The 72,089-nt window shown below is 45.1% G+C and overlaps 3 protein-coding genes across 3 annotated transcripts; 2 read left to right on the top strand and 1 right to left on the bottom strand.

The window, feature by feature from the left end:
* Positions 1-23,986: 23,986 nt before the first annotated feature.
* On the bottom strand, positions 23,987-25,645 carry LOC308171017 (E3 ubiquitin-protein ligase TRIM39-like; the record flags this gene model as incomplete). Its single annotated transcript, XM_080545883.1, has 1 exon — positions 23,987-25,645. The coding sequence occupies one exon, from the start codon at positions 25,643-25,645 to the stop codon at positions 23,987-23,989; it is 1,659 nt and encodes a 552-aa protein (XP_080402009.1).
* A 12,881-nt stretch (positions 25,646-38,526) lies between these two features.
* Positions 38,527-53,226, top strand: tmf1 (TATA element modulatory factor 1; the record flags this gene model as incomplete). Its single annotated transcript, XM_080545488.1, has 17 exons — positions 38,527-38,665; positions 39,625-41,078; positions 41,209-41,312; positions 42,125-42,251; positions 43,207-43,312; positions 43,987-44,129; positions 45,330-45,496; positions 45,971-46,127; positions 46,909-47,001; positions 47,876-48,032; positions 48,490-48,682; positions 49,392-49,461; positions 49,555-49,647; positions 50,169-50,291; positions 50,898-51,056; positions 51,258-51,383; positions 51,914-53,226. The coding sequence occupies 17 exons, from the start codon at positions 38,527-38,529 to the stop codon at positions 52,052-52,054; spliced, it is 3,552 nt and encodes a 1,183-aa protein (XP_080401614.1). The 3' UTR covers positions 52,055-53,226.
* Positions 53,227-55,300: 2,074 nt separating this feature from the next.
* eogt (EGF domain-specific O-linked N-acetylglucosamine (GlcNAc) transferase) lies at positions 55,301-65,387 on the top strand (the record flags this gene model as incomplete). The annotated part of the gene is made up of 15 exons (XM_080545477.1): positions 55,301-55,501; positions 56,295-56,395; positions 57,254-57,362; positions 57,728-57,822; positions 58,228-58,332; positions 58,475-58,581; positions 59,080-59,183; positions 59,991-60,083; positions 60,223-60,294; positions 60,986-61,072; positions 62,373-62,441; positions 62,758-62,819; positions 63,201-63,320; positions 64,123-64,225; positions 65,085-65,387. 15 exons carry the CDS (start codon positions 55,301-55,303, stop codon positions 65,229-65,231), a joined length of 1,575 nt encoding a protein of 524 aa, XP_080401603.1. The 3' UTR covers positions 65,232-65,387.
* Between the last annotated feature and the right edge of the window lie 6,702 nt (positions 65,388-72,089).

Below are 72,089 nucleotides of genomic sequence, written 5' to 3'. Positions count from 1 at the left end.
GGAAGCAGTCTAGCTCTAGGTAGTGTTGAACCCAGGTGCATCTGGACTCTGGAGATCGCTCCCGAATTAGTCCGAAGTCCCCTGGAAGTTGAGCAGGCTCACATGGGAGCCCCGGAGCTCCAGATAATTGTGTTTAATCACTTCCGGCCAGCACAGAGGAGAGCAATTATCTCAATCAGACTATTCAATTCATATAGCATCACACAGAAGGTCCTATACAGTAAGAAGGTCTAATCAACAAAGAGGAGGGAATCTGTGGAGCCACCAGGCTGGCGACAGTAACACTTCCTTACTCCTTAGTCTGCTGACTTGTGCTGAGGGCTGTCACTGAATTTTGTCTGAGAATCTTAAACAAGAGACATTGAAACATGGTCTGATTGTCATATTGTCAGGGATGACCCTCTAACCCTCAACCAGGTCTCGGGGTGGTAGAAGGGTAGCCCCCTCGGCCCCGAGCCTGGTGGAGTGGAGAGGAAAACAACAACCCATACGACGAAGAAGGGATGGGAAATTGTGAACATACGGGACAGAGAGAGAGAAAGTTTGCATTGCTGGGGGTTGTGGTAATTAATCATGAAGGAAGAACTGGGGTCAGCATGAAGGAGCTGGCTGATTCTCATCTGTTTCTTTTTGGTGGCATGGCACTAATGTGTGCTTTAATGTGTATCTTTTTCAAATGTATGTCCATAGATCTACTAACTACAGCATCTTTTTATAGAGCCATTTACTTGATTAAACTGGTGTTGAGTATCGGTAAGCCCTTTTAGCGTCTCTATATGAGTCCACAATGAACATAAGCACACTCACCTTATCCTGACATACATTTGTTTAATAATCATTGAATTTTCAGCATAATAGAGTGTCTCCTAAGCACACTTGATAGTGTGGCATTACAAGCATTGACAACAACAAATGTGCTGTGTAAGCAAGCTGCGTGTCCGACTCTGGTGGGGCCTTTAGTGGACTAGAGAGAGGGCTAGACCCAGCGCCATAAAGACGGACATGGAAGGATATATATGGGTATGCAGGAAGATGGAAGGTAGGATACTCAGAGGGGATTCTACACGGAAAGCAGACATGTTCCCTTCAGTTCTCCCTGATATTTAGTTGTATTTAGTTATTTTTAACGCAAAGATCTTAAAATTCATCAGGGGTTTAGGTAGGCTAAGATCTTTTCTATCATTAGACACAGCAGCTACATCGTATTCAAAACGTAGGCCATTTTTACATTTACTGTTCAAAAGCGCTGGAGGTGAAAGATGATTGGCAGTGGAACAGAATTATCGTATTCCTTTGAGAGAGCCTGATGTAACAGGCTGTCAAGATGAAAAATGGTTGCGAGGACGACAGTAGAGGCGGGAGGAATACCGAGGGAGCGCCGTGTGACGTTAGTCGTACTGTGCACTTGCACTGTTGTATTGTACTCTATCTTAATCATCTTTCACTGTGTGGCGTTCAACAATAGTTTTACAGTGGTGTATTATACTGTAGTACATTTACATTTTTACATTTTTGGCATTTAGCAGACGCCTTATTCCAAAGCGACTTACAATCAATACATTTGAATACTAAGCAAGTGAATCATCAATCCACCAGTCGTAGCAGGAAGAGTAATCCAGCTCGAGCCCGGGGCCGTTGATAGAAGGAAAAACCTTCTTCTATCACCTTCTTCTAAACCTAGTTTTATTTTTTATTTTTTAATAATTAGACACTGGAGAAACAGAGAAACAGTACAAGGGGGGCAATAGAAGTTTTTAGGGGACACAGTAGAGGGGAAAAGCGGGTGTCTTCAGGAGACGCAGTGCTGGGGGGCAGTAGATGTCTCAGTACTGCAAACTCTATCATACTGAGAGATACAGTGGATAGAGGGCAACATTTCTTTTTTAACAACCTATGGACCTCCTCCAACATCCCTAGAATTGTCACTAGTCACTTTCCCCAATCACAGCAACCCATCACAATACCACAGCAAAACACACTGCAGCCCCGGGCCTACAGACGATATTATTCATGACAGCAAAACCCCGAACACAGAGTAGCATTTACAATCAACCCCAATGACAGCTTTGGAAACTGAACGAACAAGACACGAACACATGGTGAATGACAACCAACACACCAAAATTGTGTATAACGGCACGACTGTTTGACTCTCAAAAGGACGCTGGCACATCGTGAGCTTAGAATGAGGTTGAAGGTTCTATCTCCGTTTAGGGCAGTTCAGAGATATTGAGCGTCAACGTTTTTACATTCCATTATGTTTTGTGAGATGGAACCTTTGTATTTTATGAATTACTAACTAAAAAATGTCAACATTTAAAAAATAACACCACACAGGCATTAATAAACACCTAATGGATCAGATTATGTAAAAAAACTAAATTTTGACCAAAAATGGAGATAGAACCTTATCATTCTAACCTCACGACATGGAAACAACACAGAACAGTGTGTTCCCACAGGATAAGCACAGACCGGTAGGTGTGTCTGGCTTAACCCTCCATCTGAGTGAGCGCCCCAGTGAGACAGCACACCCCAGCAACCCCCATGTTCACAACCAAGCCTCATATGCACCAAAGCAAAACACAGGCCCCCAGGCTGACCAGCCTCCATCACAGTTCCTTGAGAAAGCAACACAAACAACGCATTGCTACTAAACACATTATACACACGGGCGGTGAACACATGTATAAAGAGAGAGACACACACACTCACTGGGAAAGGGACTTAACCCCCCCCCCCCCCCACACACACACATATTAATACATGGACAGTCAATGTAAACTATGAGTTTTATATACAGTGAGTTACACTCATTTATCCTGTTTTTGGCATACATTACCACCAAAGATCCCATATGATATGATACTCACTGCATCCTAATATACTGTCACAAGTGTCAATGTACTGCGAGCTACAGAGGCTGTCCTGATATTATCCGTCACGTTACATTAGACTAGATTAAATTTATTTGTCATTGACAGAGTATGTGTACAAAGACAACGAAACGCAGTTTGGCATCTATCCAAAGTGCAATAGAGCCTAGTGCTCCATTTATGTCAATGGGGGGGTGTTTGCAGCATCTGGTTTCCCTGTAATCCACAATGACTTCCTTGGTCTTCTTGGTGTTGAAGGCTAGATTGTTGACACATGACACAGCAACCCTAACGCCACAGAACTACACGGTGAGAGCCTCTAAAATAGAGACAGAGCACCCGTTAACACCCGACAGAGAGCAGTGCAAGGGTCTCATCTAGGTCTACTTCTTCTCTCTACTAGTCACTGCACACACAGTGTGTGTGTGTGTGTGTGTGTGTGTGTGTGTGTGTGTGTGTGTGTGTGTGTGCAAAACGTGGCTACTTTGAAGAATCTAAAATATAAAACATATTCTGGTTTGTTTAACACTTCTTTTTTGTTTACTACATAATTCCATATGTGTTCTTTCATAGTTTTTATGTTTTCAGTAGTAATCTACAATGTAGAAAATAAGATATAAATAAAGAAAAACCATTGAATGAGAAGGTGTGTCCAAATGTTTGATACTGTACACACACACACACACACACACACAAACTCTAACGCCACAGCTTAAACTCATTAACTCCACGGCATAACATTTGAGTCATTTAGCCCGTGCCCGTGGTCCAGTGCTCTGACCTTCACCAGGGCAAACCAGGGGGCCATGGGCCTGCTCTACCGTGATTGGCTAATTTGCCATCTGTCTGGGATTTTTTACAGCCACTCATTCTGTGTGCTACAGCCCTTTCCATTCTTTTTATGCTCTAATCTAATTATCATTTGTTTCCAGGTCATAAATATCTTTGCTCATTTGGTAATGGTGCTAAGCAGCCGTTAGAGACGCAGCGCTAACCTGGAGAGCCTGGCTGCAGGAAGCACAGTACCAGTCAAACGTTTGGACACACCTTCTCATTCAATGGTTTGTCTTTATTTATCTATTCTTTTCTACATTGTAGATTACTACTGAAAACATCATGAAGACCTATGAAAGAACACATATGGAATTATGTAGTAAACCAAAAGTGTTAAACAAACCAGAATAGGTTTTATATTTTAGATTCTTCAAAGTAGCCACCCTTTGCTTTTTTAGTAGTTTAGTAGATACCATAGTTATTTTTATTTTTCAGGGGAACTGTCCAACCGTCACAATCGTCAGATGTTCTGTTCGAAATTCTGAAATAAACCCATCCACAGCGGGCCTTTGTGTTGTCCTGATAAGTGAATTATTTATAGCAGAGCTTTTACAGAAATATGGAACCAAAATAGCCATTTAAACTTGAGCTAAGTGGAGAGAGACAGACAGAAAAAAAGAGGAGAGGTGGTGAGTGTGTGTGTGTGTGTGTGTGTGTGTGTGTGTGTGTGTGTGTGTGTTTGTATGTCCTGAGACAGAAACAGCAGTTGTTGCACGGGTGTTGTAAAGTTGTAAACTCGACTCTCTCAGGAGGGTTGCAAAAGGAGGATTCACCTTCTTCTTCTTCTGGAAGAGGAACATGAACATGAACTGCTGGACAGATCTTAGACTAGTCTTTTCCATGACAAAAACATAAAAAAAAATAAAAAAAAGCAGTTGCAAAGAATTCCCGACAGCTACACATCATCCTTGAACAAGTCGTGACGTTAGAATTATAAGGTTCTATCTCCATTTTTGTCAAAATTGAGTTTTTTTACATAATCTGATCCATTAGGTGTTTATTAATGCCTGTGTGGTGTTATTTTTTAAAATGTTGACATTTTTGAGTTAGTAATTCATAAAATACAAAGGTTCCAACTCACAAAACATAATGGAATGTAAAAACTTTGACGCTCAATATCTCTGAACTGCCCTAAACGGAGATAGAACCTTATCATTCTAAGCTCACGAAGTGCCTATCCCAGATGCCGACCCTTCCCTTCCGTCCATAAGCACTGGGAGGATTGTAAGGCTGTTGTCACCAACGCTGCTGCACACACACAATCGTCTTGTGAAGCAAAATAAATGAGAATTGGTTTGACGCCAATGATGCTGAGATCCAAAAGCTTCTTGGACCAGAAGCGTGTAGCCTGACAGTGCCATGCATCTGCTGCCTACCAGCATTTGAAAGTGGTGGTCCAGCTTAGAATGGGCCGGCTGTGGCGCAGGAGGTAGAGCCGCCGTCTAATGATCCCAAGGTTGGCAGATCGGCGACCGGCTGGCCACATGTCAAAGTGTCCTTGATGCTGAAATCCAAAGCTTCTTGGAAGCCTGACAGTGCCATGTGCCATGTGACAGTGCCATGCTCAAATGCTGGGCAAGACACTGAACCCCAAATTGCTCCCAGTGAGCGGGGCCGGCCGGCACCTTGCATGGTAGCTTGCCGCCATTGGTGTGTGAATGTGTGTGTGAATGTGTGAATGAGAGGCCGTTGTAAAGCGCTTTGGATAAAGTGCAGAAGTGTTCCATTCATTCCGTTATAAACAGCTTGTGGACAGAAAAGGCAAACATGATCAGGCCAACACCCCCCCCCCCCCACACCAGCACTAGTGTGCACTTAGCCCTAAGTTACACCAGGGAGAATCTCTGTCCCTGTAATCTCTATTTGTAAATCGCTTTGGATAAAAGCATCTGCTAAATAGTTAAAACGTAAATGTAAAATGTAACCCTCCAACGCGCCCTGCCGAGCTCTACAACATGTCCCAACTGTGGCATGTCCCCAACTTGTGCATCCAGGATTGGGCTCCTCGGTCGCCTACGTACACACAAAGTCTGATTGATGTCCTCAAATATGAGGGACTACAAAGGAAGTATGTGTGTATGGTGTGTGTGTGTGTGTGTGTGTGTGTGTGTGTGTGTGTGTGTGTGTGTGTGTGTGTGTGTGTGTGTGTGTGTATGGCAAGGGAGAAGATGAGGGATGCTGGACAGAGAGCCGCTTGGCTAAAATGATGAGGTGACTTACGTATCTAGAGAAGGAGGCAATTAGAAGACCAATTGGCCTCCTGGCTACAAGGAGACAGAGAGAAGAGAGGAGAGGAGAGAGAAGAGAGAAGAGAGAAGAGAGAAGAGAGTGACGCCTCTCTGCCGACAACACTCCTGCCATAATGAATGTGTCTCTCTCTGCCTGTCGAGACGTCACCCTCCATCCACAACCAAAGCACTCCAGTAGAGAATACATGCACAAATCATATGAAAGAGGGGCAGAGTTCCAACACAAATCAAAGTCACACCCTTCTCTCATTACCTTGTTCTTTCTGCCTCCCATCTCTCTGTCTCTCCGTCTCTCTCATGCACTCTACAAGGCATCCAGTTTATCTTCTCTCTCTCTCTCATCTCTTGCCCTCTCCTCTCTCTCCCTTCTTCATTTCTCCCTCCTCATTTTGGCTTTCATCTGCCCGCTGTCTGTCTGCTATTTGTATCCATTTCCCCTTCTCTCTTTTAAGCATTTCAAACTCTCCTTGTTTCCTATTTGTTTCCGCACCATCTGCCTCTCTCACTTGTGCACTTGATAGGCCTTTCTGAGTTAGTTCTTATGTAAGTGTGGCAAGCCTTGCAAAATTAATATTAAACATTTATTTTGGGCTGGATGGTAAAATATTAAAATAAGAGAAAAACAACCTATAATAAAATTATAGCCTAACACATGCACATTGCAAATCCATTAATAATGACTGGTGAAGAAGCTAAAAGAGTTTAATGGGGACAAAATGAACGACACCTTTATTCACAATGGAAACATTATATCACAACTCACTAAGAAACATTCACACAGCAAGTTGATGTAGTCAAATAAAATCGCACATAAGGTCAGCTACTGTAAACTAATCATGACAGGTGTGATTAGTAGAATGATGATAAAGATGTACAGACGTGTATGTCATATGGTACTGAATCTGGCTACACACACACACACACACACACACATACTCACTCTCTCTCTCTCTCTCTCTCTCTCTCTCTCACACACACACACTCTCACACACACACACACCCACTCACACTCACACTCACACACACTCACACTCACACACACACACACCCCCACTCACACTCACACTCACACTCACACACTCACACACACACACCCCCACTCACACCCCCACTCACACACACACACACACACACACACACACACACACACACACACACACACAGCTCATTAAATGCATAGAGATATTTTCCTTGTCAGACCTCTGAGGACTGCAGTGGTGGGGTTCCCACAGGAGCGTGGGAGAGAAACACAGCCTCAAAGCCTGTAACTATGTCAAGCATCTCCTCCCACAATAACGCCTGAGGCTTTCAATACAGCCTGTTCTCGTGCTGTAAATCAATACCATACTCTTACATATTTACCCACCAAAACACAAAATCAAGCAGAACACACTTTTCCATTGTATTTGTATCGATCACGTTTCCATTTAGTGTTATTTTACCACCTGTCGTTTACAAAACCAAAAATCACTATTGGAGAAATTGCACTTGACTTGCACTAACTAACTCTTCTTAAATTAGACTACAAACCGTATACTTGTACAAAGCAAAGATGCAACCTAATAAATGTGCAACTATCAATCCCCTACACGCCTACCTACAGCCTTCTGTGCTGATCCATTGTGATGGACTTGTAAGGTGGTGGTCTGTCCAAATACCTGTTTGACCCTTTAGTGCAACAGTCTGTACACAGTACACAGTCACAGTCACAGTCACACACACACACACACACACACACACACACACGCACGCGCAGACGCAGACGCAGACGCAGACGCAGACGCACACGCACACGCAGACACAGACACAGACACAGACACAGACACAGACACAGACACAGACACAGACACAGACACAGACACAGACACAGACACAGACACAGACACACTCACACTCACACTCACACTCACACTCACACTCACACACACACACACACACACACACAGACACACAGACACACACACACACACACACACACACACACACACACACACACACACACACACACACACACACACAATCAGACAAGGTGAGAATACTGCGCAAAGTGCATGCTCTGCGAGGTGGTGTACTCTCCTAATCTAGACAACTAGTTAATCATGTACTGTGTACTACTAGTGTGCCCTTGGGTAAGGCACTTAGCCCTCAGTTACTCCAGGGGGAATGTCCCTGTAATTCGTAATTGTAAGTCGCTTTGGATAAAAGCGTCAGCTAAATGGCAAAATTATTTATTTTATTATTACTGTATACACGCAATATATACGCAATGTGTTCTCATTCTGATGTCACATTTCCTCAGGTGAAATGTGGAGGATTTACCTGCTCTTGCTCCAGTGCCGGTCCACCGGAGATCCCGCTACATTTTTATTTCACAGGTGACAATCCGTTTTGGTCGCTTGTCCATGCATGCAGTTACAAATTAGGTTGTCCAATAGACAATATTCTATTCTATCACATATTCTTAGACTAAAATAATAAAACAATAACATTTAGGCTATAAACATCGCAATCGGTTGTTTAAAAATGCACGCTGGCTTTCAACTGACGCGCAAGTCCTAAGACGTGGTGGTCTACCCGCCCGTGTTTTACCTTGAACGCGCTCCACGCATCTCGCACACGCTCACCGTGTTGCGCTGCCAGGTCACTGTGGAGAGGGGCGGGGGGGGGGGGGGGGGGTCACTGTGGAGAGGGGCGGGGGGTCCTTTCTCGACCCCACATGTTCGTTGAGCATAGGGTTATTAAAGCACAAAAGAGCGCACAAGATACATCTGTGCAAGAAACATCCACTCTGACTCTCCAGGCTTGCATGTTTCGATTCAGCAGTAACAAATACATCTGGATCTGTGGAACAAGACTGCTTTGGGAGACCTATAATGACAAGGAGTGATGTAAGCAACTGTACATGATTTTGATTTGGGTAGACTAGACACAATTGGTATATACAACAGCATAGGCCTACTACAGTCCAAGGCAGGATGTGTATCTAATGGATGGACCCATGAATTTCCAAGGTCATAAAACCACAGAGGCAATTCTGATTCTGATTCAGATTCAGATTCCGAAATCAAATATCTCTGCATGAAACACCCAGCGAGGAAGTCTCTAACATTCTGCAGATGAGCCGATAAAAAAACGATCCATGTGAACACGACTGCATTGTTTGACTTCTATGCAGTGCACTTGAATGTTTCCGTTAACCAGTAATGCATTTGAGACATGTCAGCTGGATAGAATGGGGCAGAGACGGTCTATCCACCACATTACGGACCGCAGTCCTCTCGCTTCTTAGAGCACTACAAACAAACTGCCTCGTGTCTCATTGGGGAAATCACTCAAGTGAAGTGACCACTTACAGACTTATTGTGCGCTTGTCTGTGTGGCTTCATCATTGGTGGGCTAAATGGGGAAAATAAATATATATATATATATATTTTTTTTAAAGGGAATGCCAGTGTACAGTCAGGTAGGTTGAAGAGTAAGAGAAGTTTCTAGTTGGTGGATAAAACGAAAGAATCTCTGAAGTTGAATCTGATGTCCCATCACCGTACTAAACCACCAGCTTGCCACTCCTTGGCAACACACACACACACACACACACACACACACCTTTCATATCAAGATGCTGTTATTCTAATGAATGAATATTAAAAAGAAGGTCCTTACAATTGCAGTAGCTAATCATGAAACGAGACCAGAGGTAATCCTGTGATCAGACACTGAAGTGGGTTGGTATGTGTGTGGTTATACGGTACCTCTGCCTTACCACATGGAAAACACTAATGGAATCAGTATTTGTCCAAATTTAGACAAAATACAACATGATTTGTACTGGGGACGGAAAAACCTGGATCCATACCAGTTCGCCTACAGAGCCCACAGGTCCACAGAGGACGCCATAGCGACGACTCTCCACGCCACTCTATCCCACCTGGAGAGGGGAAACAGCTACGCGAGACTGCTCTTCGTGGACTTCAGCTCCGCCTTCAACACCATCCTTCCAGACAGGCTAGTGACCAAACTACTAGACCTGGGTCTATCACACTCTATATGTGCGTGGATCAAGGACTTCCTGACCGACCGCCCCCAGAGGGTGCGGGTGGGCCCCCACACCTCCACAGCCCTCAGCCTCAGCACTGGGTCACCCCAGGGCTGCGTGCTAAGCCCCATCCTCTACAACCTCTACACCCACGACTTCACCCCCATCCACCCCAGCAACTACATCGTAAAGTTTGCAGACGACACCACCGTGGTGGGATGTATCTCGGGGGGGGACGAGGCGGCGTACAGGGATGAGGTAGAGCAACTGAGCAAGCTGTGCAAGGTTAACAACCTGCTGCTAAACAAGTCAAAGACCCAGGAATTCATCGTAGACTTCAGGAGGAAAAAGTCAGAGATCCAGCCCCTGCTCATCGACGGAGAGAGCGTGGAGAGAGTCTCAACCCTCCGATTCCTGGGACACAACATGCGGGATGACCTGGCCTGGAAGGACAACACTAAAGGCACCATCAAGAGGGCACAACAGCGGCTATACACCCTGAGATGCCTCAGGAAACAACACAACAAGCAGGAGATACTGGTGGCCTTCTACCACGGCGCAGTGGAGAGCATCCTCACCTTCGGCATCTCCAACTGGTTCCACAGCTGCACAACAGCGGAGAGAAACGAGCTACAGAGAGTCTACAGAGAGTCGTGAGAACAGCACAGAAGATCACCGGCGCCCCCCTCCCCTCTCTGGAGGAGCTGTACAAAACACGCTGTCTCAGGAGGGCCTCCAAGATCTCCAAGGACCCGACCCACCCTGGGCACGTACACTTTGTCAAGCTGCCCTCGAACAGGAGGTACAGGACCCCGGCCGCTAAGACAAACAGACTGAAGGACTGCTTCTACCACAGGGCCGTCAAGGCCCTGAACACAGAAAAGGCCTAAGTTCTGGGCCCAGGACAGTCCGGACGGATTGTATGGCAGCTAGTGCTGAGGCACAAACATGTACATTTTCAAGCCTGCAAACTGTGACACTTTAAAATAATGTGAAAAAATACTTTTTGTGCAATATGACAACCCTAGTTGACTATCTGTGCAGTATAGTACAGTGGATTGTGTACATAGCCTCTAAGACTGTTAACTGCATGGTTTTATAGGTAATTGCTAATCCTATAGAGCTGATCCCCTTTGCAGTGTAATTGTGAAGTAATTACCACAGAGTCACATTTGCCCTCTTTGCCATTATAAAACAACCACTCAGCCCAGTCGCCGGCATCTCATAAAAACGCTGTTACAATAGAACCCACATTTGCAACTAAAATATGGCCTAGTGTCTAGACAGAGACACAGAGTCTACAGGGATACAGAGTGCTTTTAACATAATGCTTACTAAGCTAAGGGGAACAGGGTCCCTCATTTATGTAGGGCCCTCTCCCTCATTGTACAAACCTCTGAGTTAAATGATAGTATACTGCCCTCCACTGGTGTCCAAGAGTATGGCTGTGTTCGAAATGGCATACTAGCATACTGCATACTACATACTCACGTCAGAACATAATAGCTAAACAAGTTGTAAAATGATTTGGAGGCCAATATCTTTAGCTAGCTAAAGTAACTAGCTTTTATTGTTGTCTTAGCAGTTGGTAAAAGAACAGGATTCAAATAAATATATATGAGCAATAACATGTAGTGCGGCTTGCTACAGCAAGCACAATAAAAACCAACTTGTTCCTTCTGAAGCTACAATATTGGGACCATTCGTGAACGTGTGTGTGTGTGTGTGTGTGTGTGTGTGTGTGTGTGTGTGTGTGTGTGTAAGACACTGGATTTTATGCATTTCAAGTGGCATCTTTGTAATCATGACAACGTAGTCATGTCTAAGAATCAGTGGTGTGCCGTCAGGGCCAGCAAGGCCTTCTCTGCTGGCCTAAACATCATCAGAATATACATTTTATTTTAATATATTTTTTCCACAAATATGTATTAATGATTCCCCATAGTCTATTCTCTTCATTTCATAGCTTTCCTCTTGGTTGCGCTGCTTCCAGTCTCCGATTGAGATTTGGAGGGCTGGCCTTTATGTTAGAGCTTTTATCCAATCAAAATGTGTTGCTAGGGGGCTCCAAAATCTGCCCGCCTGCACATTAAACGGTGCCGCGAATTCGACCTGTAACTTAACGTTGGAACGAGAAAACCTGTGGCGTACCTAGTAAACCTACGTAGATGCGAGCAAAAGCAACAACCGCGCCTGCTGTAAGGCTCAATGATGTCAGCACCCAGCACGTCTTTTGATTGGATACGCACTATTGATACGCACTATTGATACGCACTATTGATATTCACTATTGAGATGGGTAACTATGCCGGTAGATGTGAAACTTTTGAAAGTGCGCAGGGAAACGGAGCGCCACAACGAAAGCTTTCGTTGACTGATCGATAATACTGATCGATTGTGTCCTGTTTTTGGGTAAACAATAACTACGGAAACTACGTTGAGCTTCTTTCTTTTCTGGCTGAAAACAACCCAGATTTACATTACCACCTGTCCACAAACAAAGTGTTTACTGGGACGTCAGGCAAAATACAAAACGACCTGATTTTTGCTATTGCTGAAGTGATATGGGAGAAGAGATCAAAATGGAGATTAAAAAGGCACCCTTTGTCGCTATTATGGTGGACGAGACGACAGACGTGGGTAATGTAGCGATCTTAAAGATGTTAGTTTAACACTCTTCATTGTAAATGCGGATTTATTGATTAAAAATGCTTCGGAAATATTAATATAACTCTGTTGTACTTGTCTGACTATGTTAAGGTGATGCAACGCCCGGTTATACTGTGTTTCTGTCTAGTTTCTAGAGCCATGGCGTCATAACGATGGTATTAAGAGGTAGAATAATTCAGGTAGGAATGTGTCGGACATCACTGAAGGCCTAGGTGTGAAATGCACCGCCCGCCACTGCTAAGAATGCATTTCACCATGTAAATTCCCCAAATAGTGAAAATACCACTGCTCATCCGTGATCAGACTTAGCTGGGGTGCTGCAGCTGAAGAGTATCAAATAGAGTGCAAAAAAGCAGCATCTGCACACTCAAATATGTGCAAAAAACTATGTTTATTGCGAGCTTTCAGTCTCCAGGCTCTCGGATCATGTAAACAACAGCTGTATAACAAGTTTGTAATTGTATGACGCAGTTTGACAAGACTGAAGAGACGCACAATGCATTTTGGGGATTGAGTAGTGGAATAGTGTGGTCTCATCGCATACTCAGAGATTGGGAATAATCTAGTATTCATACTGGATTTCTCGCATACTAAAAATGTCACATACTATACAGTGTGAACGCACTGCATACTCAAAATCTACGTCCTACCTACTATCAGTAGTATGCTAGTATGCCATTTCGAACACAACCTATGAGTGGTATTCTAGTATGACATTTCGAACACAGCCATAATGAATAGTATTCTAGTATGTCATTTCGAACACAGCCATAATGAATAGTGTTCTAGTATGCCATTTCGAACACAGCCTATGAATAGTATTCTAGAATGCCATTTCGAACACACCCTATGAATAGTATTCTAGAGTGTCATTTCGAACACACCCTATGAATAGTATTCTAGTATGCCATTTCGAACACACCCTATGAATAGTATTCTAGAATGTCATTTCGAACACACCCTATGAATTGTATTCTAGTATGTCATTTCGAACACACCCTATGAATAGTATTCTAGTATGTCATTTCGAACACAGCCATAATGAATAGTGTTCTAGTATGTCATTTCGAACACAGCCATAATGAATAGTATTGTAGTATGCCATTTCGAACACAGCCTATGAATAGTATTCTAGAATGCCATTTCGAACACACCGTATGAATAGTATTCTAGAGTGTCATTTCGAACACACCCTATGAATAGTATTCTAGTATGTCATTTCGAACACAGCCTATGATTAGTATTCTAGAATGTAATTTCGAACACACCCTATGAATAGTATTCTAGTATGTCATTTCGAACACAGCCTATGAATAGTATTCTAGAATGCCATTTCGAACACAGCCTATGAATAGTATTCTAGTATGTCATTTCGAACACAGCCATAATGAATAGTATGCTAGTATGTCATTTCGAACACAGCCATAATGAATAGTATGATAGTATGTCATTTCGAACACACCCTATGAATAGTATTCTAGAATGCCATTCCGAACACACCCTACGTCCCCCACTGACCGGTATTCCTGATTGGTCCATTTCTGTTTCTTCGCAATGCATGTTGGGTAGGTTACCATGGTCACAAAAACATGGCGGATTCGGACGAGTCGTAAGTAGTTAGTAGGAGAAGGAAGCAAGAAAACAGTCGTTAACTGTCCGAAAGATGCTTCCAATCTCACTAACGGATGAAAGCAAAGCATTGAAGAACCTTATTTTATTCTCTCTTTTAGGGTGAAGAAAAGAAGGAGAGTAGTGGAGCTGACTGAGAAGTTAAGTAAGGGGAGTGGCTTACGTCAAAGTGGGAGGGGCTTAGACAGTTAGGGGGAGTGGCTTATGTCAATGTGGGAGGGTCTTAGACACTTATGGGGAGGGGCTTATGTCAATGTGGGAGGGGCTTAGACAGTTAGGGGGAGTGGCCTGTATCAAAGTGGGTGTGGCTTAGACAGTTAGGAAGTCCTGAATACTTCGACAGCTGAACCAAAGCCTACAGAAGCATAACATCTTATTTTCAATAGTTTAATATTGTCCATACAAATGGCCTTTAACTACCTTGAAACCATTCAACCACATCACTGTAGGCTGGTTAGCTAGATAGATAGCGAGCTGTCACTCACCCACTGACACATTCCAATAGTTTGAAACACAATTCTAGTCGTGACGTTAGAATTATAAGTTTCTAGGATCTCAATTTTTTGTCAAAATTGAGTTTTGTACAGAATCTGATCCATTGGGTGTTTATTAATGCCTGTGTGGTGTTTGTAACCAGGGAGTAGCTGAAAAGGACTGTATACTTTTAGGAAAGGGCTGGTTATCTAACTAAGGGAGCTAAATAGGCAGTATAAGAGGATACAGGCAGGGGGCGACAGCAAACCGTTAGACTAGCAGTTAAGGTCGTTAGCATTAGCAAGGGAACTAGCATTAGCATTAGCCTTCAAACAACTAGCATTAGCATTAGCGCTACAAACAACTAGCATTAGCATTAGCGCTACAAACAACTAGCATTAGCATTGAAGCTACAAACAACTAACACACGGTATTACAGATGAACAACACATTTATTACACGACGGTTGTATACATCCCCATATATACATTCCCACCCGGCCGGCCACACACACTCTCAATCACTCACTGACAGTCTCTGGCCTGAACAGGCATTATAGTCCAGTGGCGTGGTGCGCGTTGAGGCCTGGTTGACTGGCATGTGCGTCGACGAAGTGGTCCGCGTTGAAGCTCCGCTGGAGTCTGTGTTTGCTCGTGGAGACGACGATTAATGTCCAGCTGGCGTCCCGCTTGGTCCCACGGTGAACAGCCGGCTGCTGGCAAGACGGTCCAACGGGAACACAACTAACAGGCTACAGTGGCTCACTCAAGAATCGCTTTTCCTGGCGTCTTCAGTTGCTGCACGGTGTGCTCGCTGCTGAATCCGCCATCTTAGATCGGCTTCGTTGCTTCTCTCGTTCTACTTCTCACTCGTTCGGCTTCTCTACACACACTGACTGACTCCGCCCTTCCGTCTCTTATATACCACCACCGAACGTAGCATCCGGGTCACAGACACACCCCGGATACTACGTCATCAAACATATGCATAAAACATTACAAGAATAATACATATACTTCACGAAACGTATATAATTGTATAGAAAATAACAAAGGAAATACTAGGGGCAAAAATAGGGCTGGTTTGGGGAAACTAAAACTGGCACTAAACTGTGGGCCTTCACAACAGCCGCCCCATGAAACCCTCGGTTTCAGTCAACTAAGAAGGCACACTGGCTAGGCCGCTCCAGCAGCGTGAAGTAGGAGGTGAGAGTGTCGACCACTCTGCCTGTCCGCCAGGCGGCGCGCGGAAGGGACTGGTCCATCCCCAGTACCACGGCACCTTCGGACATCTTGTCTCTCTCCCTCAGCAGAATCTTCTGCTTCTCCTCCTTCTCCAGGGCGCGGATGTGCTCCTCGAAGCAGATCAGAGCGTCTTCCTTGTCCATGTTCTCCAGCGCCTCGTACTCAACGAAGGTGGGGTTGTCCAGCAGGTACTGCTGGGCCTCGGACCAGGTGGTGCAGTGGGTGACGTTGGCCATGTTGTCCAGAATGCTCGTCAGCGCCTCACAGTTCCTCTTCCTGAGCTGCTTGGCTTGTTCCTTTTCCTTCTTAGCCTGGTAGGCCTTAAACGCTTGCTTCTTCTCACTCAGCTTGGGCAGGGCGCTGTAGCGTGGGTCGTTGCTGATCATTCTCATGGTTTGCTCCCATGACGCGTCGGATGAACCACCATCCTCCTCCAGAAGCTCTTTGAAGGCCTGCTTGGCCTCCTCTTCTGGGTTCCACTTTACTCTCTTCTTCGCCAACTTCGGCATTTCCTCCTTGGAGGCGTCTACAATACTGGCTGAGACTTTCATGGCTGACGTGTACTTGACGGAGTTGACGGGTGCGTCAATGCTGACCTCGGCCACGTGAGGGTGCATGGCCACCTGCAGGTGTTCCTCGGCAACAGCCGTTGCCGCCATGGCACGGTAGCGCCACCACCGGGACTCCTTAGTCTGGGAGTTGTAGTAGTAGGTCTTCCCATCCAGAGACTTATGCTCTGTCCACAGAGACTTCTTCCTCGGTTGGTCATCCTGTGGTGAACCATTTGTGGTACTAACTGTTCCAGGTGCACTGGCAGCAATAGATTCCACTCCAGGCGGTCCGGTTGGTTGGTTTGCTTCTTCGGTTCGGACATGGAGGGATGACGTAGCTCTCCCGTCCCTCTCTCTCCACTCGGTAGCGCCTTGGAGGGCCCACCCAAGCGCAGTCTTAACAGCCATCGGGCAGCCTCGTGGTCCTCTCAGCGGAGGACGGAGCGACACGATCAGTTCAGCGTTGTCCGAGCCGATGAGAAGGGTTGGCTCCGCTCCTTCTATCGGATGTAGGTCTACTCCCCGTAGGTGGGGATATCTTGCGCGTAACCTCTCCAGGGGGTAGTCGTAGCGGGAGAGCGCTAGCTGGTCGGCGGTGAAGACATTCTGAAGCCGATGTCTATCCGACGGCCGCCCCGCCGGGGAGATAGAGAAGTTGATTCTCGCCCCGGTGACCTCTTTAAGGTCGCGACGTATCGTGCGCAGAGTCAGCTTCTCCGCAGTCCCTTGGAGCCCCAACTGGCGCACTGCCCCCTGGAGAAGGATGGTCCGTTCCGACCCGTCGTCTAGAACGGCGTACGTGTCGTACACAGCGTTGTTGTGGTGAAGTCGGACCTTCACCACCTTCAGTAGAACCTTGGAGCCGCTGCTCTGTGGCGAGTCTAGGTAGTAGACAGGGGTTTCCTCTTCCGGTGCGCGACCGGACCTAGGGCTTCTGTTGCCCTCCGTGGACCTGGCGAGGGAGACCTCGTGTAGGATGTGGAGGTGGACCTCCTCACAGCGGTTGCACTTCCTCCTCAAGGTGCAGTTCTTCGCCAGATGGTCGCGCCCACAGTTCCAGCACCTCTGGTTCTTCTCGAGCCACCTCTGCTTGGCCTCGGTACTCAGGTTGTTGAAGTCACTGCACTCATTGAGCCAGTGCTCGCTGGTGCAGTACGGACATGGCGGTGGACCTCTCCGTCCCTTTGGAGGGGGTTGAGAGGAATCCTTTCCCTCAGGTCGGGTGGTCCTCTCTCTCCGAGGCTCCTCCTCCGTGTGCAGCACTCCTACTGGGCGTCCTCTGTTTGAGCTCGGCCCGTCCCAGCGGTCTCCCTTCTCCCTCTCCTTCTTCGGCTCAGCGTAACCCATGGCGTCTACGTTGGTGTCATGCACTTCCTCCAGTAGGAACTCCGCGAAGGCAGCCATGCTCAGACCCAACTTCTCGGGGTTACGAACGCGCTGCTGTCGCCGGAACCTCTCCTGCCGGAAGCGTGGGATCTTGCGAAGCAGCCGCTCTACGTTGGAGGTGCTGTTGATCTCGCTGGCGCCAGCTGGGCCCTGCGTCTTCAGCATCCCAACCAAGGTGTGCACGCGGAGCGCGAAGTCATCCAGCGCCCGGTCATCCTTGATGGGGGCCTGCTGTTCGAGGGCTTGCAGTTCAGCAAGGGCGTGGTTCCAGGGACGACCGTAGCGGGCATCCAAGTCAGCGAGCGCTCTGGTGTAAGGTGTCGGTGCGGAGGCATGGGCCAGTACCATGTTGTGGGCTCTGGGGTTCCTCACATGCTGAAGGAGAATCGCGTATTTGTAGGACTCGGAGCAGGAGTTGTCCAAGAGCGTGTCTAGGCAGATGCGTAGCTCCACATACTGGCTCCTGTCCTCGTCCTTGAAGAAGGGGAACTTGGGTCCCTCCACCTGGGGGAACATCCTGTAGTGGATCATCGGTGCTGGAGTGACGGTCTGGGTGTCCGGCCTGCATGCATTTTGGTGCACTGGAGGACCTAGGGGTGTGCTACGCTCTTGGGGGATGACTCCCCCCCCGGGCAGCGACGCTGGCTCCCTCTGGGCCGCGTAGCGGTCGGGTCCCTGGTCCTCTTCCTTCCAGGTGGTCAGCTGGGCCTGTAGTTGGACAGTCCTGGCGGGGGTCATGGAGCCATCGGCGGGGGGTTCAGGAGATGGCACTCGAGAGGGCCGTGCGGATGATACTCTGGAGCTACAGGCCGACGGAGTTCTGCTGATGCACACGTCGCGCATGGTCTGCATCATTTCCTCCATCTTCTCTGCGTGCAGTTGCTCTCTCGCCATCTGCCTCTCCGCCGCGCGTTCCGCCCCCTCCATCTGGAGGCGCTCGCGCTCGTACTGGATGCGTTCCCTCTCTAACGCCTCCTGGCGCTGTCTCTCCGCCGCACGTTCCGCTCCGTTCATCTGCCTCTCCGTCTGGAGGCGGTCGCGCTCCATCTGGAAGCGTTCCCGTTCTAGCGCCTCCTGGCGCTGGAGGCATTCACGTTCTAGCGCCTCCTGGCGCTGTCTCTCCGTCTGGAGGCGGTCGCGCTCCATCTGGAAGCGTTCACGTTCTAGCGCCTCCTGGCGCTGTCTCTCCGCCGCGCGTTCACGTTCTAGCGCCTCCTGGCGCTGTCTCTCCGCCGCGCGTTCACGTTCTAGCGCCTCCTGGCGCTGTCTCTCCGCCGCGCGTTCCGCTCCGTCCATCTGGAGGCGTTCGCGTTCTAGCGCCTCCTGGCGCTGGAGGCGTTCACGCTCGAACTGGAGTCGTTCCCGCTCTAACGCCGTCTCGGCCTGTTGGCGCTCCCGCTCTAACGCCATCTCGGCCTGTTGGCGCATATATTCGGACAGCGCGGCACCACTCCCTCTGGAGTGCAGGCTATCCGCCCCAGAGGCAGAACTGCCCACGGAAGCCCTGGACCGGTAGGAAGCCACTGAGCGGCAGGAGCTAGGTCTCGAGCGCGCCGTACTGGGAGGCAGATCGTTAAGGCTGAGGCCCTCCCTCTTCCGCCCGCAGGCGCTGTCGGACCGGGCCTCTCCTTCCTGTTCTTCCGTTTCCACGGCAAAACCCTGCGGTTCTGCCATCTCATCCTCAGGCTGGTGCTCTTTGAGGGCTGTCTCAGTGCTAGCCACCTGCTCGCCGGCGGACACCTCGGCCTCTCCGACCACTGTATCCCGTGGAGTGCGCTCCTCGCTACCACTCAGTGAGCTTTCAAGCTCAAGCTCATACTCCTGTAACCTCGGAGGCAACCGCGGGACTCTCTGTGGTCGTGGCTCTGGCTCAGGGGGCGGAGAAGGGGGGGTAACTGTCTGGTCTGGTTGGCTGCGCTCAGCCATGCTATCACTACACTACCGATCCGGCTCGAAGGACCAATTGTAACCAGGGAGTAGCTGAAAAGGACTGTATACTTTTAGGAAAGGGCTGGTTATCTAACTAAGGGAGCTAAATAGGCAGTATAAGAGGATACAGGCAGGGGGCGACAGCAAACCGTTAGACTAGCAGTTAAGGTCGTTAGCATTAGCAAGGGAACTAGCATTAGCATTAGCCTTCAAACAACTAGCATTAGCATTAGCGCTACAAACAACTAGCATTAGCATTAGCGCTACAAACAACTAGCATTAGCATTGAAGCTACAAACAACTAACACACGGTATTACAGATGAACAACACATTTATTACACGACGGTTGTATACATCCCCATATATACATTCCCACCCGGCCGGCCACACACACTCTCAATCACTCACTGACAGTCTCTGGCCTGAACAGGCATTATAGTCCAGTGGCGTGGTGCGCGTTGAGGCCTGGTTGACTGGCATGTGCGTCGACGAAGTGGTCCGCGTTGAAGCTCCGCTGGAGTCTGTGTTTGCTCGTGGAGACGACGATTAATGTCCAGCTGGCGTCCCGCTTGGTCCCACGGTGAACAGCCGGCTGCTGGCAAGACGGTCCAACGGGAACACAACTAACAGGCTACAGTGGCTCACTCAAGAATCGCTTTTCCTGGCGTCTTCAGTTGCTGCACGGTGTGCTCGCTGCTGAATCCGCCATCTTAGATCGGCTTCGTTGCTTCTCTCGTTCTACTTCTCACTCGTTCGGCTTCTCTACACACACTGACTGACTCCGCCCTTCCGTCTCTTATATACCACCACCGAACGTAGCATCCGGGTCACAGACACACCCCGGATACTACGTCATCAAACATATGCATAAAACATTACAAGAATAATACATATACTTCACGAAACGTATATAATTGTATAGAAAATAACAAAGGAAATACTAGGGGCAAAAATAGGGCTGGTTTGGGGAAACTAAAACTGGCACTAAACTGTGGGCCTTCACAACAGTGTTATTTTTTTTAATGTTGACATTTCTGAGTTAGTAATTCATAAAATACAAAGGTTCCATCTCATAAAACATAATGGAATGTCAAAACTTTGACGCTCAATATCTCTGAACTACCCTAAACGGAGATAGAACCTTATCATTCTAAGCTCACGACATTCCAATAGTTTGAAACACTTGTGTGCTGTCTCCACCATCCTTCATGACACAACAACATTCACATAAGAGTTCTAGTTAGCTAACTCATTTTGTTTTGTGTCTTATCTTTTCTCTCTCTTTTTTTTGCATGATTTATTGTGGAATTCACACAGCTGAAATATTATGAATACCAGATGGGATATCATCTTGAGAAGTTTGTCATAGGGATGTGTATATAAAAATAGAGCCTATGACTTGGATAATGGCCATATATATTGAGTAGAATATCGCTATTTCTATAAGCAAAATAGAAGCTTAATAGCACTAGCAGTAACTCAGATACTTAATAGTCTCCTAATAGTCTGTCTCCTCCTGAGACATCCACTACCCCCCAGCACTGCGTCTCCTGAGACACCCGCTTTCCCCTTTACTGTGTCCCCTACTGTGTTCGCCAATGTCTATATATGAAAATAAAAATAAACTTTTCCTTCTATCACTGAGTCTGCCAATGGCCCCGGGCCTGAGCTGGATTACTCTTCCTGATATGACGGGTGGATTGATGATTCACTTGCTTAGTCAAATGTACAGTATATCTCAAAAGTGAGTACACCCTTTAGATTTTTGCAAATATTCTGTCATATCCTTTCAGGGGATAACACTATCTTAATGAAACGTTGATATAACTTAAAGTAGTCAGTGTGCTGCTTGAATAACAGTATAGATTTATTGTCCTTTGAAAATTACTCAGTACACAGCTGTTAATGTCTAAACAGCTGGCAACAAAAGTGAGTACACCCCATAGTGAACATGTCTAAATTGTGCCCAAAGTGTCAATATTTTGTCTGACCACCATTGTTATCTAGCACTGCTTTAACCCTCCTGGGCATGGAATTCACCAGAGCTGCACAGGTTGCTTCTGGAATCTTCTTCCACTCCTCCATGACGACATCACGGAGCCCACGGATGTTGGACACCTTGCACTCCTCCACCTTCCTCTTGAGGATGCCCCACATGTGCTCAATTGGGTTTAGGTCTGGAGACATACTTGGCCAGTCCATCACCTTAACCTTCAGCTTCTTCAGCAAGGCCGTTGTCATCTTGGAGGTGTGTTTAGGGTCATTATCATGTTGCAAAACTGCCCTACGGCCCAGTTTCCGAAGAGAGGGGATCATGCTCTGTTGCAGGATGTCACAGTATATATTGGAATTCATGTGTCCCTCAATGAAATGCGACCAGTCGATGCAAGAAGGGAGAAGAGTCAGATGAGGGTATGAAGCCGATACGTTTGTGGATAGACTAAACTAATAGATACAAGTCAACTTTACACTCACCACAAAGAGTGCCAAGCGTTTTATGTGGTATCTACCTAGCAACAACACTTTGATTGGCTACAGGGTTAGGGTTAGGTATTGTTGAACACAGGCCTGAGGACGGAATGAAGACTAGAGTGTCCAGTGTTTTATGTGGTATCTACCTAGCAACAACACTTTGATTGGCTACAAAATGAAGCGTCATAATTGATGCATTTTTTGTGAATAAAGTCTCCCTTGGCAGTCTAGAATGTTGACAATGTGGGCGACTTTATTCACCTTAATAAATTAATCACTCATTCAGGTGACAGGTAACAGGGACTTTATTCATCAGGTGTTGATGTTTGATATGCAGTGATGATAAAACCACCACAGCAACAGACCATTAGACAAACTTATAATATCACATAGAGAAGATCTATCTCTCTCATATTACCATCACAGTCACCCTTATTAAACAGGTTTTAAGCATATTCGATTCCCTTTGCAAGCCATTAAATCAATAACATTATTATCAAACGTACATTCTGTTAAATGTAATTACGTCACACACATGCAGAGACTGAAGGACAACTTATGTTTTTGTTTTAATAAGACAGACAGCCAGTCTGCTACCTCACCATCACCGTTCTAAAGCTCTGGGACCTGGACTAGACTGATTATTAATGTGATCAATGGATCTGATCAATCCAAGTGAATTTAATGGAATGGACTTTATTTGTCATTGCTACAGTACAGGTACCAAACAACGAAATTTAGGAGGGGTGGCTCCCCTGGTGTTAGGAAAGAAAAAAAAAGAAAAAAATTAGAAAAAGCACAAAATCACAAGGTAAGGTAAGGAGCTGGTTTACATAAATAAAGGCTATGTACACAATCCACTGTACTATACTGCACAGATAGTCAACTAGGGTTGTCATATTGCACAAAAGTATTTTTTCACGTTATTTTAAAGTGTCACAGTTTGCAGGCTTGAAATGTACATGTTTGTGCCTCAGCACTAGCTGCCATACAATCCGTCCGGACTGTCCTGGGCCCAGAACTTAGGCCTTTGCTGTGTTCAGGGACTTGAAGGCCCAGTGGTAGAAGCAGTTCTTCAGTCTGTTTGTCTTAGCGGCCGGGGTCCTGTACCTCCTATTCGAGGGCAGCCTGATAAAGTGTACGTGCCCAGGGTGGGTCAGGTCCCTGGAGATCTTGGAGGCCTTCCTGAGACAGCGTGTGTTGTACAGCTCTTCCAGAGCTGTACAACATCGTCTGAACATCCTCAATTATACACACCCAGTATTCATTACACTAAAAATCGCCAAAATACTTAAACATTACAATGATAACTAGCTAATAATGAAAATACAGTATGTTGAGAGCATCTGATTTATAATAATGTGAACACCCTGAGAAGGCAAACAGTCTCATGTACATAGAGTCATATTATCTTCTTATGAGACTGGAGAGGCTGGGCTGTATCTGACATTGCTGCTGCATATTCACCATCTCTAGCAGACACACTGAGAGCACAAACTATGATAACAAACGATAACCAGATCAGAAATTACTCTGTGGTAAATTATACCATAACCTTCCCTAATGAGTGACAACAGATACATATAATTCTAAATGTGCTTATTTTACTGCTTGGTCAGAGTTGAAGGTTAAAAATCAGTCAGTGTGATTGACAGGAGAGATGATCAGAGGGGCAGAGTTTTTACCAGCATCAGTCATACCAGGCCAGAAGTATGGATAGAGTTTCTCAGTGAAGGTGCAGCCAGTGAAAGAGTAGATCAGAGACCTGGCCTCCACATCATAAAAGGAGACCTGGCCCTCCTCATAATCCACAAACACCCCCACCTTCTGGGGCTTCTCTCTCAGGGACAGGGGGACAGAAGGGCCAGCAGCTGCCCAGTAGTCATTTACATTCCTCAACGCTACAGTCCAGTATCCATTCCTAGGTTTCAGTTTGATACTCCCCTTCCTGTTGATGGACTCTCTGGCCACTCCTACAGTCCACCCAGTCTTCTCCTTCACCTCCACTTCATAGTAAAACCTCCCTGAGGAGAAACCCTCCTTTCCCAAGACAAAGACACACAGGGAAAACCTCTCTGCGTTATCAGGGACATTCTTACTTGTGGCTCCACGTCTTGCTCCACGTCTAACTTGTTTCCCATCCTCAGACAGAATGAGACATGGATGTGCTGTATCAGGGTCCAGAGTCACGTCCACTGCATACTGCTGACTTCTCTTCAGCTTGACTTCAGACATCAGCTTCTCCATCTCTGTATTCAGCGTCTCCTCCAGCTCAGACAGAACTCTCCTCACAGACTCCAGATTCAGATCACTGTGGACGCTGACCTCAGACCAGTCCTTGGTGTGTGGAGGGGTGGACAGGGAAGGGAAGCTCTGGAGGAGGTGGAGGTGGTCCTCAGTGTGTGAGAGCTGCTCCAGCTCAGTGCTTCTCCTCTGTAGCTCAGTGATTTCCTGCTCCAGCTCTTTAATCAGCCCTTCAGCCCGCCTCTCTGCTGCTTTCTGCTTCTCCTCGATCACGTCAAGGAGCTCAGCCTGGCTTCTCTTCATGGAGTCCACCAGAGCAGTGAAGATCTGTACGCTGTCTGCTTTCTCTCTCTGTGCATCTTTCTTACTGAGATCTACTGAGTGTTTGATCTCTGAAACCTTCTGCAGTCGCTCCTGGATCATCTGCTGAACATCTGCCTCTGTCTTCCCCAGCTGAGCCTTCCTCTCTCCATACTCCTCCTCTATGGGGACGGTGTCATGGGTCTTGTGGTCTGTCTCAGTGCAGAACTGACACACACACGTCTGGTCACGTCTACAGAACAGCTCCAGGAGTCTGTCGTGCTTCTTACACATCCTGTCTTCCAGGTTCTCCACAGGGTCGATCAGCTTGTGTCTCTTTAAGGCTGCGACTCTCTGATGAGGCTCCAGGTGAGTCTCACAGTAAGAAACCAGACACACCGGACAGGACTTCAGAGCCTTGCGCTTCGTCCCAGTGCAGATGTCACAGGACACTTCTCTAGGTTTGGCAGGTGTGTCTGGGGCTGGGCTGCTGGCTGCCTTCACTTCAACTGACTTCCTAAACTGAGCGGCCATCTCAGAGATGAAAGTATTGACAAAGAGCTCTGGTCTCTTATCAAATGCTTTTTTACACATTGGACACTGACACAGGTCTTTGCTGTCCCAGTACTTTCTGATACAGGCCATGCAGAAGTTGTGTCCACATTGAATAGAGACTGGGTCAGTGAACACATCCAGACAGACAGAACACAGGAACTGCTCCTCAGACAGGAGACTGCTGGAGGAAGCCATATCTAGAGAGACCAGAGGTGACACCATAAAGCATTTCCTGGAATCAATCAGATCTCGATAGTTTGAACTATGGAGCTGTCAAGACTGTCTTATGGGATCATACAGCAAGCAATAATGATAACATTATTCTACATCACATAGGAAATAGTCCTTCAACCAAATCAATACGTTTTACATACTGAACCGTCTATAAAAAGAGTGTGAACACAATAGTTTATCTTGACTTGTCATTGTAAGTCTCTCAACTCACCTGTCTGTGATTCTGTGAGGGTGATAGATGGCTCGATATGTGTGATAGATGTCTCTGTCCTTTCTACTGTATGTGTGATAGATGTCTCTGTCCTTTCTACTGTATGTGTGATAGATGTCTCTGTCCTTTCTACTGTATGTGTGATAGATGTCTCTGTCCTTTCTACTGTATGTGTGATAGATGCCTGTTTGAGGACGATATCTAACAAGTTTGAGAGAGTCTGCCCTTGTCCACGATACACTTCATGTCTCTACACAGTTTAGTTTCATTTCAGCTGCCTGACGTTGAGATTAGGGATGCTCCGATCTGGATTTTTGGGGCCGATACCGATCACCGATTTTTTTCCTCAAGATCAACCGATACCGATGCCGATTTTTTTTTTAAATACATAACTGTAGGCCTACTGACTGGATAGCCTACATATTTTTTGCTTTTTAGACAAAAGCTCTGATCCATTAGGCACCAAGCAAACGCAGACCCATTTTTATGGCATAGTAAAAGTCTGGCCTATCACCCAGTTAGGGCCTGAAGCCCAAGTCAGTCGATATGGCTGTATAAAAGACATCATAAACGTGGCCTTCATGGTTTACATACTGTTACGTCCTCCTATGTTTTCTGTTCAGTTATCTGTCTTCCCCAGGGGGAAAAAAAAGAAGAAAAAAAAAAAAAAAGATCGGTTTTGCGATCGGCCATTTTTGCCGATCACCGATCGAGTCATTTGGAGTGAAATCGGCCGATTTAAATCGGTGGCCGATAAATCGGAGCATCCCTAGTTGAGATGCTCCTCCCCTCCCAGTACAGCTCTCCTCCCTGGAACAGAGTTAACCCTTTACAGGCTGGTCTGTTTCTAGTTGCTTTGGAATAAGGCGTTGGCTAAATGCCAAAAATGTAAATGTAAATGTAAATGTCTTCAGTTCGTAGTTACTGTATTTTACTTGTACTTTATACAGCAATACAACTATAATGGTGTATTAAGAAATGTGGAATCTGAAGTGCATCCTTCCTAACTGTTACGTGTTAAAGATGTAAGACTAGGGAGCAGTGGCGGCTGGTGCTACAATTTTTGGGTGGGGCACAGTAGTGTGGCGGGGGGGTCTGCGCGCGCGATTTTTTTCCCGCGTGCACGCGCATAAAACACGCACTGGCGCTCGAAACAAAGACGTAATTTCACTTTACCCACGCAATACCCACTTAAACATGTGTGAGGATACGTAACGGCGTTTTGTGACAGAACTATCACTTTCATTCATGAAATTCACGTACAATCACAGTGTGACAGTCAGATGGAGCATTCGGTAAACAACAACAGCAAGGTAATGCATCAGCTGAGTTAAAGAAAACCAACTCTTACCTTCCCCCTGAGCAATAGACGTCTTTTCAACCTCGCGTCTACGCTTGGCCATCATATAAACCAGCTATATTACGGCTATATTTTCTACTTATCTTAAATGCATGAAAACCGTTATTAAACCCCTCTAAACTGTCAGAATACGTCCCAGACGTCATGTAGTATGAGATTCATATAGTCTAGCATAGTTATCCTAGCAGAAGTGGTGGTTTAAATTGCGTCTATACGTCGCTGTCCTTTAACCCAGATAAATGCGGTCTGTGTCTAAACCTGTTTTAGTCTAGCAGCACGTTGAGTTTAAATTAATACCCTAAACACCTGTAGATTGTCAAAATATGTACCAGACCGTCATTTAGTCTGAGATTCCATGTAGTCTAGCATAGTTATTCATGCAGAAGAGGTGGTTTAAATTGCGTCTATACATCGCTGTCCTTTAACCCAGATAAATGCGGTCTGTGTCTAAACATATTTTCTACTTATCTCAAATGCATTAAAACCGTTATTAAACCCATTCTATTGTCCTTACGCTCTACTCTATGACTATGAGGCTGGGAAGACAAATCGGCAACACACTACATGAACTGAATTGAGATTATATAGAAAAATAGTCATAGTACCTGGTGTTGATGACTGCAGAGGAGAGTCTATCATTGTAGAGTCATCAGTGGCTTTTCAAACAAAGATCAAAGCACATGAACAACTTTAAACAGGAACAAGTAGCACAGAATGACAGGAAAGACCAGTTATATTTTAAAAATACAAACGCATTGTTTCTCCATATCCTCGGCCTGTTTCTCCATGTGGTCTATCAGGCTTCGATAAACACTGGAGCGCCTCACTCGGTACTCACTTGCACTGCTTGGACTCTGGCTTCCACTGGAGCGCCTCATGCTCGGGGACTTCCTCACACCGATTAGACTCTGACGTCCACTGTGGTGCCTTTTGGGGGATGCACTTGGGGGGACAGTGGAGTGCCTCCCTCCCTGGGAGACACTAGGCGTAAGTCCATTGGGGCGTTTAGGGGGCAAGTCATCCTCACCACAAGAGTCAGATTCGTCTTCACTTGAATGACGCTGGTATTTGCTTGATGGCCTATTCAGATAAAAGCATACATTTTAGCACATTAAACATGAAACATGAAAAGTGAACTTAAGGGAGCACATCAGCCATTTTCAAACTTGTAATTACTAATACTCAGATGGCTCAATTTCTGTCTACTAGTGACAGTGTGTAGACAGACATGGTGCCTGAGCATTAGTGAGGACTAAATAGCCAATTGTACATATTAGCTGTAGACCAGCTAGTATGAAGCTGGGCTGATATGAAGATAGGTTGAAAATGGGTGAAGTGGTCCTTTTAAAAAGGTACCTACAAGTGAACCCACTGAAAATTTGGGCTGGGACGCTAACAATTGATAAAAATCAATATATTGTTAGAGATATACGTACTTTCGTTTTCGCTTGCTTGGCGTTTCACCGTCCGTCGTCAGATCAGCTTTTCTCTCTGCATCTGACAGCTTCCTTCGGGCGTCTGAGTATGTGTCTAAAAGACAAAATGGGGAAACAAACGTTAAGCAATTTTTCTAAGTTAAAGTAATGCAAATTGTTCACGTTTTCAGACTTATCCCCCTCCCCAGAAACTATGATTTTCATACCTGCACTTCTCATTATCTTGACAGGGCATCTGTGCCATGTCCCATCCGTCTTCGGCTGCATAGCCTTTGCCACCTTTGAAGGTGCATTCTTTCGAGGATACCAACACTCCTCCTTGTCCTCATCAATTAACCAGCAGGCTGGTATGATGTCGATTGTCACCGCATCTGCAATTCGCGCAGCGGTGAACTCCACAACGTAGAAGTGGGGCATACTGCAAAGTGCACATGTTGTCAGTCAGGTCTTTTTTTCTTTCTTTTTTTTCTTTGTGGTTAGTTACTGGTTAACTGAGGAAAAGCCACACTCCCATCTTGGAAAGGTAGTAGTATGAGCTTTTCGGTTAAGTCAACCGTACAACAACTGTATTCAATATTCTTCACTACAGCAACTCTTCCCTCAACATTAAAACAGTTGTTGCCTTGAGAGATGGAGATAATATTTCCCTCAAGCCTGTACTGCTTGTACTGCATACGTGCAGGACGATCTGGGAGAGTTGGACCAGCTACATGTGGTTGCAGAGGCTTATCCCCCCTTTCCTGTCCATTATCAAGCCTGTTCCTCTCACCTAAACGCCTCACAAGTTGGGGCACAATGCCTTGTGGCCTTCTTACTAGCCGCGTCAGTGTCCCCAGATAATTTTCAAAGGGGAAGCATGAAACATTGTCCAAGGCACCAAACTTTCTTGCATCATCAGCCAGATGTATGAGAGAATGGGTGTTATACAACAGTTAGTTCCGACCAAGTCATTTGATTGGACAAGAGGCATTCCATGAGTTACGATATATAGTATAACAGCACTGGGACTTTTAACTATGTGTATCACTCCGCCCGCACAGGTGTTAAATTACCGTTAATTATACAACAGTTAGTTCCGACCAAGTCATTTGATTGGACAAGAGGCATTCCATGAGTTACGATATATAGTATAACAGCACTGGGACCTTAAAATATTCTGCAACATTAAATCCAGACTATCCAAAAGGTTTACTGAACAAGGTCTGGTATGATATTCAGTTGCACTTTGGACGCAGGGGTAAAGAGGGGAACCGGGATCTCAAACCTGACTCATTCGTACTAAAACGTCATGAGAATGGAGAAAAGTATTTCACCATGACATTCAATGAAGAAACCAAAAACCATAAAGACCCACTTGAGCGAGACAGAGAAAATCGTAGGGGCGCAATGTTTGAGGAGCGAGGAAATCCCCTCTGCCCGGTAGCATCTCTCGAAAAATACCTGACCAAAATTCTGCCCAATGCAAAAGCCCTCTATCTGCAGCCCAGGAGGGTAACAGCCCTCTATCTGCAGCCCAGGAGGGTAACAGCGGAGACAGACAGCTACTGGTACACCACCGTTCCCCTGGGAGTAAACCAGCTGGCACAGATGTTGCCGAGGATGTGCAAAGAGGCAGGGACACACACATCTTACACCAACCACAGCCTGAGAGCCACTGCCATACAGAAACTGTCCGATGCGGGACTCGAGGCGAGGGAGATCATGGCAGTGAGCGGGCATAGGTGAGATTACGATCTGAATTGTGATTTATAATGAATGAGTAGCGGAACATAACAATCTAAACAAAAAACGTATGTGTTTTGCAGGTCTGAAAGCTCGCTAAAAAGTTATTGGAGACCATCCGCCGAGAGCAGAAAACGATGGAGCAGCGTGCTGTCTGATGTCAACTCGTCTGACTCTTAATCACATTCACACATGATGCCACCAAAGCGACTGTCAACCGAGTCATATTTCACTGGTTGCACAATACATGGAGATGTACAAATAAATGTACACGATACAAAGTAGCTAGTTTGTGTTCAGGTTACTAGGCAACAGTCCAGTTGAACAGTCCCGTTGCGGGAACTATTTTTTCTTGACGGAGCCAAAATAAATGATTGAATAAACAAACAAATAATAATCTGTTGTCACTTATTACTGTTAACTAATAAATATGCGCTGTAGAACTGTTGTATAAAAGCAATATCACACTCGAGGTCGTGTGTTATACTGAATATCACTACCTGCGGCCTCGTACCTACGACCCAATCACAGCCGTGCTGATATTCAGTATAACAGCACTCCCTCCCGTGTGATATTGCTTAAATGATATGACAAATATAATTTCACAAGTTTCTTACCTTAATTAAATGTGTTTCCAGTGGTCAATAAATGAAGAAAAGACAGTAAAAGAGTCCGTGTTCTGTTGACGGAGCAAAGCAGCAGGACGTGCGGTGTGTGTGTGTGTGTGTGTGTGTGTGTGTGTGTGTCGTGTCTACCGCTCTGGATATTTAAACCTTAAACAAAGAGGATAGGCTCGCGCTCTGATAGGCTGTCGTCATGACCAGCCAGTTCCCTCCCCCCACCTCTCTCTCTCTCTCTTTCTCTCTCGCTCACACACACACACACACACACACACACACACACACACACACACACACACACACACACACACACACACACACACGCACACACACACACACACACACACACACACACACACACACACACACACACACACACACACTACTAACTAACTAAAGTACATTTACTTAAATGAGTACTAACCCCTAGAACAACATTGGGCTCACACAATAGACTACACCCCCACCTGGACTACCCTCTATATATTCTTGTTGTTTTGTTGTTATGTCTCCCACCCCCCCCCCCCCCACCCGAAATACCCTCTGCACATACTAGTTGTTTTGTCCCACCCCCCTACCTGGTCTAGGTAAGCCAGTGGCTTTCTTGGGTTTTTATCCTGTTAGTTGACCTTGTATGTAATATGTACTTTCATGTACCTACTTCTGCAAATCTTCTAATAAAGTTTTCAATCAATCAATCAAAAATCACCTGGTACATTGTAATACATTTCTATAGATGATATTGATCTCATATAATCCACAAACTCTCGACTGTCGTCATGACAAGCCAGTTCCCTCCCCCCACCTCTCTCTCTCTCTCTCTCTCTCTCTCTCTCTCTCTCTCTCTCTCTCTCTCTCTCTCTCTCTCTCTCTCTCTTTCTCTCTCACTCATACAGGTCACCGAAATTCAAACTCACTGAGTTTGAATAACAATGACATTGGCTTCACATGTATTCTAGAGAAGCTATTTTGCATCTGTATGCTGTAGTCGTTGCACCCTATGGTGCACACACACACACACACACACACACACACACACACACACACACACACACACACACACACACACACACACACACACACACACACACACACACCGTTTTGTAAGCCCACACACATGATAAATAAATTAGACTTGGATGAATTTAGTGGTATTTTAACAAAGGTAAACAGTTGACTGATGTATGTTGAAAATGGAGAAAGATTTTAGTTGTATGGGAGTATGTTATTACAATTTAACTTATACAATTGGTGGGCTGAATTTTTGTCTCCCTTCTATTGTAAGGTGACCAGATTTCTCAGATGCAATCTGGGGACATTTCCAACTTTTTAGGAAAAATGTATACATTTTATCATGATGAAATACAGAAACCGGGACAATTGCTGTTTCATTTATTTTGACCAATGTATACACATTCAAGCAAGAATACTCAAGTGTAACAACTGGAATGTGCCTCTCAACATTAGTGTCAGTGTACTGTAAGTGGTATTAAAAGTAATTCTTAGAACTGTTCAGGTTGACGAGCCAACCATCAACCAAGCGGGGGGTCTGGGGGTCCTCCCCCAGAAAAAAAGAGGATTTAACACTTAATTTCCTGCATTCTGGTGAATTTGTACACACTATTGTGCTTTTTATGCCCATTTTTATCTCCACTACCCTACTCATACTTTAAGCCTAACATAATGTTTAAGCCTAACATAAGACTAATGATGTTGTCAAAATTCTGTATATTGTATTGTATTTGTATTTTTATTTAAAACAACTTTAAGTTCTGGGCCCAGGACAGTCCGGACGAATTGTATGGCAGCTAGTGCTGAGGCACAAACATGTACATTTTCAAGCCTGCAAACTGTGACACTTTAAAATAATGTGAAAAAATACGTTCTTGTGCAATATGACAACCCTAGTTGACTATCTGTGCAGTATAGTACAGTGGATTGTGTACATAGCCTTTATTGATGTAAACCAGCTCCTTACCTTCTTGTGATTTTATGCATCTATGCTTTTTCTAAAATGTGTTTCTTTTTCCTTTCCTAAACACCAGGGGAGCCTCCCCTCCTAAATTTCGTTGTTTGGTACCTGTACTGTAGCAATGACAAATAAAGTCTATCTAACTTTATACACCCACTGCATATATTTCATTGTATTATCATTGAGACTGTCTGCGTGCTTTCCCCACGCTTGGATGTAATTCACTGAGTGGTGAAGAATGACCTTGTCATTGCTCCATTCAATCATAATGAGCTCGTTAATGGGGAACAATCGGGGCTGAAATGCTTTCTATTGAATGTAACGATCGTCCATTAACGGGTAATATGCATACATTGACGTTATAAAGGGGTGGAGGACCCCATGGGTAGGACCCTTGGCAGCAGGTTCGGTGACAATACAAGCCAAGATTTTAAAAATAAAATAAAAAATGAAATGCTTGAAACGGGGACTTTTCCGGGGACAGGTCGCCCAAACCTGGGGGGCGTCTGGTTGGTCGCCGTATTCTATTGAGACATATTTAGATTGTGTCAAAGGTTATGTGGAAAAAGAAGCAATCATAATTGTTTTCTTTTGCCTAAATAAAGAAGAAGTTGTCCATTTACTTCCGGCGCCCTGAGGGGCAAAAAATCATATCCGCCATCCGTTGGCCATACATTGACACACATTTAGAATTTAAAATGTTGCTCAATATTACAATAGAGCAGGCCAGGCCGAATATGGCTGACCCCCATGCCTAGAGCAAGAACAAGAATTCTAACAATTGACTGTGAAGTTGATTGCATGGCAGAAAAATAAATTATTATTAATTATTATTATCTGGGTTGATCATGTTCAACCCAGATTTGACTCAACAATTAAGGGAATGAACTCGTTCTCATGCTATTCAACAAAAATGTGGAATGCCCTACCCAAAGGAGTAAAGGAGTGTAAAACTCTACTCACTTTCAAAACTTCGAAAATGGCCCCCTGTCAAAGTCTTAACTTAACCCCCCCCCCCCTTCCAACCCATGCCAGTGAGCCCACATGTAGCCCACGTGGGACACACATGGGCTTGCCCACTTCCAACCCGTGCCAGTTAGCCCACATGTAGACCACGTGGGAACCACATGGGCTTGCCCACTTCCAACCCATGCCAGTTAGCCCACATGTAGACCACGTGGGACCCACATGGGCTTGCCCACTTCCATCCTGTTGAATCTCTACTAGACCTTGCAGAATCGAATCAATAGTTAATAACTGGGGACGACACGTCGAACTTCAGGTCTTCACTCGAGCACGCTTTATTACAGAAAGAACTCGCCTGAGGGGCGTGGCAATCATAGACATGACATCCCCCCTTTTCTTGGCATTAAACTCTTACTAACCAACAAACACAGCTGATGATTATACTAACCTTAATGTAGCTAAATTGCATTCTAAATCATATTTCAGTAATTATCAAAATATCCTTTGACACTTCTTAATGGTCAGCTGGTATAACATCAGGTAACATTTTTTTCTTATTATTATAAATCACTGTATTTTCCAAATTAGAAATCAAAACATTGTACAACTCTTTTTTTTTTTTTTTTACACATTGAGAATCCTCTTCACTTCAAAACATAGTCAGACAGTCTACTGGGTGTTCGCTTGATCCTTTGCGGCCTGTCTGGCACGCCTGTCTGTATTTGTGTGTCATAGTTATGTTCAGCTTGTGGACTCTGATTATCAGTGGCGTGTGTGTGTTCTTCTGTTGCCTCTCTGATTTCTGTGTCCTCAGTTTCCTGTGTGTGTCCTCCTCTTCTTGGAATGTCCCTTGTTTCAGTCCTTTTCCTTCGTATCTCTTAACAAAGGTGGTGTTCCTCGAATACCGTGCTCCTGTTGGCGATTCCACTACCACCTTGTTTCCGGCCCTACTGATGATCTTGTGTGGTGTCGCATTGAATGTGGTAGAGAACTTGTCAGTTTTGTCCTGTTTCAGGAGAACAGTGTCACCGACACTGACCTCTGACTGCTGTGCTCCTCTGCGTGTATCAGCATACAGCTTACTCTTTGCCTTCTGCTCAGCGTCACGGTCACACACTTCCTGATCTGTGTTCACTTCAATCAGTTCCGGTAGCTTTCCTCTCATCTTTCGGTTGAAAAGCAGTTCGGCAGGGCTTTTACCTGTGGAGGGATGGATGATGCTCCTGTAGATTGTCACATATTTTCTCAGTTCCTTTTTCCAATCCAGTCCCTCTGATTGAGCAATCCGAATCCTCTTCATCAGTGACGCGTTCTGACGCTCAACTTCTCCGTTGGCCTGAGCGTACTTCGGTGTGGTTTTGATGTGTGTGATGCCGTTTTCCTCACAGTACAGTCTAAATTGTTCAGATCTGAACTGGGGTCCATTGTCAGTCTTGATTGTGACTGGCAGTCCATGTCGACTGAATATTGACTCCAGACTGTCTATGACCTTTTCTGATGTGGTTGTGGTCATGACGTCATATTCATAATACCGGCTGAAATAGTCTACTACCACTAAAATTGAGTGGTTGGACGGGAGAGGCCCCAGTAGGTCAATGGCGACATCCCGCCAGGGTCCATCAGGTAGCGGTGTGGGTCTCAGCGGTTCAGGTGGGTCAGGTCTAGCCACTATCTGACATCTGTGGCAGGCTTTACAGTGTCTCTCAGCTGCCCTATCCATGCCAGGCCACCACACTTTAGTCCTGAGATGCTGCTTTGTTCCCACTATACCCAGATGTCCTTCGTGGGCTAGTGCAAGTGCCCGCATCCGCAAGGCCTGTGGCAACACTATGCGTGTGCCTCTCAGAACAAGGTATCCTACTGTGCATAGCTCGCCTGCAACGACAGCATATGGTTTGCACTTTTCAAAGTGTCCAGTCGCTATGGCTTCGCGTACCTCCTGAAGCTCAGGGTCAGCGGCGGATGCCTCCTCCACTTCTCGGGTGGTGAGTGCTCTCGGTGTTGCGTTCACCGCCACAAACCTCACATACTCATCAGCTCCATGCTTGTGCTTGGCCTGTTTCACACTGCTTGACAGGAGTCTTGATAGCGAATCAGCGATGTTGCTCTTCCCTGCTATGTGGACAATTTTGAATTCGTAGGGCTGTAGCCTAAGAACCCATCGTTCTATCCGCGCACAGGGTTTGGAACGGGGACCATAGATCACTTCTAGTGGTTTGTGATCTGTGACTAGATCAAACTGTCTCCCATACAGGTATGGATGAAGTCTCTCGCAGGCCCAAACTAGACCTAGTGCCTCTCGCTCTGTCTGCGAGTATCTCCGTTCACAGTCTGCCAGGCTGCGGCTCACGTAACACACAGAAACGTTGATTCCTTTCTGGTTCTGCACCAGGACTGCACCTAATCCTACAGGGCTTGCATCAGCTATTACCTGCGTCGGCGCGTCCTTGTCGAAATAAGCAAGGGTGGTCGCTCTGGCGAGCGCTGTTTTAAGAGCACTGAATGCTTGCTTCTGGTCTGGCCCGAATATGAATGGCGTGTCCTTCCTTGTCAGGCGTCTCAGTGGCTCTGACATTGTAGCAAACTGAGGGATAAATCTGCTGCTGTATCCGACCAGCCCCAGGAAACTACGCACCTCCGTGTCGCTCTCTGGCTCCCGTGCTTCTGTCACAGCTCGCACCCTCTCTTCTGTTGGACCAATGCCCTTCTCTGACAACAGAATTCCCATGAAAATTAGTCTGTCCATGTTGAACTGACACTTCTCTGGATTTAGTGTCAATCCTGCTTCTCTGAGTCTCGCCATAACGGCGTGCAGTCGTTTGTCGTGCATGGCTTGGTCACGTGCATGTATGATCACGTCATCGGATATGTTTTCAACCCCTTCAATTCCAGCCAAGGTATTGGCTATCTCGTGCTGGTATTGCTCGCTAGCAGATGACACACCGAACAACAGTCTTTTTTACCTGTACACGCCGTTGTGCACAGCGAACGTGGTGATCTCACGCGATTCAGGAGTCAGTTCGAGTTGGTGGTAGCCCCACTTCAAGTCTAACTTGCTGAATATGGTCGAACCATTCCCTTTCCCAGACATGGAAAGAGGTACATTTGAACTGGAATAAATGTTTTCCTGACTGAACAATATGGCATATTATGGAGGAGTTAAATGTGAGGGGCAGTTTTTCTTGTTACATATCCATTATGTTATGTCAATGTGAGACACCACATATACAGTGGGGTGCAAACATTTGGGCACCCCTGGTTTAAATGTCTGTTACAATTAATAATAATAATAATGAATACATTATTATTTATTTATTAATAATAAATGTGTGTGCAAGTGTTTTTCCACCCAGATTGTGGAATGCACTGCCAGTTTACATTAGGGATGCAACCTCAGTAAATATGTTCAAGTCAAGACTAAAAACCCATCTTTTTAATATTGCCTTTAAATGACTAAATAATTAAATCATGATTATATAATGATTGGAGCTCTTTGAGCTGCAACGTTTGCAGGAAAAGCTCTATACAAATAAAACGTTATTATTATTATTATTACTATTATTATTATTATTATTATTATTACTATTATTATTATTATTATTATTACTATTACTATTATTATTACTATTACTATTATTATTATTATTATTATTATTGTTATTATTATTACTATTACTATTATTATTATTATTATTATTACTATTATTACTACTATTACTATTATTATTATTATTATTACTATAACTATAACTATTATTACTATTACTATTATTATTATTATTATTATTATTATTATTATTATTATTGTTATTATTATTACTATTACTATTATTATTATTATTATTATTACTATTATTACTACTATTACTATTATTATTATTATTACTATAACTATAACTATTATTACTATTACTATTATTATTATTATTATTACTATTACTATAATTATTATTGTTATTATTATTATTATTATTATTATTATTATTATTATTATTACAGAACGACTATCACGTGGTCAGCGACGTCACTGTGGTATGTGGGGTAGTCTCTCCTCTGCTACGTGGAGAGGAAGTCCTGTCTCAGCCAGACGACAACAGAACCAAAACAAACCGACAAACCTCCACATCTGAGCTGTCATGCGATGTCACTTTGGCTAAACTGAACAATAACATCTATGGATGATCTAGTTAGTCGCTACAACATCGACCAGTCGTGAATTTAGGAGTTTTATTGGTTGTTTTGTAGTTAGCGAGCTAAGCAGCTAGCTAGACGTTTAGCTAGCTACCTAGCTGCTGTTTTGTCTCTTTGGAAACCGACAGAAAACGACAATTTCGGGGAATTTCCATCAACCAATCACATTGTCGTTGATAACACAGTGTTGCCATGGTAACCGAGCTAGAATGGGCCACCTCGTAGCTAGCTAGCCAGCTAACCTCAGTCTTTTGATGTTAGCTCAACGCTAGCTAGCTAACTTGCAGCTAGCCTCGAGAGGGAGGAGGAGTTGGCCTGGTTAGTTAGCTAGCTGGCTTACCTTGTTAAGCAAGAGAGAGCCAATATGAGCTGGTTCAACCCTTCCCACCTGTCAAGCTTCGCCAAACAAGCGTTGACCACAGCTCAGAAATCCATCGACAGAGTTCTGGACATCCAAGGAGAAGAGGGCCAATGGGGAGAGACTGTCGTGATGCCTTATGATGGTAGGTTCACCTGCTTGCTCTCTCTCTCTCTCTCTCTCTCTCTCTCTCTCTCTCTCTCTCTCTCTCTCTCTCTCTCTCTCTCTCTCTCTCTCTCCTCTCTCTCGCCCTCTCTCTCTCTCCCTCTCTCTCTCCCTCTCTCTCTCTCTCCCTCTCTCTCTCTCTCTCCCTCTCTCTCCCTCTCTCTCCCTCTCCCTCTCTCTCTCTCTCCCTCTCTCTCTCCCTCTCTCTTTCTCTCTCTTTCTCTCTCTTTCACCTGCTCTCTCTCTCTCCCCCCCCCTCTCTCTCTCTCTCACACACACAAGCGTTCATCCCCTCACATACAGTAGACATCACAGGTGTGTCTCAGCTGTAAATCACATCCATGTTCTCTGAATTGTGACTGCTGGAAGGCAGCATAACATCTGGCAACATGGTATGCTTGTTTAGTGCTTGATGTAGTGTAAGCAAAGTAGATGTTATTATTAAGGTGTTATTGACATGTATGCTTGTTGTTTAGTGTAAGCAAAGATGTAACCCCTCCCTTCCCCCACCACCCCTCCCCTACTGTTGTCTCGTGTCCCCCTCCCCCCCATCTCCCCCTCTTTTTGCAATCCTGTAATCATTGTTTTCTATTGTAAAGACAAGTGCTTTGAGTTGCATTCATGTACGAAAGGCGCTATATAAAATAAAGTTTCACTTCACACTTACGAAAGGCGCTATATAAATAAAGTTTCACTTCACTTCACTTCACAACATGATCTGGAATTTAATCTGAAGCCTTTGTCTTCTTATTTAGATTTACCTGGTAAGACACCATGTCCTTCTATCAATGGCCCCGGGCCTGAGCTGGATTACTCTTCCTGCTACGACTGGTGGATTGATGATTCACTTGCTTAAGTCAAATGTATGATTGTAAGTCGCTTTGGAATCTGCTATGCCAAAAATGTAAATGTAATCTGAAGCGTTGTCTTCTTATCTAGATTTACCTGGTAAGACCCCGTTGAGTGGAGGCTGGGGGATGACACAGTGGGATTCCCCACCTGAAGAGATCACGAACACCCTTCCTGCGTCATCCGAGGCCATCACCACCCCGGTGACCCGCACGGTTGTGGACGAAACTGAGAACTTTTTCAGTGCCTTTCTGCCCCCGGGAGAGTCGAAGGGTGTCAATAGCACACAGGTGGTGTCAGTTCCGCCTGCCAAGTCCTACCGGCGACCACAGGAGAAGGACGAGGAGGTTAGAGACACTGTAGTCAAGGATGATATCGTCCCTCGCCTGCCAGGGCTGACGGAGCCTATTAGACAGAAGAGCCAGGACACTGCTGAGAACCAGTCTGACTACCAGTTTGTCCAGGCTGAGCACTCAGAGACAGACCTCTTCTCAGACATCGTCCTCATTCAGCTAGACTCTCCAGCACCCCTCCAGGGTGACGCTCCTGATGACACTGACAGTCCACTAACCAGCGAGAGCAGGCTAGAATCTGACGACACAGCTGTTGATGATTCTGAGGATGCTCAAACAGAACAGCCGTTAACATTCTCAGAGCCCCAACCTGACGATGACGATGTCGTCGACATCTCCGAAACGACAATCCCCACCGAACCCAAGAGCCCCTCCACCCCGTCTCCCCCCGCGTCCCCTAAGGAGATCCTACTAGAGCCCAAAGACCCGAAGGCGGCAGAGGACAGGCAGAGCGACACGCCCTCCCCCCCCGTCAGCGCCTTCTCCTCGGGCACCTCCACCACCAGTGACATCGAGGTGCTGGACCACGAGAGCGTCCTGAGCGAGAGCTCCGCCAGCTCCAGGCAGGAGACCGCCGAGGCTAAGGCGGGTCTCCACCTGATGCAGGGCTCCTTCCAGCTGCTCTCGGCGTCCGCCTGCGGAGACTTCCCCCGTCTGGAGGACTACCCCAAGCTGACGGAGAGCTGCGGCTCCTCCTCGGACGCGTTCGAGCGGATCGACTCGTTCAGCATGCAGTCGCTGGACAGCCGAAGCGTCAGCGAGGTCAACTCGGACGACGAGATCCCCGGGAGTAGGACGCTAGCGTCAGTCACTTCAAGTTCAGGATCCACGCCCCCGGCGCTTGTCGTGTCGTCGACCACGCCTCCGGAACAGGGAGAAGAGGAGGAGGAGGAGGATGAAAAGGAGGATAAAGAAGAAGAGGAGGAGGACGAAGAAGAGAAGGACGAGGGGCTGACGGAAACGATGAGAGACCAGACGTTGGACGAGAACGAGATGGAGGAGAGCGGGCGCAGTGCCACGCCTGTGAACTGGGAGCAGCCCGAAGACCTGACAGAGCAGGAACAGGAAGTAAAATCGGAGGCAGACCTAACGTTATCTGCTCCCGTCCCTGACGTAGAGGGACAGCTCACCCCACCAATCACAGAAGAGAAGAGAGGCGTGTCGACATGCCAGATTCTGGAACTTCAAAAGGTGACACACCTGCTCAAAGGGTTGTTGGGTTTGTTTGAAGAATGTTTGTGGTGTCGTCTCCCAACATTCATGTAGTTCCCATCATTCTTTTAAAGCTTTCGTTTTATAACCCTGTCTGCACTACACACAGGTAATTGACGAGCTGTCAAGCCGCCTTGAAAAGAGGGAGTCTCAGCTACTGGTAGTAAGCAAAGACAAAGCCAGGCTGGAGGAGGACTGTGACAACCTCAAAGAGTGAGTATATATGGTTCACACACACCTAGATTAGATTAGATTAGATTCACTTTATTGTCAGTACATGGTACAAGACAATGCAATTATTGTGCGTGACCTACCCACCTGTCTGAATGGTGTAAGCACAGAAAATGGCATTCTGAAGTATTGCCATTCTGTCAATATTCAATTTTTCCTATGCTATTTTAAACAGAAATACAAAATATTAAATAAATTACACACTTTAGGACATCTTTCATGCATTACACTAGGATAGTAGATTGATTTAGAAAGAAACAACATGTTTGCCTGCGAAGCTGTTCGGCTATGGATGCATCGTCATGCATGTTTGACTCCCTCTCTGTGTTCTGTTCAATACTTGGGGCAGCTGTGGCGCAGGAGGTAGAGGAGCCACCGTCTAATGACCGCAAGGTCGGCAGATCGGCGGTTCGAGCCCCGGCTGGCCACATGTCGAAGTGTCCTTGGGGCAAGACACTGAACCCCAAAATTGCTCCCCAGTGTGCGGGCCGGCGCCTTGCATGGCAGCTTGCCGCCATTGGTGTGTGAAAACGGGTGAATGAGAGGCCGTTGTAAAGCGCTTTGGATAAAGGCTCTATATAAGTGCAGTCCATCCTGTTTTTTTCATTTTATTGACAGATACAGTAGAGATTTTAGACAGGAAGGGTGAGAGAGAGAGGAGGGTTGACATGCAGGACATGTCCCCGGCCGGAATCGAACCGGGGACCCTGCGGTTACATGGTCAACGCTTAACCCGCTACGCCACCTAAGCGCCCAGTCCATCCTATGTTTGACTCCCTCTCTGTGTTCTGCAGTGAGGTGATAGGGCTGAAGGAGGACAGCTCCACGGTGCTGTCTCTGCAGGAGGAGTTCACCCAGCGCATCGCAGACACAGAGAGGAAAGCCCAGCTGGCCTGCAAGGAGAGGGACATCGCCAAGAAGGTAACATAACCTTGTAACTACTGTATGTGGACTGCGTCTCCTGAAGACACCCGCTTTTCCCCTCTACTGTGTCCCCTAAAAACTTCTACCCTTGTACTGTTTCTCTGTTTCTCCAGTGTCTATAAAAAATAAAAATAAAATAACAACAAAAAAACCCTAGGTTTAGAAGAAGGTTTGTCCTTCTATCAATGGCCCCGGGCCTGAGCTGGATACTCACTGAGCACTTTATTAGGAACACTATACTAACACTGGCTAGGGCCTCCCTGGTCTGGAACCCGACGTGGCCTTCTGCTGTAGTCCATCCGCTTCGAGGTTCGATGCATTGTGCATTCTGACATGGTTTCTGCTCACCACAATGGAAGGTGTACAGGTGTTCCTAATAAAGTGTCCGGTGAGTGTATAAATGACCTTAGTTTCTATGACAGCCAAATAGCTGAATCGTGATGAGCCCCATATCAAGCCAATTCTATCCAGGGTGTCTACAGCCAGGGTTCCCACGGGTCCTTGAAATCCTTGAATGTTTGTGAATTTGAGGAAAAAAAATCAAGGCCTTCAAAGTTTTTGAAAATCAACATGGGTCATTGAAAGTGCTTGAATTCCCCCCCCTCTCTCTCTCTCTCTCTCTCTCTCTCTCTCTCTCTCTCTCTCTCTCTCTCTCTCTCTCTCTCTCTCTCTAAAAAAAATATAGGTTACATGTAGAAGGGAATAAAACAACCATACTAGTTACTAAGGTTAATTCGTTTTTCTAGATTTTAAACCCACATAACGCCGTTAGATTTGAAAACCGTTCATGCTCATTCCTAATACATTCTCATCTGGATCTGTCTCAAACTATGCTGTGTTGGGCCCTTGAATTTGAGGGAATTGAGTCTTGAAAGTCCTTGAAAGGTGCTTGAATGTGATGTTTCAGAAGGTGTGGGAAGCCTGACAGCATTCTTTCACTTCCCCCCCATAGGAGATAAAGGGCATGAGAGAGGAGCTGTCCACCAGGCTCAACTCAAACGAGACCATGGAGATCATCAGAGAGAAGGAGGAGCAGATCAGGGGGCTGCTGGAGGAGGGTGAGACTCTCTCTTTCTCAGACCAAACTATCGCACAGACTTTCTTTATTCAGCCAAAGACACAACTGAAATATAATACATAGTTATAATTCACAGCTAATTCCTAAAGTGGCAAGAAAAAAGTATGTGAACCCTTTGGAATTTCCTGGTTTTCTGCATTAATTGGTCATAAATTGTGATCTGATCTTCATCGAAGTCACAAGTATACACAAACACAATGCTAAGCAATTATAAATGTTTATGTCTTTATTGAACACATCCCATTGAACATTCACAATGCTAGTGGAGTTAGCATTAAGTATAAAAATAACTGGTCGAACCTCCTTCGGCAGCAATAACCTCAAGCAAGCGCTTCTGGTAGTAGCGGATTAGACCAGAATTTGTGTGTTATTAGTTAAAACAGATTGTGTTTGTTCATTATTGTAACTTAGATGAAGATCAGACCACAGGAGACAAATGTACACATACATGGAGGTAATTCCAAAGGCTTTACTTGCTTTTTCTTGCCATCTTATAAGAAAGATGGCTTGAGTGCCAGTGCACATCCGTTATTCCTCAGGAGCTGGGTGAGAGTCATTCTAATGAAGACGGGGCACCTGTGTTATTTTACTTTAAAGATACTCAGTTGAGTTGTGAGCTACATGCCAGTTGACTGATGTTTCTACCACTCTCAGGCGAGAAGCTTTCCAAGCAGCAGCTACAGCACTCCAACATCATCAAGAAGCTGCGTACGAAGGAGAAGGACAGTGAGACCAGACTGACCAAACAGAGCAAGAAGCTGAAGGAGCACGAGGAGGAGCTCACACACCTACAGGAGGTCAGTGGGAGGAATCAATGGAACCATTTATAAAACAGCTCGTCGAATTAGTGTCAGGAACTACACTGAACTACAATGATATGACTTCTGTTGAGGTGAAAAATATGTTTGACACCCAGCAGAGAGAATCAGAATCAGAATCAGAAGACTTTATTGCCATGACATGTAAACATGTTAGGAATTTGGTTTGGTACCATGGAGCACGGTTTACAACAGAGACAGGTGCAAGACAGGACAAGACAGTGCAAACTAGGGATGTCCCGATCCGATACTGATATCGGATATCGACCCGATATTGGTCCTGAATGCTGGATCGGGGATCGCACCAGGAAAAAAAAGGCTCCGATCCGATCCTACTGTCATGCGCAGTCAAACTTATGTGTATAAGCGATGAGGGAATGAAAACATTCCCTCATCGCAAACGCGTGTCACAGAAATGCTTCACGCGAGTCGCAGAAATGCTTCACGCGAGTCGCAGAAATGCTTCACGCGAGTCGCAGAAATGCTTCACGCGAGTCCTATATGCGCTTAAAATGCGCATAGCGCTGTGTGCTTCCGGTTTCATTACAAAGAGGTTAACCCTATATGTGCCTGACGTCTAACAACATTCAAATGACTCTAACTTCATATTTTTTCGGATTTCAATGTATGACACATCATTTGAAAGCTTATGATCCGTAGTTCCAATCCACAACACGTCGCATTTGTTGCTTTAATAAAGGCTGGCAGTCTTTAATTTAACTGTTGTTGGTGTGGACTATATACTGGGGAGGTATTTGTTATTATTCAGGGGTCAAAAAATGTATACAAATATCGGATCGGTATCGGTATCGCCGATACCCGAAGCCCAGGTATCGGTATCGGTATCGGTAGTGAAAAAGTGGGAATCGGGACATCCCTAGTGCAAACCAACATCATAGTGCAAAAAGTAATAAATAAATATAAATATAAGAAGTGCCAATAGATCAAGTGTTCAGGTCAAGACAGTCCATAGCTCTCTGAGTGGGGGTGGAGGGGGGGTAGATAGATGGGGGTAATATAATATGACTGACTTTTGTTTTGTATAGGTACTATGAAAAATGAGTTGTGTCCAGTTGTAACGTAACCTGTGTGTAACCTGTGTGTAACCTGTGTGTAACCTGTGTGTAACCTGTGTGTAACCTGTGTGTAACCTAATGTGACCTGTGTGAATGTCTGCAGGTTCTGGACGGGAAGGAGGAGGTGGAGAAGCAGCACAGGGACAACATCAGGAAGCTGAACGCCGTAGTGGAGCGCCAGGAGAAGGACACGGCCAAGCTGCAGACGGACTCCGAGGAGCAGCAGGAGACCAGCAGGAGCCTGCAGGCCGCCCTGGACAACGCCTACAAGTAAAGATACTTATTAACACACCCACGACCACTCCGCTATCTCTGCTTAGTGAAACAATGTCATAATTATCACCTAGTAATTACAACTCCTACAGGTAACGAACGATACACACTTTTACCAGTGCTTGACTTGTCAAGGGTTAGGGTTAGTGATGCATCACATCAGTGATTTTTCAAATGTTTTAGTGTATATGTTACGGTACATGTGGGAATACGATACATGTGGGAAAACTAGGGTTAGGGTTAGGTGCTAGGGTGCTACGGTTAGGGGTAGGGTTAGGGTTAGGGTTAAGGTTAGGGTTAGGGTTAGACATATCAGCATGTACCAAGTCACCCTAGCACCTAACCCTAACCCTAGTTTTCCCACATGTACCGTATTCCCACATGTACCATAACATCTCATCCTACAAAACTACCATATAAACCAACTCCAGTGGAGAGTGACTCTCTGGTGTCTCTCTGCCTGTCCCTCAGGGAGCTGGGTGAGATGCACAAGGCCAACGCCACCAAGGCCAGCGTGGTCCAGGAGGCGGCGCTGAGCCGGCAGACCCAGGCCAAGGAGGAGCTGAGCCTGGCCCTGGAGAAGACCCAGGACGAGGCCCGCATGCAGCATGAGGCGCTGGCCAGCCAGGTGAGAAGGACTACATGTGTGTGTGTGTGCGTGTTTGCAACATGTGACTCAGTTACTTTGGATATATGCTATTCGGTTGTTAAGTCGTGACGTGTTTCCGGGTCCAACGTTGGCTGAGGCGCTCTCTTCGAAATGCCGCAGTAATAATAATAATTCATTATATTTGTATAGCGCTTTTCCGAGGCTCAAAGACGCTGACAAATATGGGAAAAACAGGAAAGTGCTGTGTCCCTTGTTGTACTCTGGTGCGGGGAATTTTGTATTTGGACCCGGAAATTGCTCAACGTCACGCGTGACGTCAGACTTAACAACCGAATTGCTTCCCCCCAGTGCATGAATATGAACCCCCTCTGACCTCTGACCCTGTCTGGTTATGAACCCCCTCTGACCTCTGACCCTGTCTGGTTATGAACCCCCTCTGACCTCTGACCCTGTGTGGTTATGAACCCCCTCTGACCTCTGACCCTGTGTGGTTATGAACCCCCTCTGACCTCTGACCCTGTGTGGTTATGAACCCCCTCTGACCTCTGACCCTGTGTGGTTATGAACCCCCTCTGACCTCTGACCCCGTCTGGTTATGAACCCCCTCTGACCTCTGACCCTGTGTGGTTATGAACCCCCTCTGACCTCTGACCCCGTCTGGTTATGAACCCCCTCTGACCTCTGACCCTGTGTGGTTATGAACCCCCTCTGACCTCTGACCCTGTGTGGTTATGAACCCCCTCTGACCTCTGACCCTGTGTGGTTATGAACCCCCTCTGACCTCTGACCCCGTCTCCAGGTGGCTGACCTCAGGCTGGCTCTGCAGAGGGCTGAGCAGCAGCAGGCCAGGAAGGAGGACTACCTGAGAGAGGAGATCAGTGAGCTGCAGCAGGTGAGAGACGGTCACGTTCAGACTCCCAATACAGACCCGTTCACTGTAAACAAAACCAAACACACTGACGACTGACATCCAATGCTGTTAGCTAGGGGTGGGCATCGACGATCGATAATTGATCGATAAGGATCTTGGTCGATCACAAAATAAAACATTTGGTCGATCACAAAAAAAAAAAAAAATCGACCAAATGTTTTATTTTGTGATCGACCAAGATCCTTATCGATCAATTATCGATCAATTATCGATCGTCGATGCCCACCCCTTAGCTATAGGTATGAGCTCATAAGGCCTGTTGTAGGCCATGTGCTATGATGGTTTCCCGATGATGGGTGGGTGGCCGAGATCGTTGGTACCCAAAAGTCATTTAAGATTTGCTCAAGGTAGACAATTAAGATACAAGTTTATTACGACGTCGGGTGTGCTCAGTCACAGGGAGACAGAACGCACACGGTATGTAGTCTAGACAGTACCACTTATAGGCGATAGGTTGATGACCGAGCAATCATCTGTCCATCACAAATCACAACACTCATTGACAAGGCTCCGTTGAGTCTACCTTGACCCGGAAGGGTCCTCCCAACCTCTCCATAAGGAGATGACCTATTGACCCTATTGATGTTCTATACTGGTCACCAGTCAAGTTACATGCTGCAAGGTAGATTGGCAGAGCATGAGACAGAGAGGGTGAACCCGTGTTTGGCTGAGTGTCAACAGTTTAGATGTCACAGCTTGATTAAGATTGAAGTTTTGAAGTTGCACAATGAAAAACGCATCCTATCACCATGCGTACGTGTATTAGGGTGTATTGGTTTATGCACACGACATATTCCTCGTCACACACATTCTGTTTTTCTGTCTCCCTCCATAGAGGCTTCAGGAAGCCGAGACCAGGAACCAGGAGCTGAGCCTGAGCGTTACCTCGGCGACGCGGCCCCTGCTCCGACAGATCGAGAACCTGCAGGCCACTCTCGGAGGCCAGACGGCATCCTGGGAGAAACTGGAAAAGAGCATCTCAGATAGACTAGGTGAGTCTGTCTTGAGGATGAAGAAGCTGTTCCTTTTTTTACTTACAATCTCAGGGTTCGACAGTAACGCTGTTTTACTTGCCCGGAGCAAGTAAAACATTCGCCGGGTTTGTTTGCGCGAGCCCGACGACGCTGCTAGGTATATTTTTACCTGTGTGCAGGAAGAACAACGGACGGCGCAGGCACGAGACTAGACTAGATGATCGTGGAGTGAAGATATTATCAAAGCGTACACGCCTGTCGATCACCTGTACACTTTGATAATATCTTCACTCCACGTTCATCTAGTAGCGTCGTCGGGCTTGCGCAAACAAACCTGGCAAATGTTTTACTTGCTCTGGGCAAGTAAAACAGTGTTACTGTCGAACCCTGCAATGTTACTAATAACTTCAGTCGAAGTGTTCTAATCCCCCCCACCCACCCTCTCTGTCTCTTTCCCCTTGCACCTCTGCACCAGTGGACGCCCAGGCCCAGCTGGCTGTCGCCGTGGAGAAGGAGCGCTCGGCTACCGAGGAGCTGCTGTCCATCAAGGCCCAGCTGGTCACACTGGAGTCCCAGAATTCCCTGCTTCGACAGGAGAAGGGCCGTCTCCACGGTCAGCTAGACGCAGAGAAGAACCGGAGGGAGAAACTGGAGGATGACGGCAGCAGGTACTAGAGGCTTTTAAACATGAGTTTGGATGAGAGCTGAGAGACTAACTGTTTGTGTAATGTCGCTGCTTATACCACAGATGTAACCTGACAATTCTAAAGCTGTTATGAAGCCACTTATTTGCATTATAGCATTGATATGTGAATGGTTTTATTTCCCCAAACTTTAGCTTAGAAAATGAAAATGTACAGCACTCCAGAGAATCAACTGTGTAATCATAATATTTACTGCAAGGATGTGTTTCAGCTTGTGCCTTCCTCAGGTGGGCAAGAATCTACAATTCATGTACGCTGAGGAACCACGCCTGTGCATACATATTATGATGTAGTGCTGTCTGTTTTGTCTATGATTTTCTGAGAGGATTCAGCTCCTGAACAGTAGTTATTTTTAAAGTAATTTTTTCTGAGTGGGGCAGTCCCACTCATATTTTAAATGTTTTATTGAGGCCTTTTTTTATGATACAGTAGAGATTTAGACAGGAAGGATGGGTGAGAGAGAGAGGAGGGATGACATGCAGGATATGTCCCCGGACGGAATCGAACCGGGGACCCTGCGGTTACATGGTCAACGCTTAACCCGCTACGCCACCTAAGCGCCCCTGAACAGTAGTTTTGAGTAAGTTTTTGTAGTGAGCACCTTGTTTTTTTTTTATTCTTAACCTTAACTAATCATATTGTCTGTCTGTATCGTCTTCAATCAATCTTTTAGGGAGCATGTGGAGCTGGAGAATCTGAGAGGAGAGCACACCAGAGCAGTGGAGGAAGGCAAGAAAGAGAAGGTACAGTATGTTCCTCCTGCCAGTCCTACCTAACCTGCTAGCATCGCAGCTTGTAAAATGACTCACACTGTTGTGCGGTCCTCCTCTCTCCAGCTTCTACTGACCAATCAGCTGGAGATGGAGAAGATGAAGGTGGAGCAAGAGAAGAAGAAATGTTACCTAGCACAAGAGGCCCTCAAGGAGAAGGTAAGGCATTTTTTATTTCACCCACCATAATGGTGCCAACTGGCTTGGCAGATTTTGGTTGTTATTTTTATACACTTAGGCAATATCACACGAGAGGGAGTGCTGTTATACTGAATATCAGCACGGCTGTGATTCGGTCGTAGGTACGAGGCCGCATCAGTATAACAGCACGACTTCGAGTGTGATATTGCTTTCTACAGCACAATTTATTAGTTAACAGTAATAAGTGACAACAGATTATGATTTGTTTGTTTATTTAATCATTTATTTTGGCTCCGTCAACAACAACAAAATTCCGCAACCGGACTGTTGCCTAGTAACCTGAACACAAACATCTGCAGGATGGCTACTTTGTATTAACGGTCATTTCGGAGTGATACATAATAGTTAAAAGTCCCAGTGCTGTTATACTGTATATCAGCACTCATGGAATGCCTCTTGTCCAATCAAATTACTTGGTCGGAACTAACTGTTGTATAATGTTGCGTAACATGTATGTGTTTCTCTCCGGTTCACATCAGGAGAGGAAGGCGATGGTCCACTCTGTCGGGGAGCCCCCAGCCTCGTCCACCCCCACCCTGTCCCGCTCCAGCTCCATCAGCGGGGCGGACCAAGCAGGCCTCCACGGCTCTCTCTTCACCCAGGTACACAACCCCCAGCACTGGTCTCCAGTCGCCAGCCAGTCGCCAGCCTCCCGACTTACTTCTCAGGTTTAGCTCAGTAATATGGATTGTAAACCAACCAACCAGTTCTCGTACCCCATATCCAATTATCCTATATGGTACGTGTGACCTTTATATATGTATTTATCGGAGGGGCCAATCATTTCAGCTACTTCCATCAGGCCCCCGTTACAGAATTCCACTGGCCCGGAAAAACACGTACAAAAAAATCATTCATCCCAACTGCAACCACCGCCCTGAACATTTTTAAAATAGAAAGCGCATTGTTTTTCTTTTTAAACCACAACATTTTAGCTTTTTAAACCATAACACTGTTTTTTATTATTATTTTTAAATGACTGGACTTTTTTAAATAGGCACTGCATTTTATAAACACTGCTATGTCTGTCTGTCTGTTTTTATTGTATGTATTAATGTATGTGACCCTATGTGTGTTTTTAATGTGGAACTGTATTCTTGAGCTGCACTTCTGAAGCCTGTCGAAGGAGAATTTCTGTCACTGTGTGACAGACAATAAAGCTATCTTGAATCTTGGGGCACATTTGATGTTGTGTTGTTTTTCATCAGGAGGACTCGCTGGATCACTCCTTTGGGAACATGACCATGTCCATGTCTATGAGCGGAAACAATCTGTACGAGGCGGCTCGCCTGAGTGGAGGCTCCAGCATCATAGAGAACCTGCAGTCCCAGCTCAAACTGCGAGAGGGAGAGATAGCACAGCTACAGGTAGAGCCCTGGATCCACATGATTACACAACTACTAAAACAAACATTTAGGCTTTTCCACAAGAATTAACTTTGAACAAAGGACTTTAATCTAATCCTTGGTTATTGTCAATTGTTGCTGAGACACCTCTCACTCTCTCTCACTCTCTCTCTCTCTCACTCTCTCACTCTCTCTCTCTCTCTCCCTCTCCCTCTTTCTCAGATGGAAATCTCTAGTTTGGAGAGGAGTCGCTCTGTCATGGCAGAGGAGCTCATCAGACTGACCAATCAGAATGAAGAGATGGAGGACCAGGTGAAGGACATCCCCGTAATGAAAGTCCAGTTGAAGGTGAGGCTCTCCCGGTGCTAGGGTCATCTGGCCTATACGGACTATAACTGTTTATATTCCTTGTCTCTTCTTCTGTTCACTCTGGTCTGAAACAACTGGACCGGAGAAAGCAATACCACCCGTAGGAGAGGAAGCCACATACAGTGGGGTGCAAAAATTATGTTTCGGATTATTCTTCTTTGTTACCTTTCGAGAAGATGATTACTAAGGCCCAGACCAAGGTGATTTACTCGTTAGGGCCTCAATGGTTCCGGTGAATATAATTCCAGCTTTGAACTATATATTCAGAAGTAACTCCATGCCTTCTAAAGTATCCGACTGCGGTGGCTGTTGTGTCTGGTGTTAAAAACCACGAGTTCCTCTAGGTTAGGTTTGCTTCTTTTCACTTACATATTAACTGTAAAAGGCATTTTGACTAGGGGTGCCCAAACGTTTGCACCCCACTGTATAATTATTCAGATAATGTTCAGATACTGTATTTTTTGTACCTACCGTACTCATCCTGAGCCTGTGTTGTGTGTATGTTCCAGGAGCTGGAGCAGAGGCACAACACCATCCTGCAGATGTACGGGGAGAAAGCTGAGGAGGCTGAGGAGCTCAAACTGGATCTAGAGGACGTCAAGAACATGTACAAAACCCAAATTGACGAACTGCTCAAAAACCAAAAATAGACTGTTCTAATTAACGTCCAGAACCCTTACAACTCTCTCTCACATACACAATAAATCAATATTGCATTTACTGTTACTGAATAGTTTTTGTTTTTAGATGTTTCCATCACTGTCTTCTCAAAAAGGAAATCATTAAGGAGATTATCTTTTTGTTTATTTTTTTTGTGAGTATTTTTTAATTATCAGAAAATCTATCTATTTAAGAGGGAATTATGGGGAATAGTGGAATTATATGGACATTATATTTCGATTATATTTCCTCCTTGGCTTAAACACCCTGATAAGCATTAAGCCAGTGTGTTTTTCTGATCACTATAGCTACTGCACATCTTCACCAGGATGAAGGGACTGAGATGAGAATAGATAGTATTTATTTCTTGCCTTTACCATAGAGAATTACTCTTGCAGAGCCAGACAGTATCCCTATGAGTAATATCGTGACGTTAGAATTATAAGGTTCTATCTCAATTTTTGTCAAAATTTAGTTTTTTTGACATAATCTGATCCATTAGGTGTTTATTAATGCCTGTGTGGTGTTATTTTTAAAATGTTGACATTTTTGAGTTAGTAATTCATAAAATACAAAGGTTCCATCTCACAAAACATAATGGAATGTAAAAACTTTGACGCTCAATATCTCTGAACTACCCTAAACGGAGATAGAACCTTATCATTCTAAACTCACGATATACTGGTAGCTGTAAAGTCTGGGGCGAGATTACATAGAGACAACTGAACTGTGCTGAGGGTGTGTGGGTGTGTGTGTGTTTGTGTGTGTGTGTGTGTGTGTGTGTGTGTGTGTGTGTGTGTGTGTGTGTGTGTGTGTGTGTGTGTGTGTGTGTGTGTCAGTGGACCAGGAGAAAGAGCTTTTTATCTGGAGAAGCATTGTCCTTCTTTGAGTGATAATGAAAAGTTATCAATATCTCCAATCCATGTAAGCCTGGGTAATGGTACAAGATGGGTGTTTGCACTAATATGTTTATGTCTTTCCTTACATTGTTAAAAGTTGACAGCTAACCCTGAAACAAATGTAATTGGGGGGGGAAATGTAATATTGCACAGTGGTGTATAGTTGTCACGTTGTACATGATTCCTTCAGTTCACAATAAATCATCGATGTTGATTTACAGATGCTTAGTATCCTGAACATTCAGGTTTTTAAATGTATACATGTGTAAATAAATAAACAAAAAATATTGGGATGGAGAGATCTTGTAGTGTGTTTTTTAACAGTGATGATCAACTTGAACATATCAAAATATGTTAAGGGAATCCACATTTTGATGACCTAGTATTACATTATAGGTTGCAGACAATCCTGCAAAAATAAGCTCATTGATATTAGGGTCATTTTTTTAATAGGGTGCCGTTTCTCTCCCCAGTACAAATCATGTTGTATTTTGTCTAAATTTGGACAAATACTAATTCCATTAGTTTTTTTCATGTATAGTCAGTTGTTATTTATTATGAATACAATGATATGAGTTTCTATTTTTTTTTTTTTTAAATTACATTTTAAAAGCTTTGGTTAAAGATGTAAATGGGATTTTGCCATGTCCCCAGTGTTGTTCATTCAACTTCAATCTAAAAAAATAACAAATAAAAACATACATTTCCAAATATGTTATTATTATTATTGTGTCTGAGCAAAATCTATTGAATCAAATATAGCTTTTATCCCCCCACAAAATAAAAACTGTTATGAAGTTATCAAGTCCAAATGGCACCCTATAATAAAAAAACGACCCATTAATAGCCTCTGTGTAGAGAGAGAGATGTCCCACAGTCTTACAACTCCACCTTGTGACTAATAATATACTGCAAGCCGACGGGAGGTTTCCGGTGTTATGGCGACCTGGTCCGTCAACATAGAGTTTACACAAGAAGGTAAGAAGCTGCATCAGGATTAAATTGGGCTTTAGCCTTCCGATCACATAGCTGTCGTGGCTCTGATCCACATGGGCTTTAGGGAGGTCAATGGTCACACATAACGGACGCATGCCTCCTTTCCACTTGGATCGCTCTTTGACTTTCTCATGTCTAACAGCTAAAGAAGCGATGCCACCAAGACTGTTACAAGCTTAGATGTCTAGGGAGGCAGGGGTATTTATATTGATTGTACGACACGTACATTAAGAGAGAGCTGTCATTTAAAGATGCTCTTTTATTGTAAGTGCTTGATGCGATTGTTGCTTTCTGAAGCGGTTATGGTCATCGTTATTCCTATAAGCCTACAGATCAAATCTTACATGCACAAATTCAACAACTGCACAATTATGATTAAATGTAACTTTGAAAAACGCGTCCGGTTTTATGATTGACACATAGTAGCAGCGTGTGCATTGGCCTTTACATTTACATTTACATTTTTGGCATTTAGCAGACGCCTTATTCCAAAGCGACTTACAATCAATACAATACGTGTACCGTACCTCCAACGATTCTAGCACTGGAAGCGAGCGAAGCATTTATAATCTACAGACGCGACACTCCTTATAAATGCCTTATTATAAATCTAGACAGTTAAAGGTGGGACAACTTTAGGGAACAGACACGGAGTCTGTCATAAGTACCCTGTGTTAAACAGACGTTTGCATTGTATATCACAGTCCTGAACAACAGGTAATAACAGGGGTGCTGGGAAGATTGGCTTGTGGAATTTCCCACTCACTCACCAAATATTTGGCTTAAGTACAGAGTATGGTGTTGGTGTGGATACAAAGTCAAAGCTCTCTGTGAGGCATAGCCTATATGCCTACAATATAGTACTAATAAAGTAGTAGTACATATTTAGTACTAAGTTTAATTAGATGAGACATTGGGGGGGTTGGGTGACTAGAATGTTAGAATGCATAATATGTATAATGATGCATTCTAACATTCTAGTCTGCCCTTTCCTGGATAGCTGTGTGCATTCTTCTCACAAGTCACATGTCACGCAGCTCTCTGTCCCCATACTTGTTTTTGATGTCAATTTCCCCTATCCCAGCCCCGATTGCCCAGACAATGGTAGGAAAAGGGTCACTAATATTTCCTGCAACAGGACCTCTCCTGTTCCTACACAGAGTTGAGATCCGCCTCACGGCTGCTTCCCACACTTACTAGCCCATACCCACATAACTTGTAAACTGCGGCATCCTATCCATCCCTTACCCTAGATTACAGCCTCTGTCTCTCTCTTCTGCAGAGTCTGGTGTGATGCTGTGAGCCAGTCCGACTCTCTCATGTGTGAGTGTGGCTCTGACTATGCTGCTGCTGGTAGCGCTGGTAGGCATGGTCTGTACTTACACTGTGGTCACTGCCGAGGAGGCTGAGGACACCAGCCACAAACCACCTCTGGAATACAGCAGCCTCTCCTCACTGCCAGCAGAGCATATCCCCTACTTCCTACGGAACAACCAGAGAGTGGCCAAGCTCTGCCTGGAAGACCCGCGCTGCCCTTTTAAAGTAAGATAATTATGCACTTTGAATGGTTTCCTCGGGTGGGTGAGATGTTGTGTTGTTATTACTGCATCATTATGGGTTAGGGTTATTGTTTTTCTCTCTTCCACAGTTCTGCCTGTTCATGTTCAATTCCAGATAGCTTTATTGTCTGTCACACAGTGACAGGAATTCTCCTTCGACAGGCAGAAGTGCAGCTCAAGAATACGTTTCCACATTAAAAACACACATAGGTCACAGACATGAATACATACAATACAAACAGACAGACATAGCAGTGTTTATCAAATGTAGTGCCTATTTAAAAAGTCCAGTCATTTAAAAATAATTATAAAAAACAAGTTAAGTGTTAAGGTTTAGAAAGTTCACAGGGCAGTAAGCTTATTTTGACTTTGAGCTCAGTAGAAATGTTGGCAAAGTAAGTCTGTTTAAGCAGCACAAGGCAACCTCTTGGTGACTGGGAGTGTCAAAAGCTTAGAGTTTAATATTTAACATTCTTGGCATTTAGCAGACGCCTTTATCCAAAGCGACTTACAACAAACACATTTGACTAAGTAAGTGAATCATCTATCATCTATCCATCATAGCAAGAATGAGTAATCTATGCTTGGGCCAGGGGCCATTGGCAGTCATAATGCTAGAAGAAAAGCTTAAGAATCTCCTCTGCTTACAGCTTTTGCTTTGTGTCAAGATGGGGGTGTATTGTACGTTTAGTTGGGCCTCTCCAGTGGGTTGTCCAAGTGTGTGTTAGCACGTCTGTAAGTGTCCCACCCCTCCTCTTCTGATGTTTTAACTACAGGATGCGCTGCTACATGTGTCGGCCTGTTGGGGCTATGAGAAGAACTGTACCCCAGGCGACCGCTTCAGCTATCCTGTCTGCACCAAGCTGGACTCAGGATGGTACGATACCTGTCATTGCTTTCACTTTAGTGGAATTCTGTTTTTTTTTACCCTGTTCTTTGTGACACGAAGTTCAATTTGTATGTTCATGAATAATAATAATTTGTATGTTCCTGCGTAATTAATGGGACAGTGAAGTTGGACAGCAACAGCGCGCTCTAGGGTTTTGGAGAAGAATGATAGGTTGGAGATGGGGCGGAAGTAGGTGGTTGTTTTGGAGGCGATGATGATGTTAGTGATGAGGGAGGAGTCAACGGGGGAGGAGGTAGTGAGAGAACTAGGGGGGGTGTAGTCAGGGGTTCAAGTCTGAACATTAAATCAGCTGCAGGCTTGTTACCCCTTTCACCAGACCGTGTCACAAATCAGTTGGCCTGATAGTGCTCTCTCTCTCTCTCTCTCTCTCTCTCTCTCTCTCTCTCTCTCTCTCTCTCTCTCTCTCTCTCTCTCTCCCTCTCTCTCTCTCTCTCTTTCTCTCTCTCTCTCTCTCTCCCTCTCTCTCTCTCTCTCTCTCTCTGTCTCTATCTCTCTCTCTCTCACTCTTTCTCTCCCTCTCTCTCACTCTTTCACTCTCTCTCTCTCCCTCTCTCTCTCTCTCGCTCTCTCTCTCTCTCTCTCCCTCTCTCTCTCTCTCTCTCTCTCTGTCTCTCTCTCTCTCTCTCTCCCTCTCTCTCTCTGTCTCTCTCTCTCTGTCCCTCTCTCCCTCTCTCTCTCTCTCTCTCTCCCTCTCTCTCTCTCTCCCTCTCTCTCTCTCTCTCTCCTCTCTCTCTCTCTCTCTCTCTCTCTCTCTCTCTCTCTCTCTCTCTCTCTCTCTCTCTCTCTCTCTGTCTCTCTCTCTCCCTCTCTCTCCCTCTCTCTCAGGGCCAGCTCAGTGGAGGCGGCCCAGGATGTGTTCTGGAAACAAGCAGACTTCGGCTACGTCAGGGAACGCCTCAGTGAGATGAAGACCCTGTGCAAGGCCTCCAGTCCTGTAAGCCTTCCTCTCCTTCCCCCCTTCCTCCTCCTCAGTTCCCATCAGTTCCCCTCAGATGCCCAGTAGTGAACAGAATAACATTTACATTGACCTCATCGTCACATAAGTCATAGCAATGGAAAAGTGATCTAAACTCGGATCAGGGACCAGTCATAATGCTAGAAGAAGAAACAGAAACAGACTCTTTGGAAATATCTGTTCGATCACAATAAAGTTATAATCATTCAGACTCATTCAAGAATTTCCCTGAATTGATGGGTGTGGTCCACACATAACACAAACACCATGTTTCGTTAACGTTAATGTTGACTGGTTATCTGAATTCTAGCGATTACTAAATGCTACAACTGTTGTATCCTCAGATGGACTCATCGCTGAAATGTAGCAGCTACACCAGGTTCTGTAGGGCGACTAACCTGTACCTGGACCTGCGGAACTCTCGTAGGGGTCAGGAAAGGTTAGTACACCTAATTAAGCAATATGGTGATATTGCTTTTATACCACAGTTCTACAGCGCAATTTATTAGTTAACAGTAATAAGTGACAACAGATTATGATTTGTTTGTTTATTTAATCATTTATTTTGGCTCCGTCACCCAAAAATTGTTCCGCAACTGGACTGTTGCCTAGTAACCTGAACACAAACATCTGCAGGCTAGCTACTTTGTATTAACGGTCATTTCAGAGTGATACATATAGTTAAAAGTCCCAGTGCTGTTATACTGTATATCAGCACTCATGGAATGCCTCTTGTCCAATCAAATTACTTGGTCGGAACTAACTGTTGTATAATAAGGGATGAAGCCTTGGGGCAGGGGGGTGTTCCCCAAGGTTTTGGCTCTCACCCTTGTTTTGTTTCCAGGTATATGGAGGACTTCCTCCAGAAAGGGGAGATCGGGGGACACTGCAGTCTGAATAAGAGAGCGCTGGCAGCTGAGGGGCAACATAAGAGCCCTCTACAGTCCTGGTGAGACACACCAAGACCGTCGTCACTCTCTGCCTCTACTTGATTTAGATCTAACCCACCCTGCACCACACGACAGTGCTGCATTGTTCCTCTTAAGGTTTCTTTGAAACACTTAAATAGATTTTGTGTGTTCCTGCTGAAGGTATGCTGAGCTGCAGACGTACACGGAGCTCGACTTCCGGCCCACGGAGGCGGGGCATTGTGACATCATCGTCGAGAAGCCCACCGTGTTCATGAAACTCGATGCAGGTGGGAGGGGTCTGTCACTACAGTAATGATAACGAACTCATTTGACCTCTGTGACGTTAGAATTATAAGGTTCTATCTCCATTTTTGGTCAAAATTGAGTTTTTTACATAATCTGATCCATTAGGTGTTTATTAATGCCTGTGTGGTGTTTTTTAAAATGTAGAATTTTTTTGAGTTAGTAATTAATAAAATACAAAGGTTCCATCTCACAAAACATAATGGAATGTAAAAACTTTGATGCTCAATATCTCTGAACCGCCCTAAACGGAGATAGAACCTTATCATTCTAAGCTCACGCTCTGTGTGTAGCCCAACAGTGTGTCTTTTTCCACACTCTTTCATGTTTCATGGACCATATTCATGAACAAGCGTCCAGTATTGTATTTTCAAGTTGTGTGTACATGCTACATGGCTGAACTATGTATACATAGTGAGTGACTGACACAAGCTACTGATGCTGTATGAGAACAGAACAACTTGACTGTGGCTTCTTGGCAGGGGTGAATATGTACCATCACTTCTGTGACTTTGTCAACCTGTACATCTCCCAGCACATCAACAACTCCTTCAGCCGAGACGTCAACATTGTCATGTGGGACACGGTCAGTACCCCTGCGGACCGACGTCCCTTTCACAGATCTGATAGGAGGGGGATGGGTGTGAGCGATATAATAACGGCAGAGTTGAGCTACGGCATTATTTTGTTTTTCATTTCTCCAGTACAGTTCAGGTCTGTGAATAAAGAATACCCTGTTAGATGGCATCCCTGTGAAAGTAGCCTTGCGGTAGCTTTCCTGTCTATAGGGCTGCTTTCAGGGCGTAGTGATTTGTTAGCCATATGAAAAAGGAAGCGAAACGGTGGTTGTTTATCAGTTTATGAGTATGTATCTCCGAGATGTATTTCTCATTTTACAACTTACTCTCATATACGGTTTTGCGTGCAGAGGGGGAGAATCAAGGGGAAGCACCGGGTGAAAAACAGAATGATTTATGGGGAACCTTATCCTGTCCATTGTTCCCCCTCTACTGCTTTTGGAGGAGAAGGAAAGAGTAAAGAAAGGGAGGGAGAAAGGGAGGGAGAGAAAAAAACTGTCAGAGAGAAGGAGAGGAAGGGCCTTTCATCTGTCAGACAACACAACAGAGCAGGCCCAGCATAACAGGTGGCTGTCCTGAGAATACCGCGATAAGAAGAAACACAAACCTTGTCTACAAAAACAGACTTTTATAACAGACTCGTATCATCATAACAGATGTTACATGAAATATGACACGGCCGTCGTTGGAAGAAGTTCAGTTAATTAGTGAATGCTTTCTTTTCACATCATTTTGCTGTTAGTGTTACACAAATCAGATCAGTATATTAATGTCTATATCTCATCATTCTCACTTATGATATTTGTACTTTTCAGAGTTTTTATGCGTATGGGGATCTGTTCAGTGAAACATGGAGGGCTTTCTCTGAACATGACATCATTCATCTTAAAACCTTTGACTCTAAAAGGGTAGGTGTTCAAGAAATCAATCTGGCGTGTGTGTGTGTGTGTGTGTGTGTGTGTGTGTGTGTGTGTGCATGCTTGTGCATTTGCTTAAAAACAGCATATGTTTGTATAATAACCGCAGGCATCTGTTACTTGTTTTCAGGTGTGTTTCAAAGACGCCTATTTCTCCCTCCTCCCAAGGATGAGATACGGGCTGTTCTACAACACTCCACTGGTAGGTGTCCTATCTCTCTCTATGTCATTGCAATACAGTGATAGGATGGGTGTGTGTATATAGATATATAGATATGGAAAGGGGGATGTCTTTGAAGTGCTTAAGGATGCTCCAGCCGTAGTGAGTTCAGTTTTTTTTTTATTGATTTGATCACATTTGCTCTATATGTTTTCTTGATGTATTCCTTCCTGTCTGCTTCGATATCCTGTTTGGTCGTAACACAACAACAATTTAGGGTCAAATATGTTGATGTTATGCATTCAGATGCAAGGCCCGGCGCTGATGTTATTTAAATGATAATTTCAAGGAGATTCGTGTAAAGATATCATGTAAATGTGTAGGTCTTGGAGGCCAGCCTTGAGGTGTAAAATATTGATAGGTTAGCCTCATATCTGAGGTTCTGATTGCTCTGCCCGCTGCTTATGTTTATATTCATGCGGTTATATGACTGCTGAGCTTCGGCATATGAGAGGGAATCACTGGCCTGTGATATGCATGGATAATGTGTTTCTTAGAGTTTGTATTATATGGAATATGTTTGGAATGGGCAGATATCTTCTAGCAAATGACCAATTTCGCACAGTGTGTTTGTGTCTGTGTGTGTGTGTGTGGTGTGTGTGTGTGTGTGTGTGTGTGAATGTGTGTCATCCAGATGAAACTAACAGATGTATTATTTGTTGTGTTAATCCAGATATCTGACTGCCACAGTGAGGGGATGTTCAGGGCGTTCTCCCAGCACGTCCTACACAGACTCAACGTTCCACAGGAGGGGCCCAAGGTAGGGAACACTGACCACACTGAAGACAGACACACACACAGACATACACACACACACACATGAACACACACCACCCTGTCGTCCCTCATCTTCTCTCCCTACTCCATACACGCCTTACCTTTTGAGGTCTATAATTCACAAACACATAGCCTTTACCCTCATCTTTATGACCGAAGGCTAAAAGCACTTCACTGTATCTTTACGACCGCTGAAGTCGGAGGCGGCGACTCCCGGACGCACGCAGCTCCTCGTTCAGTATTCACGGCCTGATGCCGACAATATGCTAAATATGCTTTCCAGCGAGATGGTGGTGCTAGCGATAGCGCCGGGACCGCTGAATGAAAAGGTTTGCCCCGGCCCTGACCTCCTCTCTGCCTCCTTCTTTCATCCACTAGATTAATGGCTAGAGAGAGAGACACTGTAGCCTCTCTCCTCTATTGTGCTCCCCTCATCACCCTATCAGCTCTCTGTATGCACAGCCAGAGCCCCTTTCAGAGCCGTCGCATAGAATAATATGACTGCTTTCAGAGGAGCTAATCATTTCAGTTAAACTGTTAGCCTGAAGAGCTCCGTTCTAAATACAGACGGTTTTCAAGTCTAAGTTTCAGACTACATAGTCTTTTCCGACGTAGTCTTTTCACAGCCAACGGCACAAAACCATACCGTTATTCTGGAAAGAGAGACGGGTAGGAAGTATAATAGCACCTTTAACCACTAGATGGAGATGCAGTATAAGATATGCTGGCTCTTCTCTCAACCCCAAGACCCTGGAGCTCCATGAGCTCACAAAAGAGAGAGTGAAAGGCTGAAAAATTATGTGAAATCATCCCTTTTCTTCTGTGTTTGTTTATATTGGTTTGTCGTAATAATATATGTTGGTAATTGACTCCTGCCTTTGCTTATTCATCTTATGGATGACGTTAGGGTTTTTCAAGATCGCTCTTACTGTATGGTATTAGGTATACAAGTCGTGAGCTTAGAATGATAAGGTTCTATCTCCGTTTAGGGCAGTTCAGAGATATTGAGCGTCAACGTTTTTACATTCCATTATGTTCTGTGAGATGGAACCTTTGTATTTTATGAATTACTCACTAAAAAATGTCAACATTTACAAAATAACACCACACAGGCATTAATAAACACCTAATGGATCAGATTATGTAAAAAGTGGAGATAGAACCGTATAATTCTAACGTCACGAAGTCACGAAGTCACACAGTCAATATGGAGACTGTCTCCCCACCACGTATTGATGTAATTCGTCCTAGACACTGATCAGTGTTTGTATTCCCGGTTTCAGGAGGGGCGGATACGCCTCACCTTCCTGGCACGGAGCACAGACTACCGAAGGATATTGAACCTTCATGAGGTGAGTCCAGCACGTCCCGCTCTCTCCCCCTCCCACCCCCACCCCCCTCATTCTTTATTTTCCCTCTCTCCCTCCCCTCCCATCCCCTCCACTCCCCTTCCCCTCCCTCCCCATCCTCCTGCCCTCCCTCCCTCCCTCTCTCCCCTCCTTCTCCCTCTGTCTCCATTGATTTACTGCCACGCACTCTTAAATGGCCATTTAAAATCTTATTTGCTATAAACTACTGGAGTAAAATGCCTCTGATTTATACAGCCAGTGTCCATATTTGTTTGCGCTCTCATTGATCAAAGAATGCATCTCACTGTGCTCCCTGCAGCTCGTTAACGCCCTGAAGACCGTTCCTTTATTGGAGGTCGAAGTGGTCGACTACAAATACAAGTGAGTGAAACAGTGTTTGTGTTATTTGGACACGGCCAGTTCGACCAACAGCAGGTCACTGTTTATAAATGATGTGGCGCTGCTGGAAGACAGCAGCCCGAGGAGAAACTAAGAGTAAAGGAGTTGCTTAACTAAACACATGGCAAGGATGTGAGAGAGGGATGAGGATGAGGATGAGGATGGAAAGGGTTAGTATGAGAATTACTCAAGTCAACCCCGTGTTTCGTTTTTTGTCTAACTACTGTAGCACGGTAACTGGATGGAAATGGAATGGATTTGTTCAGGTAGAAGAAGATATGTGGAGCATCAAGTATCGTGTGGCGGAGCGGCGTGTGTGACCTCTCTCTCTTTGTCCGTCTGTCTGTGTGTGTGTGTGTGTAGGGACTTCCCGTTCCTGGAGCAGCTCAAGGTTACCTATAATTCGGACATCTTCATCGGGATGCACGGGGCGGGGCTAACTCACCTGCTCTTCCTCCCTGACTGGGCCGTGGTCTTCGAGCTGTGAGTGAGACTTCTCGTGATGTTAGAATTATAAGGTTCTATCTACATTTTTTGTCAAAATTTAGTTTTTTACATAATCTGATCCATTAGGTGTTTATTAAAGCCTGTTGACATTTTTGAGTTAGTAATTCATAAAATACAAAGGTTCCATCTAACAAAACATAATGGAATGTAAAAACGTTGACGCTCAATATCTCTGAACTGCCCTAAACGGAGATAGAACCTTATCATTCTAAACTCACATTCTGTCCGTGTGTGTCCAATGTATGGCTCTTGTGGGGGCCATCTGTCCTATGTTTGTGTCCGTCTGTGTGTGTCCGTCTTTCGGTCTGTCTATCTTAATTACCTATCAGTGTGTGTGTGTGTGTGTGTGTGTGTGTGTGTGTCTCTGTGTCTGTCTGTCACTAATCTGTTCTCTCAGTCTGTCCCAATTACCTACCTTGTTGTCCCTCTATCTGTCTCTCCTTGTCCCCCCCTCCCATCCCTCTATAGATGGTGTATAATGGGGGAGACCAGTGCAAGGGCCCTCCTGTGTGTTGTGAACGTGTCTGTGTATGATTGTGATGGGAGTCTGGCTCCATGCTGTGCCTCTGTTAGCCCTTAGCTGTGTGGTGTGACGGTGAAATACGGCCTAATTAACCAGACGTTCATCATCGTGTCGGCCAGGGCTGGGAGGAGGAGCACAGAGAGAGAGGGAGAGTTTGTGAGAGAGAGAGAGAGAGAGAGAGAGAGAGAGAGAGAGAGAGAGAGAGGGAGAGAGAGAGAGACAAGAGGATAAAGTGTCTGCATCTGTTCTCCGCAGATATAACTGTCAAGACGAGAGCTGCTATCGCGATCTGGCTCGGCTGCGGGGGATCCGATACGTGACTTGGCAGAAAAGGGACAAAGTGCTCCCGCAGGACAAGGTAGGGAAACTCCACCGCCGCTGCTGTAGCCACCTCCTCCCCCGCCTCCTCCCCCGCCTCCTCCCTCGCCTACCTCACTGCCCCAGGTCCCCAGAGAGACCTTACTAATGCTCATCTATAGCTAATGCATTTATCACCACATTCATCTGACTCTAGTAGGAGTACACACACACACACACACACACACACACAGGTGGTAGAAGTACACACACACACACACACACACACACACACACACACACACAGGTGGTAGAAGTACACACACACACACACACACACACACACACATACACACACTTCTGACTCTAGTAGAAGTACACACACACACACACACAGGTAGTAGAAGTACACACACATACACACACACACACACACACACACACACACCTGCGGAGTTCATAAAAACACACTCATCTGGAAGCGTTCGGTCCACACTGCATCGCAGGGAGTTCAGGGACGCTCCCACTCTGTCCTCCTTCAAACGCTCTATAACACCACCTTTTAAAAATAGCTTTTCATGTTGGATTCATCGAGCTTCTATTTTAGTTGATGTTTATTTTATTTTTCTCTTTGTTTTCTGATGTGTGACAGTGTCTTTGGGTTTCTAGAAAAACACTTGAGAAATAAATGTGTTATTATTATGTTTGTTAAAATATTATTATGATCGTTATTATTATTATATTCATATCAGATATAGAGTGAAATGAGATGTCTGAAACAACCTGAAAACACTCTCTGTTCCCTCCCTCCCTCCCTAACTATCTCCTTCCCCCCTTCCTTCCTTCTCTCTCTCTCTCTTTCTCTCTGTCTCTCTCTCTGTCTCTCTCTCTGTCTCTCTCCGTTTCTCTCTGACACACAGGGTCACCACCCCACCCTCGGGGAGCACCCTAAGTTCACCAACTACTCCTTTGACACAGAGGAGTTTATGAGGCTCGTCCTGGAGGCGGTGGACTACGTCCTGCAGCACCGCAAGTGGCAGCGACGCCCCGGCCGTGACGAGCTGTAGGCCTGAGGGAGAGCCTAACGACTGGCTTAGGAGGAGTAACACACAGGACCTAAACACAGCCTAAATATCACTTTTACCTCAGAAAGTGTTTTTTTAACAATGACATTTGAATGAATAAATGTTATGTTATGTTATCAGGGGTAACTAATGACTCCTGTTCATGTTTGCTGACAATCAGTTGGTGCTCTTGTAGAGAGGGATGGCGGTTTTTAGATGCAGTTATTTGACATGTTATGATGCTCATGTCACACTATGTTGACGTCAGACTGAACAAAAATAGTAGGCAACAACACCTACTGTTATACCCAGACGTGTGTGTGTGTGTGTGTGTGTGTGTGTGTGTTTGTGTGTGTGTGTGCGTGTGTTTGTGCTTGTGTGTGTGTGTGTCTGTGTGTGCGTGTGTGTGTGTGTGTGTGTGTGTGTGTGTGTGTGTGTGTGTGTGTGTGTGTGTGTCTGTGTGTGCGTGTGTGTGTGTGTGTGTGTGTGTGTGTGTGTGTGTGTGTGTGTGTGTGTGTGCGAAGACACTCAAAGCAGGTGGGTCACACTACATTTGTATTTTCACCTCACTTGTGATATAAATATATGTAGTCTTCTTTTTCATGTGTGAATGACAGATGTAGTAATAAAGAAATATGTTTTTTCTGCCTCTTGCTGTGAGGGAACATTAAAGGGCTTTGTAAAATTACATTTTCTGAAACCACCTACTGTTTACCCACTTTTCCTTGTTAAAGAATGTTTAATATACACAAACGTTCCAACACGTCACATGTATAGCCACAGTTATAACAGTGATATATCAACATTGATTTTTTAAAAAGTGAGACTTTAATTTCAATTTGGTGTTGTTGTCATGTAAGGATGTAACTAAAGTGTATCCTTTGGAATTATATTTTATAGTTTGTTTGAATATCACTACAGAAACAGTGAACTTGGCAGAAATTGGAATTAATATATATTATCTGATGCAATTGCACAGTATTTCTATTTCAAGACTTCTGAATATCATGTTGTTTGTTTGTTTTGCCTCTTCCAAAGCTGGATGTATTATTTATGAGGGAAAAAACTCAAGTTAAACTTGACTCAGACCATTTGGTCCATGTTTTGAAAGACTACTCGTTGTATATTCCATGGAATATTTAGAAATAAATATTTTCCATACTGCTGAGAATACTGTTGTCTGTCATTATAAGCAGCTGTGATTTAATTAATCTTAATTTTAATCAATCATCTTCTGAAATGTGACTTAGAACGTAAAAAACAACCTCTCAAGAGCCTATTCCATATTCTAGCTGATGTTAGACAGACCTTCGCTGTGGGTTTCATTATTTTAGTTAGCTCAGGGCAGTGGAGGAACCGCTCACCACGAAAGGGCACTAGGTCAATTCTTACTGTCACGGCCATAAATCTGAGTGACCTCGAAAACCACCAAGTCTGCGCCAACAGTGACGCACTTTGACCGCTAGATGGCGATATAACACCACACATGTATCGCCAACATTTATTGTTGGACCATGACGAAATAGAGCACCATATTGATAAAGAGGGCTGATAAGATTGGCATGACACTGATGTACCTCTCTCAGTCGATATTCACTGAGATTTGGATCTGTTCCGCGTCAATGGATCTTATTATAAATCAATTAATGTGTTAAAAAATACATGGTGATGATCACTGATACGTATGTCTTCAGAGTAGTCAGCATTAGTGTGCCACTCTATGCCAACCACTGCCACGGCAAAGCTCTAATATCTGAGCTCTTCTGTCTTTGCGGATGGTGTGTGTGATCCTACTCGGTATTGACAGACACCGACCGGGGCTGTCTGGGATGGGCACTATTTATGGCCCTGCTTGGGTTACAGAAAGTGACCTCTTAAAGAAATGAAGAATCTCCATGTTAGGGACCTCAAAAGCAGAGAAACTAAAATGTCGACTCTCATTAACCTTCATGGCAGCTCTAAATCGATGCCACCTCCTCTTCTCACCATATGTAATAATGATTCTAACGGACCGCCAACTAAGATCTGGACTTTTTCCATCTCCATGCATCCGAGGAGAAAACAGTTTTGACAAAGTTAAACGCCGAAAGGTGTGTGTGTGTGTGTGTGTGTGTGTGTGTGTGTGTATGTCTGTGTGTGTGTGTGTGTGTGTGTGTGTGTGCGCGCGAGTGTGTGTGTGTGTGTCTGTGTGTCTGTGTGTGTGTGTGTGTGTGTGCGCGTGTGTGTGTGTGTGTGTGTGTGTATGTGTGTGTGTGTGTGTACGTGTGCGCGCGCGTGTGTGTGTGTGTGTGTGTGTGTGTGTGTGTGTGTGTGTGTGTATGTGTGTGTGTGTGTGTGTGTGTGTGCGTGTGTGTGTGATACCCAACTGGCTGTAGGTGTAATTAGTGCATATGCTGGGTGAGTTATGGTTCCACCGCGCAGAAGACTCTCTCTCGACACTCGTTAGGGATTAAGCCTACACGTTATAAATGCTTATGACAGCGACTTTGGGCTCGTACCTGTAGGTCTCCCACGTAGTGCTTGCTTGTAACAGTGGTTGCCGGGCCGGGTGGCCTTATTTTGTCGCCTTAGAAGTAATAGTGCGTGTCTCTCCACTGAGTGGAGTGTTGAATTACTTTCTCTCTCTCTGCCTCCCCCCAATAGGCTACGCGCCTTATGGGGCGAGGAAATTAGCTTGAGAAATAAATGCGCTCGAATCCTTCTTCAAAGCGAGCCCAGAGCTTAATCACGCCGATGTGTGCTGTGTGTGTGTGTGTGTGTGTGTGTGTGTGTGTGTGTGTGTGTGCGTGTGTGCATAAAGTCATTAGAGCACATCTGAGCCTGTGATTCAGACATCAGGATCAAGAGCCGGCCTCGTGCTGCAATACAAGGCAAAGTAATAAGTGTCCATAAAGCTAAGTTACTGTAGACTGGTGACTATTTCTTGTCTTGCCTGCATGCGTTTGAGCAAAGCCATGATTGTCTATCCTGTTCTGGAGCTTCTCCTCCTAGACTGTGCATTTGATTTCGTTCTCATCATCTCCCTCCTCCTTTGTTATCCATTTCCCGTTGTCTTTGTGCAATTTATCTGATAAAGCAAATATTTCTCACCACTGAACAGCGAGAAATCAATTACAGTGCGCTCATCTTACCTCGCCACTTCTACAGGCAAAGCAGGAAAACATTCCCTTTCAGGGATAAATGTGGAACTATTGATTCAAGGGGGAGGAATATTCTTCAAGTTATGACCAGATATTTCCATAGGCCTAATGTTTTTCCTCCCTGAGGCAACGATTATGAAGGGAAATAGTCCCAAAGGGGATCCTATAACCTATGTCTCTGACACACGAGATGCCATTCCCTTTATACTCGAATCTTACCCATTCAGCAATATTATTAGCTCTCTCTAAAACTCTTAACATGCCATTCAACAACTTTGGAAAGCTTTGATAGATTAGAATACAACAATTGTCTTTTTTGAAACCATTGGGTCTCTCATCGCAAAATTGCCTGTAGCTGAAAATAACAATTTGTCAACTGCTCAATGCACCGAGTCGGATTTAATTTCACACCCATTTAACCTCACACCTTAATGCCCAGTAAAGTGTTTTCTCCTCTTGATCTGGTTTGGTCCCATAGGCTACAAGCCGGCCGTTTGTGGAAGATAGATGAGATAGGCCTTTGATTAAATAATATTAACAAAAAATACTTTGATAAACTCGGGTTCATGTCCTTATAATCACATGCATTTAATCCAACTTAGGCTACTCTTAGAATGTATTTTTTCCAGGTCTTCAACTTCACACTCACACCAATTTCAGAAGCAAACTACTTTGGACGGGCCATCTGCAATAGTGCCAAAGCAAAGAGCAGTGAACTGTCCATGGTCCTGAAATCACATTGAACGTTCCTGCCCTTGTTCGTGGTACCTAACTCCTATCCTCCTCAAATCACCTGTATTGGAGCAAGTAACCAACAGACCTCAGATTGAATCATCTAATGAGTGAGGGAATTTTGTGGCATTAGCGTGCAATTTCCCCCCCCCACTATGGTTTTTAGGCTAGATCTAGGCCTATGTAGGCTAACTCACGCGTGCAATGCATGATTGCTTATTTGATGATTATCTGTGGAAAGTGCCCTGGAAAGTGTTTAATAAACCTAGGTCTAAAACTAGTTCACTAGCTTATACATTCTCACATATCTCCATGAGTGGGGGACTGAACATGTAATCCCTTAATTGCATCTCGAGATATGAAAGTGTGTGATATGTTTAAAGCTGCTGACACAACTCCTAGTGCAACCTGGCGTTACAGCTCACATCCTAGCTGCCGGCTCTCTTTAAACCAAGCCATAAAGAGTCTAGCACAGAGCTTCTTTAATAAATATTTTATTAGATAAATGTCTGAGGCAGGGAAAGTGTGTTCGATGTTGGAAAGTATAGTCGCCAGGAGAGAGAGGTTGAATATACTGTCTGAATTGCAACAGGCCAAGCAAGCCACGCGCTTTAGAAGAGCATGCACTCACTGAAACAGATCTTATTCTAACTTCTCCTCACCAAATGCAAATAGTAGGCTATGCATGCAGCTTCCTCCAATGCAATAGGCCCATGTATTTCCATCATGTTCGATACAGGCAGGTTGGCAGATGTGTATAGTGGGTGAGGCTGTAAGGCTGAAGGCCCTCATGTTATACCCTCGAATCCTTGACATGTCAGAACATCTGAGCGTAGCCCTTTTGCATCCTCCACACATTGGGTAGTTCGCAGAGATCTACCTCTTCAAAGCCTAATGACTACACATACAGCGCAAGGCAATCAGCCGCAAACCCCTTAATAGAATATTCCAGGGATCATATATTTGATAGGGGTATTTCTTGGAGCATATCAACGAGGTAGGAGGTGATTAAATCCAGTTTAATATCATCGTAGGGGTTTTTAGGTCTACAGCAACGCGCTTACAGATGGGCACAGCGTCAAGTATCGATATCTATACACCATTTGTAATATGATCGAAGTGTGGGAGTAGGCGAGTTGGCTTATTATGTGATGCTAAGTGTAATCGATTCAATCGGTCGACGGTTAAGCACCTGCCAATCTGTCCAAAACCGTTAGGGGACCAGCCCAGGGGCCTACACACATTGCCCCCGTCTGAAACACACAGGCAACACCGCGACTAAAACAAATCGTGAGTTTAGAATGATAAGGTTCTATCTCCGTTTAGAATGATAAGGTTCTATCTCCGTTTAGAATGATAAGGTTCTATCTCCGTTTAGAATGATAAGGTTCTATCTCCGTTTAGAATGAGAAGGTTCTATCTCCGTTTAGAATGATAAGGTTCTATCTCCGTTTAGAATGATAAGGTTCTATCTCCGTTTAGAATGATAAGGTTCTATCTCCGTTTAGAATGATAAGGTTCTATCTCCGTTTAGAATGATAAGGTTCTATCTCCGTTTAGGGCAGTTCAGAGATATTGAGCGTCAAAGTTTTTACATTCCATTATGTTTTGTGAGATGGAACCTTTGCATTTTATGAATTACTAACTCAAAAATGTCAACATTTTAAAAATAACACCACACAGGCATTAATAAACACCTAATGGATCAGATTATGTAAAAAAACTCAATTTTGGCAAAAATGGAGATCCTAGAACCTTATAAATCTAACGTCACGAGGTGGCAAATGGGGCGGGTGTAGCCGCACGTGTTCGGGATGGGGGAGACGCGCCTCGCGTTTCTCGCGTCAAATCGATCCCAGCTCGGGAGGAGCGCGCGCGGGGAGCGCAACTATCATTCTACGATCTCCATCACTCTCTCGCATCTCTCCAGCGACTTACGGAGACCCCCATCTGACCACAGTGCGCATGCATGGGGGAATCTTCTTTGTCAATAACACAATTAACTTGTGTGGAACATTTAGAAAGCATTAGTCAGTTGTCTTGTCGCGCTTATTTGGATTTATTCACTTTTGGTGACTTTTTTTTCTTTCCCCGTCTGGAACGACGAGTGCATGAGTGACCTCTCCATCTCCATCTCTATGCCACCGATGCATGCATTTTTTGCATTTTGCAATTTTCACACATTTGCTTTTCTTCTGTAATGGGACACGGCGAGATCATCCTACCTGAGGAAGGACCCATCAGTCGATACGACCCAGACAGAAAGCCCGACAGCGGAGGAGGAGCGGTGGTCGTCTGTAGCCCCCCACCGCCTCCACCACCCGCCTGAGTGTGGCCGGGCTCCGGGAGATGGACAGGCGACTTGGAGGATTGCCTTGTACTGTACTAGTCGGAAAGCAGATTCAGTGGAGTGAAGAGAAAAGTAACGTTTTATAGATAGAACGTGCTAACATAACCTGGATTCCTACGCGCGATCACCAATGGGTATTCCATCGGCTTTCTAGATTTGGGTAAGCAAAGGGAGGATTTTAAAAATCGAATTCATTGCATTGATTCGTATATAATCTCCTTCTTTTAAATTATTGTTTGCTCCCTGCAATGACTGCTGGTGCATGTATGGTCAGTTGAAATGATGAAATAGGGTCAGGAGAAGACTTTGGGCTTTTCAAGGTGGACCGTTTTTCATTGCAGTAAATAACTTTGATGTTCTAGGGGTAGCCGATCTGTCAATTCACCGTGGAAAGGAAAGACGATTTGGAAAGAAATCCCACGGAATTAAACAAAAGTAATCCTACATTTTAATCTTGAAAGTGACTCGTCTCGTGCTTGTGTAGGTATTGCTAAATATAAATGCATGCATGCTTGCATGGAATTGCCACATCATGCATGCCGTGAATTAAAAACAAGAGAACTTCATCTGAATAGGGCTACAATACAATCCACTGTCCTTTGGCTTGGCTGTGTTCGCCGTGAGGGCATAAGGTTCCCG

This window comes from Nansenia antarctica (assembly GCF_963989245.1).
Source record: "Nansenia antarctica genome assembly, chromosome: 15".
In the NCBI taxonomy this organism is placed as follows: Eukaryota; Metazoa; Chordata; class Actinopteri; order Argentiniformes; family Microstomatidae; genus Nansenia; species Nansenia antarctica.
Note: the sequence above shows the minus strand (reverse complement) of the source record. Positions and strands in the feature narration are given on the sequence as shown.